General features: G+C 46.9%; 3 protein-coding genes across 3 annotated transcripts; 1 reads left to right on the plus strand and 2 right to left on the minus strand.

Moving 5' to 3' along the window:
• Positions 1 to 2271: 2271 nt before the first annotated feature.
• On the minus strand, positions 2272 to 24367 carry TKTL1 (transketolase like 1; the record flags this gene model as incomplete). The annotated part of the gene is given in 15 exon segments (XM_081043163.1): positions 2272 to 2444; positions 3911 to 4030; positions 4163 to 4259; positions 6543 to 6626; positions 7100 to 7230; positions 8942 to 9098; positions 9458 to 9622; positions 13176 to 13369; positions 14150 to 14277; positions 14359 to 14550; positions 17008 to 17105; positions 19827 to 19914; positions 19916 to 19935; positions 20553 to 20670; positions 24261 to 24367. Coding segments are annotated over 15 exon segments (1872 nt in total).
• Positions 24366 to 37977, plus strand: TEX28 (testis expressed 28; the record flags this gene model as incomplete). Its single annotated transcript, XM_081042273.1, is given in 8 exon segments — positions 24366 to 24425; positions 27836 to 27886; positions 28254 to 28331; positions 30392 to 31089; positions 36695 to 36830; positions 37438 to 37728; positions 37732 to 37743; positions 37747 to 37977. Coding segments are annotated over 8 exon segments (1557 nt in total).
• Positions 37978 to 38735: 758 nt separating this feature from the next.
• Positions 38736 to 50215, minus strand: LOC308495539 (long-wave-sensitive opsin 1; the record flags this gene model as incomplete). The annotated part of the gene is made up of 6 exons (XM_081043936.1): positions 38736 to 38846; positions 41206 to 41445; positions 42911 to 43076; positions 43712 to 43880; positions 46724 to 47020; positions 50104 to 50215. The coding sequence occupies 6 exons, from the start codon at positions 50213 to 50215 to the stop codon at positions 38736 to 38738; spliced, it is 1095 nt and encodes a 364-aa protein (XP_080900062.1).
• Positions 50216 to 71706: the final 21491 nt, after the last annotated feature.

Consider the following 71706-nt stretch of genomic DNA (forward strand, 5'->3'; position numbering starts at 1 on the left):
CTGAATTCAGGCTTTTGGAATGGCATTTGAATCATGGATTGTGTTTGTTGCTTCATTTATAAAGGCTGCCAGTGTGCTTGTGCACTGTTTCTGCTGTAGGTGTCACCAGATAGAGGCATTTGACACCTGAATTCACACAAATGTGGAGCTAAGGCACGGTCACACACATTCTGGCTTCACTGTGTTCAAAATGGCTTGCCTTGGAGTGTACAGTGCTTTTTAGATGTCACAGCACATTGTCTCGTTCACTCCTCACAAAACTGTTTAAACACACACTCAAAAGGGTAAACAGAACTACATGACCCAGCAATTCCACTCCTAGGTTAACACACACTTCAGAAGTGAAAACACACATCCACAAACTTGAATACAAACGTTCTTAGCATTAATGACAGTGAAAACAACTGAAAAGGAGTGAAAATTCAAATGTCTATCAACTGATGGATAAAATGTAGTCTATACAAAGAATGTATTCTATGGCCTTAAAAAGGAATGAAGTTCTGGCACAGGCTACAACGTGGATGAACCTCAGATGCATTACGCTAAGTGACAAGCTAGGCACAAAAAGGCCACATACTATGATTCCATTCATATGCAATGTCCAGAATAGGCAAAGCCATAGAGACAGAAAATACCAATGATTGCCAGAGGCTGGGAAGATGAATGGGGAGTAAGGGGTGCAGGGGGTTTTTAGGGTGATGCAAATGTTGTAAAATTGACCATGGTGATGGTTGTAGAACTCGAGTATACTAAAAAAACATTGTATATTTTCAATGGGTAAATTGTATGGAGTATAATTGAGGTAAACATTTTTGCTTATGTGTATTTTCTAAATTTCCTACAATGACTCTTTATTAACTGTGATTTTTACTAACAGCTGATATTTTAATAATTTTGTATTTTTTATATTTTTGTGTCAATTATACCAAGTATTTTACAAAAAAACTTTTTTGAAATCTTATAATCACAACACATAGGCTAATTTTACATGCCAGGAAATCAGCTCAATGGGTTAAGAGGGCAGGAGCAAACTGAGTGGAGTGCCAGGCTAGTTCTTTGGTCCCTACCACACATTCTAGAACAAAGATTCCTGGTGACCAGTTAATGAAAGCAATACAAAATAAGGACCATGACATACCAAACGTATCCAGTCAATTTTCAATGTAGTTTTGAAGTTTGGACCCATTTTTATCTGGCTGGTCCTTTTTTCTTATATTCCAGCCACATGATTTGTGTTCACAGCTGCTACGGATCAGCTCAGGGATGGCTTTTTCAGGCCACACACTGTCCTCTAGTGGTGCAACTCCTGCCCAGTGTCCTTTCCTGGCTTTGCTGTTGGGCGACATGGCTTTCTCCTGGTTTAGATAGAAGCTCCTTCCTTCCTTATGATTTTATCAAGGAGAAACAGAATCACACACACAAGGCACACGTGGAATCAGGCAGCTGGTTTTTAAAATGCTTTATTAACATGAACATTAACTAATATCTTCAGTACATGACTACAGTCGAGCTAACAGTTGGGTCTGGTTACTGGGCAAGGGAGACGTTTCTGAGATCTCACAAAAGTGTGGTGTGGAGGCTAGAACTAGTTGTATCCTCTCTTTGCAGAACAATCGCCACCAGGACAGGATATCCTAAAGAGCTTTCAGCTTTTTTACTGCTCAGCCTCTGCACTGCGGGAGGGTAGTGGAAGGCTACCACAACAGGAAATCCCAGGGCAACTGCAGTCACACAGTACCAGGGAAGCTGCAGGTAGGATGATGACACACAAATTCCCCACCCGGGACCGCAGTGTGTACGCAGCATGGTGCCACAGTGCTGCGCCACCAGGTGGCTGCAACCTCCAGTTCACATGGCCTTTACTTACGAGGAAATACACATTTAAGAAACTGTTACCCTATCAGTTCACATGGCCTTTACTTACGAGGAAATACACATTTAAGAAACTGTTACCCTATGTTGATTCCCCAGCCCAGATATCTGTAGTCTCATCAGAAAACTTGATATTAGGTGGTTGTTTTGTTAGTTGTTCTGTAGCTTAAAATCTTATGACCTACTTTAATGACTAAAAGATAAGAGTTACTGAGTTACTTGTATATGTGGTTATGGCTGAACAGGAAGGTAGTTAACTTGGTTTGCTTTTTTTTTTTTTTTGGTTTGCTTTTAAATTTTAAGAAGCACAAACACTATAGATTTAAATGATGGTTTGGCAACAAGTATAAAGGTACGGTAAAGGTCTTTGGTCTTTTAAGACCAAAGCCAACCGCCATTTTAGTTCATTACAATACATTTCACAGCCATTATAATGTGTCTGGCACTAATTCCAAACATATCCAGCAGCTCATGCGACTGCCCACCCCGAGGCTTTCCTAGCACTGCCAGCTGACAGACCCGGATGTCAGGCTCCATGGAAACAGCTGCGCAGACGGCCTCCCCGATGCCACCTGGAGAAGAAGCAAGGAACATTAGGCTCTGTTCTGGAAGCAGCTGGTCAGCCTTAAAGCCCCATGATATAGACGGCTTTGAATTTGCTGCTTCCCAGGGAAAAATCTTTTTCACTACCGTTCTTTCCCTGAAAATAAGACCTAACCGGAAAATAAGCCCCAGCATGATTTTTCAGGATCACACCCCCTGAACATAAGCCCTAATGGGTATTTCGGAGCAAAACTTAATATAAGACACCAGGTCTCATTTTCGGGGAAACACGGTAGTTACCGATTCATAAAAGCAGTCATTCCCTAACTGGCCAGAAGCGTTCTCACTGGAAACTGCGGGTTTCCCAATTGCTCCCAGCGCCACCTACAGCAGGGGCTCTCTCAGCCCGGGCTCAATGGATGCAGGGGTCTGCAGAGCTCAGATTGTCAAAGCTCGCAGGAAGCCCCAAACGATTAAAACCAACAAAGGAACTGTACAGAAAAGAGCAACTGGCAGGCCTGAGGCGGCCAGCTCTGGAAGGGCCACTTGCAGGGGTGGCCCTCGGGTGGCGCCCGGGTAGTGGGCTGGTGCAAGTCCCCTAGGCCGACAGGACACTTCCCCTACTGATAAGGGCGGTCCCTGTGCCTGGACTGTTTGCAGAACAGGGTGGTTTCTGGAGCTCCTGCTTTCCTCTGGGAGTTAGGTGTTTGGTGTGTGCCTGGAGCAGGGGGCCCACATGACCAGCCCCCAATAAAAGCCGCGGTGCACTGGGTGCTGACTGGGTTCCTTGGGTGTGCAGTGATGCATTTTTCACTGCTGAAGAGGGGAGAGTGCTCCGCAGGCCTCACCAGAGGGAGGGAGGGAGGGAGGGAGGGAGGAAGGGAGCCCTAGGGCGGGGGTTGTCCTCCCCCCTCACCTGTGTAGTGTATCCTGTCCCTGTAACCAACCTCAGCCCTGAGGGCACTGGGAGCGCTTCCAGAGACTCAGTGGAACACGGCTGTGCTCTTGGACCCCCTTACACATGAAGCTCCTCATCGCCTCATCTGCCCCACCTAACCTCAAGCCAAACACTGTCCAGCCCCCTCTCCTTGACATATGTTTTCTGCATTTGCTGTGTTCTCCGCTTGCAAGGCACTATTCCCATTTCTGGAGGTGCAAACTATTAGTCATTCAAAACTTAACAACAACTGTGAAGCTTTTCATGACCCCTGCCTCCCCAGAGTGCCAAGTGAGACACTCCTTTGTGCTGCCACTGAGCCACCCAGGGACCAGGCACTGTGCACCGTGCCAGGGACACACAAATAACTCTGGGCTCCCCACCCTCAAGGAGCCAGTGTCGCTGGGCAAGAGGCCCCTAATGTGATACACTTACAAAGAGCAGTGACAAAGGCTGTGGGGCGACGAGTTGAGCGCAGGTGAAGGCCAGGAGCAAGGGTGCCTCCACTCAAGGGACATGGAAACATGTCCCAGCAAAGCAGACGTAGCAAAGACCCACCTTCTTGGCGGTGATCTTCCACGGTGATGATGTAGCCACCAGTGGATTTGGCGTTGGCGATGATGGTGGCAGAATCCAGGGGTTTCACGGTAAACAGATCGATGACGCGGATCGAAATACCTGGCGAACAGCAACAAGTAGCTTGGCACATGAAGCAGACTTAGGGTCAAAAGCCCAGCTGGGGCCCACGGGGCAGCCCAAGTCCCTCCTCTCCCCAGCTGGAACCTCAACATTTAGCACCAACCAACTCACCTTGGTTGGATAGATCGTCAGCTGCTGCTAAGGCTTCATGCAGAGTAATTCCCGCTCCAACAACTGTGACTTTGTCATTAACACCGCGGCGGAGGACCTGAAGTTGTACCCAACGAGAGTGCGTGGTTACTGTGCACAGAATGCCCTTACAGTGGCTGCACTGCTCTGCCCTGACGCTCCCGATTCCAGGCCTTCATAATTCACTACAAAAAAGGCTCACCCAGCTCACAGACGCACAAGGACATACTCTTTTGGATGAGCCCCACTTCATGTTTGTTTTATAAATTCATCTACCTGCCAAATTACTAAGTTTTTGTATAAAACATACACACAATGACCCTTTCACAAAGAAGCTGGATTTCAAACTGGGGTGTGAAAGGCAGAGGACCAGAAGTGAAGTGGACAGTACGGCCTCCGAGCTCCAGGGCGCGGACTCATACCCTTCGAGGGGGCTGCAGAGGCACCTTCTCTGGACTGCTTGGACATCTGCTGGGACGTACACACACACACTGGACTCCACTGAGGAACATGTGAACAGGGGCTGCTCTGGGGCGTGTGCGACATGCTCTGTGCCAAGCACTGCGCACGCCGCAAGTGCCCTCTAAGGCCTGTGCCATCCTAAGTGGGCCCATTCTGTGGCTGAGGAAAGTGCAGCTCAGAGCAGGAGGAACTCGCCAGGGCTGAGACTAGCAGCCAGGCCCATTTGACGTCAAAGCCCACGCTCTCAACCACTTGCTGTTCTGTAAGCAAAGACAGGGACCCCTGGCCTTTCTCACAGTTTGGTTTCCTCAAAGCTCCCCAACCAGAGGCGTCTGGAATTAGTCACTTCAGACTTCTGTATAGGTTTCCCTAGAGCTTAAGAACCATGGCTGACAGTACAGATATTCAGGGCTTCTAAGCCACCTCATTCTCTGCGAGTCCTAGCTTTTTCATACATACACGAACACGCACAGAGCCCTATGTCCCCTTTGCAAAACTCAGCCCTTGAGTTATCCATTCCATGCATATTACCACACACTTTAATTTATATCCTTTACCATCAGGAAATTTACTTCATTTTATCAGGGCAGGGCAAATACTGGGGGTGGGGGTGGGGGTGGGGGACGACAGGAGACATGAGAAAGCTCTGCAGAAGATATGACTGTCATCGAGACCCCCCAAGCTCCCCCAGAGAAAAACCTATGGCCTTGAGTTTAAATGTGGGAGTACAGAGAACAATAGAACCTGTAGTTAACACTGAAGGTGAATATTGTAGCTTTTCCGTTCGGTGTTGGCCAGCTGCCTTAGTGGCAGGCCGTGGACTGTTCTGGATGTACCTGCTTTATTACAGCACTGAAGGCATTCCACATTCGGACACAGCCGTTCTGGGCACTAGCAACTCCAAAGTCTGGAGCAGCCTAGTCCTTAGCAGTCAGTCAGATGTCAGCGGTTGCTTCTTCAAGAGTGGCTACTGGCCTTCCACATATTTGAGAGTATTAATGACATTCTAAAAGGCTTACAAGATAAAAGGGCCAGGGAAAGGCCAGGGGTCCCTGCTTTGCTTACAGAACACAAAGCTCTCCTATGCAGTATGATCTCAACGGTGTAGAACATACACACATGCCTAGAAAAACGCAGGAAGCAAACACGCCCAAATGCCTGTGAGCCCTGCTCGCCAGGCGGTGGGCAGAGCCATTCTTTTCTGCACAGACTGCTGCTTCTCCACCAGCATAGCCCCGATGTGCAGGCACACGGACGCTACTTGGTCACTGCCTGGGCTTCAATCCTGGTCTCGCTGCTCATGATGAAGCCTGAACAAGCTGCTTACCTCCGACCCTCATCTACACAACAGGGCTGCTAACAATCCGCGCTTCTAAGGTTTTGTGAGAACACAGGCGACAGAAGTGCCCAGTGATGCCAGCCAGCTATTATCAGCAGGCCTGCAGGTGAGGCCAAATCCAATGGGCAAAAGCTGTCCTCAGAGCCACACAATGGCCAGCAGCAAAATGGTTCCAGTTCCTTTTTATTCCTGGCCTTGGATATGCAAAACTGGAACCTAACCCATCTATTATTCCTTTGAAATGGGTTCTATTATTTTGTTTAGCTTGAGGCTGTGTTAATTTACAGCCAAGCACCACAAGTCCCTTCAAGTTCTTAGTGCTTCATCTTTAAGAGTTCAACAAAGACTCCATTTGGAAAGGAGAAAAGTTCCGTTCAGGCTGATACGGGTAAAATGTTCCCTCCTGAAGAAAAGCAGCCAACGGTCATACTTCAGTTGTTTTAAAAAAACTAAAACAAAGAAAGGATGGAGCACGGAATGTGGGGATACCGACTGCTAGCTTAGAACAGTTCTCTGCACGTGAAATGACCCTAGAAGACAATGGAGAACTTCAGGCCTTACCTTGGCCTGTCCAATCACAAAACTTTCGTGTTGGGTGTAAATAACAGGAGTTTCAGGTCGGCTGGTCCGAATGTAGCACACTCCCTAGGGAATAAACAAAAACCAGAGCTACAGTTTAAAAAGTCAAACTCAATTTCCAACTAATTCCATGTTTCTCCGAAAATAAGACCTAACCGGGAAAATAAGCCCTAGCATGAATTTTCAGGATGACACCCCCTGAACATAAGCCCTAATGCGTCTTTTGGAGCAAAAATGAATATAAGACCCCGTCTTATTTTCGGGGGAACCTTCAAAGGGGGGGAGGGGCAGGAGGGCTGAACAGTTCAGTGTCCCTCTGCACTGTTTTGTCTCTAAACGTGCTCGTGTTCTATATGCTTAATCACCTTTTTTGGGTAATGGTTCTATTTTTAAAAGAAAGCCTACAACCTAATTTTCTATAATGCGTATCTATTACCTTTATGCTGAGAAAAAAAATGGGAAAAATCCAGCCATCAGTACCAAACTAGCAGCAGAGCTCAGCAGCATTTTCTGTCTGAACCAGCACCCCTTAGAAATACCTTGGTACTGGCCGCCAGGAACACTGCATGCTCTGTCGAAACGGCATCACTTGGATAGAAAATGGTGCAGTTGGGAATGGTACGGAACATGGCCAGATCCTCCAGGGCCATCTGGGAGGGGCTGTTTTCACCTGAGGAAACACAGCCATGGCCCAATGAGAACATGAGCAAGGCCAAGCTAGGACGTGGCCGTCTGCTGGATAAGCAACAGTTCGCAGCGCCACAGGAGGCCCTACAACGTGGTCAATTCTTACGTCAATACAATGCCTTATAATTATAAGGACCCGTCATACATCTGTCTCCCTCGAGACATCACCGTGACACTCCACGTTCGGCTCCTAATTGACCTTGCAGATCAACGAAGCATTGGTCTCTTGCTGGCCCTGCCCACCAACCTCTGGCACCCGGTCACTGCTGTCCGAGGTGACTCGGTGCTCTTCTCCTGGGGCCTCAGTCGGCCCCACCAAGTCTTTGCCCCTGTCCCCTCCTCCTTAGGAGGGGTCCCTCAGGCTCTGTCCTCTGCCCTTCCAGCTTCTCCACCAAGAAACTAGGGGATTTAGATTGCAGTGGTTGTATTCACTTCTCAAGGCCTTCCAAGTCGCTGAGCATTCACATCCCTTGGGGGTACTGTTGTAACTAAGGGAGCCTTAGTGTGTGTTTGGGAACAGAGTTTCGGGTCAGCAATGCTGCGGGAGGAGAAAGCCCAATGTAGACCAGTTCACTACCTCTTCCAGCCAGGAAGGGAACTGTCACGGTGCACACTGCCTTGCCCGGGACAACTGTCTAATCGCAGAACTCTCAGCTCTTCTGGGTTGTACCCACAGCTACTTCTCCACTTAGCTGACTTACTTGGAAACCTGCAATGTACCCATCCCCAAGCAGAGAGCCCCAGATCCCTGCCTAGGCCCTCTGCCCAGGCCAGCCCTGAAATGCTGTGGCCCTCCCCTCTCCTCAGACTGTTGTCTCCCCCACCACCTGGCCCATCCAGAGCCTTCTTGGCCAGTCTAGTTCTCCCAGGGAGTCCCAGGGATGACTCTCAAATGTGCCCTTCCAGCCCTCCTCCCTCCCGTCCTAGCAGCAAATGTAAGCTGTCACGTCTTCCTAGAACTCCTGCCCCTCCAGGGGCACATCAAGCGCCTCGTCTTTCCCGAGTCCTCACTTCTGTCATTCAGGAACATGACTCCCTGACGTTTCTCAGGCAGTTTCAGACTCCTGTGTCTGTCAGCAGTGTGACTTCTTTCTTCTGACTTTGTCAGATTCACTCTTGTTTTCTATCCGCTGCTAATGCACACCATATTTCAACCCACTTCCTGGCTTCTGTGTTTCCCACTGTCCCCACCTGGCTGGTCCTCCCAGGTTAACGCCCAGAGAGCAGCATCTCCCCCAGCCTCACATCAGGACTCCCAAAGCTTCCCACGACACACATCCAGGCTGCTCCGCTCAGGCCGAGCCCAGGCAGGGGACTATGTTCCTCACTTCCCTGTGCCCATGCTGCTGGTCTCCCCTTAAGACTAAGGCGACTGCACCGAGAACAGGGAAGGGTTCTGTAATGCGGGGGGGGTGGGGGGCTACTCATACCCAGTGTGTGGCTGGACACGTAAGGGGCACTTAGGACAGATCATTACTTCTCAATGACGATGACAAGAGTAGGCATTTCACAGTAATATCAGGAGATCTGCTCAAATGTTACCCAGAGTACCTGGAACTTTTAAAACACAATATGGCTTTAAAGTTACAGATAATCAAATGTTATAAAACCCTAAGCACAATGACAACTGCTCACACCCTAGTCTTTCTCTAAAGTAGAAAGGCTACCAAGATGATGGCATTGAGAACCCATACCGATGGATATCCCGCAGTGGGAGCCAATCAGGTTGATGTTGGACTGAGACATGGCCCCGATCCGGATCTGATCGAACGCTCGAGTCAGAAAGGCAGCGAAGGTGCTAGCAAAAGCAATAGTCCGATCATGGGTGGTGCACCCCAGTGCCACGCTCACCTGTAACACCAAGAAAGTGAATCAGAACACCGTGGACCCCACCCCACTAACTCCCCCCTTTCCCTGTAGCCAGTGTAGAGTGCCTCGTTCCCCGGATAACCACTGCTCGGCATCCCACCAGCGCCTCACCCAAGCCCCAGGCACATACCCAAGGCAACACTCCTTCCAGCAGGCCCGGAAGCCCCCCCTCAGACTCTGCCTGGCTACTCCGTACCCATTTCCCTGGAGGCGTTTTCCCCCTCTAGTTCCTTTGCTTTTATAATTGGAAAGAAAAACTGTGAGGTCGGCTGGGCCTCCTGTGTCTGGCGGGGCACTGTTAATCAGTGAGAAGATCAAAAAGGGATGTGCACAGCTCGTACCATGTTTTGCTCAGCGATAAAGCACTCGATGAAGCGCTCGGGGTGCTCCTTCTTGAATATCTCGGAGAAGGTGGAGTTCTTTGTGTCACTGTCCAGCACGATGACTCTATCATTCACGTGGCCCAGCTTAGCCAGAGCCAAACCACATGCTTTCCGAGTAGCCACCTGGAAAAGTCAAACAGTAGGGTTTTTTTAGACTAGATTGAAAAGGAAGGTGATATTTTGTGGAATTACAAGTTGTCATCTATCTTTATTATTAGTTTTCAATTACGGTTGACATTCGATATTATATTAGTTCCAGGTGTACAGCACAGCGATTAGACATTTATATAATTTATGCAGTGATCCCCCCAATTAGTCTAGTACCCACCTGGCACCATACAGTCATTACCATATCATTGACTATATTCTCTATGCTGTACTTTACACCCCTATGACTATTTTGTAACTGCCAATTTATACTTCTTAATCCCTTCATCTTTTACACCCATTCCCAAACACCCCTCCCATCTGGCAACCATCAGTATCTATGTTCTCTGTATCTATGAGTTTATTTCTGTTTTGTTTGTTCATTTATTTTGTTCTTTAGATTCCACATATAAGAGAGATCATATGGTATTTGTCTTCTCAGTCTGACTTATTTCACTTAACATAATACCCTCTAGGTCCATCCGTGTTGTCGCAAATGGTAAGATTTCATTCTTTTTTATGGCAGAGTAATACTCCATTGTGTATATGTGCCACCTCTTCTTTATCTAATCGTCTATTGATGGGCACTTAGGTTGTTTCCGTATCTTGGTTGTTGTAAACAGCGCTTTAGGGAACACAGTGGTGCATGTATCTTTTCGAATTAGTATTTTTGATTCTTCAGATAAATGCCCAGATGTGGAATTGCTGGGTCATAAGATAGTTTTATTTTTAATTTTTTGAGGAACCTCCACATTGTTTTCCATAGTGGCTGCACCAATCTGCAATCCCTCCAGTAATGCACGAGGGATTAATTGTCATCTGTCTTAATAAAGAAGGCAAATTTGTGATTCAGCCATTGTCTCCTTTAGGGTCATAAAAATGGACTGCTAGCCCACTTAAATCTATACTTGGCTCACCAGGTATCGATTTCTCAAAAATAAATTGATTCTTTTGTACCATTCATATAGTTTATTAAAAATTTAAATTTCCCAAAATGCAAACGTCTCTGTGACTTTTTAGCTCTAAAACTGATTAATACTCACTGAAAAAAATTAAAATGTAGAACTTGAGAATCCTAATATCAATAATAAAGAATTCCACCAGAATGTTGTTTGCGACTGGACTGAATTTATGAATCTTGGGGAGAACTGAAATCTTTACAATATTTTTTTCTATTAAAAAACAAGGTTTGACATTTCTTCAAAATGTTAAACATAGAATTACCATGTGACCCAGTAATTCTACTCATAGATATACACCCAAGAGACAAACACATCTATGTAACACTTGTATACAAACGTTCAAAGTAGCATGATTCACAACAGCCGAAAGGAAGAAACAACCCAAATGTCCATCAATGGATGAATGGATAAACAAAATGTATGATATATGCATAAAATGAAGTACTGTACGTGCCACAACATGGATGAACCTCGTGGACGCTGTGCTGAGTGAAGGAAGCCACACACCAAAGTTCACGTGTTATGCGATCCCGTTTCTATTAAATGTTTGGAATAGGCAAATCCACAGAGACTGAAAGTAGATGACTGGTTACTAGGGGAGGGGTGGCAATGGACAGTGACTGCTAATGGGTTAAGGGGTATTTTTGGGGGGGATGGAAATGTTGTAAGACTGGGTGTGGGGATGGCTGCACAATTCTGTAAATATGCTAAAAACCACTGAACTGTACACTTTAAATGGATGGATTCTATAGTAAGTTATATCTCAATAAAGCTGTTATAAAAAACAAGGTTTGCCTCTTCATTTATCTGTCATTCATCCACTCAAAAATGTTTTTAAAAAATAGACAATTCATGTAGATAGTACAAAATTCAAGTTATGAAATGGTTTCAAGTGAAGAGGCCATCTTCCTCCTGCTCTCCTGTCCCCCAGCCACCCAGTTACCCTCCCCGGAGGTAAGAGGAAATGACAGGTTTATGCAGCATGCTTTCAGGCATGATCTACACAGAAATAGTCGGTGAGAATATCCTATGTACAAGGCACGCAGACTTCTTTTAGGGCTATAGTTTTATAAGCATCTTAATAAAGATCTCTAATAAAGACATTAAAGTTTATTTTTAGCTTAGTTTAAGTTTTTTACTGTCATTATTAAAAGGATCACCTCTGCATTTTGTTAAAGTTTTAGGTTGGTGCAAAAGTAATTGCAGTTTAAAAGGTTTTAAAAAATGGCAAAAACCACTATTACTTTTGCACCAACCTAATACAAAGAAGGGAATTACTCCTTGTATATTAGTTTGGGTACAAGCTCTCTCACTGGACTCATCTTATTTCTATCTGGTTGGTTCTCTTCAGCTTTCCAGACATACAATTCTGTCACCTACAGTGATGATAGGCTTGCCTTCTCGGCAGGACTGAGTCTTTTATTCTGTCATTTAACTAGTACTTCCAGAGTGTGGCTGACTCTACGCCAGCCTAAGGAAATGTTTTTACCATGTCGTATGAAGAAGGCGCCAGGTTTAAGATATCTAGATTCAGAATCAAATTGTAGTGTTTCACCAGTCCTAGTTTGTTTTACTAAGATTTTTTTTTAAAAAAAAAACACACCACACAGGAATGAATGAATTTTATGAACTCCTTCTGTTTCCCAAGTATCAAAATGATAAATTCCCATCCCAAATACTGATAAATTATCCACATTACTAATTGCAACGACACTAATTCATGTACTTCTTTGAGCTAATGGAGTTGATTAGTGACTATTTTATTCAAAATTTTTACATTCACAGTCGTAAGTGAGACTGGTCTGGAGTTCTTCCTTTGGTCTAGCTTTGTCACATCTTGGATTCATAAATGAATTGGAACGACGTGCTTGTCTTTCTCTATATTCAAGAAGTTTTGAGATAACCTAGGAATTACCTATCCCTTGGAGGTTAAAAGTCAGTCACTCTTGTAACTTGGTAAGCCTGGTTGGCACTTTGGAGGTGTAATTCTTTGGCAGTTTTCTTAGTTTTTTTCTATGGCTGTTGATCTACTTAAGTGTTTTGTATATTTTCAAGTCAATTTGGGTATTTTATGTATTCTTACAAAATGGTCCATTGTTTTTACAGGTTTTCATATCAATTACCATAATTTTCTGAATGTTCTCCACATCTGTGGTTTATCTTTTGTAATGATTAATTTTATACATTTGTGCTTTTTATCTTTTTAAGTAGACTGGCTAATGGCTTGTCTACTGGTAATTCGGAGTGCCAACTCTTAGATTTATGTATTAATGTGACTTGTTTTGTAATTCGTTAATTTTTTTATGAACTGGCCTGCTTCCTTAATTTTTTCTATTCATAGAATTAGACTTCACCCAGAATGTCCCCAAATAAATAAGGAAAATAAAGAAGGGTCAGAAAATATTTTTCCTCCCAGGCTCACCACCTTGCTTCCTTAGGTCCTGAAGACCTTGTCTATTTTGGGTTTGCTCTAATATATCAGAAGGCAGGATATAAAAATGATTTTTAAAAAACCCTTTCTTTCCTGTGGATTTAGAAGAAAGCAGAGAACAAAGCAGTCAGCCTACCTTGTCACCGATTCTGTAAGAAGGTGGAGAGGTCATTCCTATGTTCGTGATGTTGACTTCAGGTGCATCTTCAATAGGGGGTTTTGGTTCCAGATTCATATTGGTCTGTATTTGGCTCTCGATAAGTTTGATAATTGCATCTGCTCTTTCTTTTGGCATTGGCTTTCCATGCCAATTTTCGGCATCTTCAACACCTGCAACAAAAGGGCGAGATGGAGAGGAGCAAACAGATTTGAGATATGCTTTAGGGGGAGAATCAGTTAGAATTAACAGTGGACTGGATGTGTGTGCAGGGGGCATATAAGGGAGAGGCTAGGACGATACGCAGGTTTCTGCCAGGAGAAAATTGGTCAAGTGTTCCGTTCCTGAACTGGGTGTACCAGAGTAAGACTGTCTTTTAGGGAGGAGTCAGAGAACAGTTTTATTCTAAGATGTCAATATTAAAACGCAACAGGAACCACACCCTTTGCAACTCTTTATACTTGAGATGAACAACTTCAGGTGTCAGCTTTGAAATCTGTAAGGAGTTAAGACTTTCAAAACCCCCTTCTTCCCCAGGCCGTCAGTCCCACAGCTGCCTTTCCCGGACGCACCACTTGACTAGTTGCCAGCATGTTCTCCCTGAGTGGAGGTGTGGGCGTGTGCACCCTTAACGTGTCTGCTCATGCGTGTCGCAGCAGCTTCTCACACTGCACTCCTATGGAGAGCGTTCCCTGCTTGTCCTCTAACTGATGGACGAGCCTCCTAGCCACTCTCGCGCAAGCGGAAAACCACTGCCCACTCGCTGGGGCTCTGCACTTCCCCCGACTCTAACCAGACACGCGCGTGATCAAAGCCAAGGAGAGCGAGTGCCTCCGGCACGTATTTCAAGCATGGTCACTGTGCACTAAGCCAGTTGTCTGTCCGCCCGGCCTGAGTCTCCTGAGCCGATGGGTGTTTTTAAGAACCCCAAGTAGAAAAGAAACACTGTTTACTTGGAATGCCCCGGCCCTTGAAGGTCTTGGCAACTATAGCAGTGGGTTTATTCTTCACTTGACTTGCTTGCCAGAACACCTGGCACAGAGCCTCCACGTCGCGGCCATCGGCCATTACAGTATTCCACCTGTCAACCAAGGAGGAGACCAAGTTACAAGGTGAAGGGGAGATGGGCCGGAAGTAGTGACATGAAACAGGACACAATTACCCAAAGGCTTCACAGCGCTTCTGATACACGTCCATGCAGTGCTCGAGAGGCAAGGTGCCGCTGTGGCCCAGGCGGTTCACATCAAAGATGGCCACGAGATTGTCCAGATTGTAGTGGGAGGCGAAGGCCAACGCCTCCCAAACGCAGCCTTCTGACGACTCGCCATCTCCCACGAGGCAGAACACTCGGTAGCTGGGGCAAGCCAAGAGAAGGTTAGGACCCTGCTTGGGGCTCTTTGGGGACATTTGAGCAAATACATTTCATGCAGAGAAACTGAGAAAGAGACTGAGGCAGCTCTTCAGGTCATCAGGCTCTTAAGACTATTTTCCTCAACCCTGTGCAAACTCAACATCTGAGGGAACACAGCTTTAAAAGCTTTGGCCTCCCAGACAAGAAAAAGTGAAAGGAGTTCATCACAACCAAACCAGTACAACAAGGAATGTTAGAGGGACTTACGAACAAAAAAAAGATAAAAATTCTGAGTAATAAAATGGCAATACCGTGTTTCCCCGAAAATAAGACCAACCAGACAATCAGCTCTAATGTGTCTTTTGGAGCAAAAACTAATATAAGACCCACTCTTACATAATATATATGTTATATAATGTAAGAGTGGGTCTTATATATGACTGGGTCTTATGTGAATTTTTGCTCCAAAAGATGCATTAGAGCTGATTGTCTGGCTAGGTCTTATTTTCAGGGACACACAGTAGCTACATATCTGTCAACAATTACTTTAAATATAAATGGATTAAATGCTCCAATCTAAAAGACAAAGGGTGGCTGAAAGGATAAGAAAAGAAGACCCTTACATATGCTGCCCACAAGAGACCCAGTTCAGATTGAGACACACACAGATGGAAAGTGAAGGGATGGAGAGAGATATTTCATGCAAATGGAAAAAAAAAGATGGGGTAGCAATATTTACATCAGACAAAATAGACTTTAAAACGAAGGCTATAATAAGAGACAAAGGAGGACCCACCAATTCCACTCCTGAGTATTTATTTATCTGAAGAAACCCAAAACACTAATTCGAAAAGACGTATCATCCCTGTGTTCACTGCAGTGCTATTTACAATAGACAAGATATGGAATCAACCTACGTGCCCATCAACAGAAGACTGGATAAAGAACATGTGGTACATATATACAATGGAATATTATTGGCCATAAAAAAGTGAAATCTTGCCATCTGCAAAAACATGGATGGACCGAGAGAACATTATGCTAAATAAGTCAGACAGAGAAAGACAAATACCTTATGATCTCACTTATATGTAGAATGTAAAGAATAAAACACAAATAGACTCACAGATATAGAGAACTGATGGTTGCCAGATGGGAGGGGGCAGGGGAGTAGGTGAAAAGGGGGAAGGGATGAAGATGTACAAATTGCTAGTTGTAAAAACAGTCACGGGGTGTAAAGTACAGCACAGGGAATATAGTCAATAACACTGTAATGACTACGTGTGGGGTCAGAGGGGTATGAGACTTATCGGGGCGATCACTATGTAAGTTATAAGTTATATAAATGTCTAATCACTATGTTATATACCTGAAACTAAAAAAAACACACAAAACTATGTCAATTGTAATTGAAACATCAAAAAATATTTTTTAAAAAGCTTGGGCCTCATGAGATAGGATTCCCCTGTGGCTAGTTAGTTTTCTCATTCCAGTTGTAAAGTTTATTTCTAGGTCTTCTTCTACTTCTCTGGGCTCAATAAACAAGAAGGGAGAAAGCAGCTCCCTTAAATACCCAAACATTTACATCCTTGGTAAGCTCCATTTCAAGCACTGCCACCTTCTACTCCTGATCTTACAAATTTACAACCGTAACAATCCAAACAGTCTACCTCAGGAGCATATGTTCTGTTCTAAATGGTAAACTCCTCTGTAGCAAAAGCATGAAACGTTATCAGTAAAACACAACCCAGACCCCACAAAGAGGCCGTAAGTGAAGTTCTGAAACAGTGATTCACTGCAGGATAGGGACTAATAGTGGCAACAACGACAGGTGAACAATGTTAAGAGACTTTGTGGAAAAGGAGCGAGGCAGCGGCCAGAGCAGTGGAGGAAGCAGGAAGTGCCTCCAGCGGGGTTGCCTAGGTTGCAACCAGGGACTGAGGAGCTCTGGACTCGGGTACGCCAAGGAAGTCATGGAGGAGAACGTGCACGCTACCACGCCAACCTTGGGCCCCTCCTTAGCTGCCCGCCCCCGCCTTGCTCCCCTATCTGCAGTGGCTGGGTCCATGACCCTGTAAGAAAGGCACTGATCTGCCTGTCTTCAGGAAGGTGAAGCCACTCCAGAAAAGACTCTTGATTATTAATATTTAGGGTCTTCAATGCAAAGGCCAATGTGCCATCTGTCCAGTTCACCGAGATGGAAAACAGGAAGATGTCTCTAAGGAAAGACTAGAGTCCGAATACACCAGTTTCTATATGCAGGCAGCACTTAGAACCCAACCAGAAATGCTAGAACAGTCTTCCAGAAACACGATTTCTCTACTGCTTGAACACTTGGTAATCTGAGCTTTCAAAACAATCACTTCCTTCCCAAACCGATAAGCCATAAATAAAGCCAAAATGCCCGGGGAGGAGTATGGTAGGGGCAGCAGTCATGTGGTTTCTGGGTAAGCGCCTTACCTGGCCTTGTCAAAGTACTTGCCAGTATACGCCATCCCGCACGCGGCCCCCAGGCCTTGTCCAAGTGAGCCGGTCGCCGTGTCAATGAACGGCAGTCTCTGGAAGAGAAAGGGCCAAGTGAACCTAGGGGTACCTGCAGGACACGGGTATCCGGAAGCTGAGTAGCAGGCTGACTTTTGGCAGGGAGCACAGGCAGCTCCTCAGAACGGCCCCTCCCACCCTGTGGGGTGCCTTCCTCATCACTACACCCACATGCACCCCAGGTCTCAGACCAACATCACAAATGCGGGAGCAGCAGGAAATCGACGCAGCATGGCAAGGGCAACCGGAGCTTTGTGGACACAAGAGGAGGATATTCCTCCACATGGTCACCTAAGCAGAGCCCAAGAGCAAAGCAGAAAACCGAAGCACGAGTCTGGCCACTTCACAAGGCCTTTTATCCAGCCATGCACAACCCAAGTGAGCAATCTTTTGGAACATGGGTTCTTAGGACACACTGAACTTGTTCATCAATTCCACTGCCGCCATTTTGGCCTGGCCACAAACATCTCTGCCCTGCAGTCACTGCAGTGCCTCCCTGCTCCTCCACAGCCATTCTCAACAGTAGGCAGGAGAACCTGTTAAAACCTAAGCCTCTTCATCACTCTCTGCCAAGAACTGTCCAACGTGTTGCCATCTTGTGCCATTTAGAGCCCAAGTTCTTGCACCGGCCTGTCCACTCTGGCCCCCATCACCTTCTACTCCCTCCCACCACTCCGGGTACCCTGGCCTCCTTGCTGCCCCTGAACGTACTGGGAACACGCCTGCCTCGGGGCCTTAGCACGCGCAGCTCCTTCTTCCCCAAACGCTCAGTGCTTGTGCCTGGAGTACACAGCTTACTCCCTTACTCCTTCCAAATCTCTGCTTGAATGTCCGCATCAAGGGCTTCCGGCACCATCTCCTTCATCCCCCACCCCTCCACTTCCCTTGTGTGCAGGATGCTCAGCCCCGTCTGACATGCTAGCCACCTATTTACAGGTTTCTTTCTTGTCCGCCCGCTCCTCCATTCAAATGGCAGCTCCGTTCAAGCAGAGGCTGGTGTGTGCTGTCACTGCCACGGACGGTCTCTTGTTAGTCTCAGACTAACAAGCACTGCCTTGTTAGTCTCAGATTCCTCTCCCATCCTGCTCTACCCTATTCCTCTGCTCCTCCCGGGGCTCTTGAGCTTCCCAAGCTTTCTCCACAGGCTTTGTGCCCCCAGAGACTCCCTCTCCGTTTTGTATCTCTATGCCCACTGAAATCTCTCCAGATGACAAAGTAGCTCTATCTTCTGCCCCACGGCTCCTACCTTACTTCTGTAATGAGCTCTGGCTCCCAGTTGCCTTGCAGACCCTTGGACTGAGTCTGGGCACTCAGACCAACTCTGCTTCTCTCTGGCTTTAAAGCAGGGGCAAGCGAAACCTCCTCTCCAAGGCTGCACTTTGTGGGTGTGATGGAGACGAGAGCCCTGCTCGGGCAGCAGGGGGCTGTAAGACTTACTGAGAAGACCGTTATGGCTCCAGCACGACGCTGGCATGGTACAAGTGCTCCCACATGGGGTGCCTTCTCTTCTCCAAGAACTCTTATGCTGTGGAGGGAGGCACTCACAATTAAGGGGGGCCAGGGCTAGAATAAAGATGTGTACAAGGTGCTATGGGCACCCAGAAAAGAAAGACTTCATTTCCAAGTTCTCATCTTTGTTCCAGCACAAACTCCACTTCAAAAACAACTTTCCAGAAAGGCCTTTTGGTTATGTTCCAGGCTGGCTTGGCTGGAGACAATGAAAGAGTTGATAAAACAAAAACAAAGACCTGGGTAGGGGGATAGGGGCATCACAAGGACCACCCCCCCCCCAAGTCCTCAGCACCATGAGGGCTCTAAGGGAATCCAGGCACCTCACAGTGACACTGCCAGATGTTAGCAGTTGTCTGCGTAAGACACTCGTGTCCCAGGAGCACCGACCCTGATGACCCTGGCTCTTCGGCCTCCAGTGAGTCCATTTACTCCCTTCCCAGCCAAAGCCAGGATGGGCCACGCTCCCGTGTGTTTTCTCTTTTCTACCCATTTTATCTGCTGCTTAAATCTGATGAACACAAGTTCTGGCAGTTGAACAGTGGCCAGCCTGCTACTGTGTGCCAGAAAGCCTCTTTATCCCTCCGAGGCCAACACCTCCGACGATTTGCTAGGATAGCAAGTTACGGGATAGTCTAGGCACCTCTTCTTTTTCTAAACTGGAGATCTGAACACTCATATTGTGTTTGTACATCCATATTTATTAGATTTTTATTATAAAGGGTTTGAGCTCATAAGCAAGTTGTAAGAACAGTGCAATGAAGTCCCATATACTCTTCACCTAGGTTCAACAACTATTACTAATGGACCCCTTTGCTTCATCTCTTTCTACACACATACTCACATATTTTATTTATCTTATGCCAAACCTCATTTGAGATTATGTTTCAGACACCAAGACAAAAGTCGTCACTATGACCCCAGGTACTTTGACCAGTTCCGTATTCTTACTGTCTTTAAAGTACTTCCTGCTGCCCAGATATGGGGTTTCTATTTATATATGGCACTCTGCCAGTTGAGTTTTAAATGATTTGATCAGGACACAGTCAAGTTTCCAACAGCATTAAAAGAGCTGCTCACTCTTCTAGATTGACCTTGCTTTTAACATTCCTTTTCTGTCCCATCCCCCAATGTCATGAGGTACCTGCCGCCATATCCTAGTCTAATGAGAAACTCTCGCATTGGTGTCAAGTCCGATCTGCAGAGAAATAGAGAGAAAACTGACTGACAGGGGTGGGATGTCCCTCCAAATCCAACTCAGTTTTCCTCGTGCTCAGCAGGTCAAATCTGCTGATGTCCACCTCCATCCAGGTGGCACAGGATGGGAGGAGCACAACCCTGCCCGGGGGGCTTTAGAGGCAGCGGTGTGAGGCGAGCACCAGCAAAGAAAAGAAGGGGCAGCCCGCTGCCGTAAGTCACCATTCCCACTGAGCAGTCCTTGCTAGGACACCTTTTAGAGCTTTATGAGATGCGATGATCTGAATGTCTGTGTCCTCCCCAAAGTCATAGATTGAAAATCTAATGCCCAAGGTGATAGTATTAGCAGGTGGGGGGTCTTTGGGTGGTGATTAGGTCACGAGGGCAGAAACCTTCAAGAATGAGACTAGTGTCCTTACGAAAGAGGCCCTAGAGACACCACTTCTCCCGCCATGTGAGGATACAACGAGAAGTATGTCACCAGGGAGGGGGCCCTCACCAGAATGTGATCACGATGGTGTTTTGATCTTCGACTTTCAGCTTCCAAAGCTGTGAAAAATAGGTTTCTATTGTTTATAAACCACCCAGTCTGTGGTGTTTCGTCACAGCAGCCCAAATGCACTGAGATGTGAGGCAAAGAAAGAAGAACCAAAAAGACCACCAGAGCCCACTTCAGGCCTTGTTGCCAGCTGGGGGCTCTAAAGACGAGCTTCAGAAGCAAGTCTCTGAGCAGGCCAGGGGCCCCCGCGCCGGCTTACCTTGTAGAGAATGAAGCGGTCATTGTTCGGGTTCTCTGGGTCCGTCTGCTTGTATCTCATGACGTGGAAGAACAGCACAGACATGATCTCAGCAGCACTGCTGCACGATGTGGGGTGGCTGAAAGACAGTCATGGCACAGGTCACTTCTCACAGGTAAACGACTCACCAGGGACATGGTGCATGAAGAGGCTTCTCAGCACATGGTCCCCTCAGGCCAGAAAGCAGCTGTCATTACTCCCAGCCCTGGAGGAATCCAGCCAAGGGCAAGAGATGCAGGGCCACTGCTGCCCAAGGCCCATAACTTTTAAGGATGTTTTAAGCCTCACAACATCTCTCCCTGTGGAGAGCAAGACCTCCAAGACCAGTCCCCTTCTATCAAGGGGCCCCTGTGTACTTGGGGCGAGGTCACCATCAGCACTTGAACATTCTTCCACTTGTTTGAATTCATCTGTGATATCATTAATCAGAAATGTCATGAAGCAAAAATAAACCAATGCATATATGGTCAACTAATATTTGACAAGGGAACCAAGAATACTCAATGGAGAAAGAACAGTCTCTTTAATAAACGGTGCTGGGGAAATTGGATAGACACACACGATAAAACGAAACTAGATCCCTATCGTATGCAGAAATTAACCTGAAATGGATTAAAAGTGTAAGACTGGAAACCATTAAATTCCTAGAAGAAAACAGAAAAAAAGCTCCTTGACATAGGTCTTGGTAATGATTTTTTGGATATGACACCTAAAGCTCAAGCAACAAAATAAAAAACATGTGGGACTATACCAAACTAAAAATCTTCTGCACAGCAAAGGAAACTATCAACAAAATGAAAAAGACAACCTACCACATGGGAAAGAATATTTGCAAATCATATATCTTATATAGGGTTACTGTCCAACATATATAAAGAACTCATACAACTCAACAAAGAAAAATCCAATTAAAAATGGTTAAAGGACCTGAATATTTTCCCAAAGAGGATATTCAAATGGCCAACAGGTACATGAAAAGATACTCAACATCACTAATCATCAAGGAAATGCAAATCAAAACCACAGTGGGATATTACTTCCCATCTGTTAGAATGGCTATCATCAAAAAAACGAGATAAATGTTGGTGAGGATGTGGAGAAAAGAGAACCCTTGTTCAATTGTTGGTGGGAACGTAAATTGGTACAGCCACTATGGAAAACAGTATGGAGGACCTTCAAAAAATTAAAAATAGAACTACTATATGATCTATCAATTCCACTTCTGGTAATGCATCCAAAGGAAATGAAAATACTATGTCGAAGAGATATCTGCACCCCCTATGTTCATAGCATTATTTACAACGGCCAAGACATGGAAACAAACTACGTGTCCACAGAATGGGTAAAGATGTGGTACATGTATATAATGGACTACCATTCAGCTACGAAAAAGAAGGAAATTCTGACATTTGCATCAACGTGGATGGACCTTGAGGACATTATGCTAAGTGAAATAAATCAGACATAGAAAGGCAAATGTATGCTCTCAGTTATATTTGGAATCTAAAAAAAAAAAAAAACCAAACAAACAAAAGAAAAAAAAAACCCCACCAAACATAAAAAAAGGGATCATCAGATTTGTGGTTACCAGAGGTGGGGGTTGAGGAAAGGGGAACTGGAGGTAGGTGGTCAAAAGGTAGAAACTTCCAGTTATAAGATTAAATAAGCAGCAGGGATGTAATGTACAACTTGATTACTATAGTTAACACTGCTGTGTGGTATATTTGAAAGTGGTTAAGAATAGTTAAGTTCTCATCACAAAGGCAAAAAAACAATTTTTCTTTTTCTTGTATTTGTATTAGACGATGGATGTTAACTAAACTTATTGTGGTGCTCATTTCACAATATATGTAAGTCAAATCATTATGCCATACACCTTAAACTTATACAGTGCTATATGTCAGTTATACTTCAATAAAACTGGGGGAAATGAAACAAAATACCATGATGATCCCATTCTACTACCTAAAATAAATTTCTTTTAGGAAGTAAATGGTGAGACTGAGAAGTTTTTCATGGTGGAGTAACTGAAGGCTCTTACTGAATGCCAAAATAACCGCTGTTCTTAGAAAGCCTGCATGCGTGTCCAGCCAATCCCTCATTAATTAAGAAGGGAGAGCCAATTCCCTAGAGCCCTGCCCCGACTGTTGGAAGCTGTTGGAAGCGTAGGATTTTAGGCCCAGCTCACATGTATTAATAATCTCTCAAGTTTCACACTATAGAAAATGGAAACTTAAACCTCTTGTCTTGCAAGTATCCCCTAAGAGGATGATTTGGAATTGAAAGCTATTACCGATCCCTTGAGAAGATGTAAACCATTATTAATTTTGAAGGTGAAGGGAGCAAAATGAAAGTGTAAACAAAACAAAATAAAACAGGCATGTCTTAAACAACCAATGGACCAAAGAGGAGAAAGTAGAAAAGAAATTAGAAACTACTCAGAGACAAATGAAAATACAACATACCAAAATTTATAAAATACAGCAAAAGTAGTACTGGGAGGGAAATTTATAGGTGCAATGCTTACATTAAGAAAGATCTTAAATCAAAAACCTAACTTTACCACTTCTGAATTAGAAAAAGAACTAAACCCAAAGCTACCACAAAGAAAATAATAAAGATTAGAGTGTAAATAAATAAAATAGAGACTAGGAAAAACAGAAAAAAAAATCAAAAACCAAAGTTGGTTCTTTGAAAAGATTAACAAAATTAACAAACTTATAGCTAGATTAAGTAAGTACAAAAGAGAAAAGAAATTACTAAATTTATTAAATCAGATTTGAAATTTCTAGTTTCATTTCAAAAATCAAAATAAGGACATTGCTACCGAGTCTACAGAAATAAAAGACTATAAAAAACACTATGAACAACTGTATGTCAATAAATGGGCTAATCTATAAGAAATTTCTAGCAACAGAAAACCTAAGACTGAATAACGAAGAAATAGAAAAATCAGAATAAACCCGTAACTAATGAGGAGACTGAATCAATAGTCAAAAACCTCCGACAAAGAAAAACGGGATCTGATGGTGTTACTGGTGAATCCTACCAAATATTTAAAGAATTAACATTAATCCTCAAACTCTTCTGAAAAAGTGAAAGGAAATACTTAGAAACTCATTCTGAAGCCAGCATTGTCGTTAGACTAAAACCGATAAATACCTCACAAGAAAACTGCTGACTAACATCTCTTATGAATATTACGGCAAAAAAAAAAAACTCATCAAATCACAAGCAGACCCAAGAGCGCACCTTTAGGCTTTATTTCCTTAAACTTCCATGTTCTGGGTTTCTGACCATCGACGGCAACCGCTTACAAAGCCCCGAACCCTCCCGCTCCAACATCAGCCTGGTCCAAACCCCAGAAGCGCTGCCGCCCGCCCGCCCGCCGGATCGCGCCGGTTCTGGGGGCCCACCGGTTTCAGCCGGATCACGAAGCGAGATCACGAAGTGGGAACTCGAAGCGACAGGCGCCTGAGCACGCGGCCAGCCACCAACGGCGACTACGCCTGCCTGGCGTCTGTGGGTGGCAGCCAAGCCCCAGTGGCCCTAAACCGGGCCTCTACGACCAAGCCCATCCAGCCCCCCGGCTCCCTTTACCTCACACCCCCGCCATCGCTGCCGGGAATGGCGGTTGGCGCCACGTGGCCTTCGACCAGGGAGCCTTACCCGGAGCTCAAGGCGCATGTGGCCCTGATGGAGTGGATGCGCAGGCGATTGGCCAAGTCCCGCAGCACCTGAAGAGTCAACGCGTCAGGCATGGTTTCGTAGGCCATGGCGGTGCTCGCCTCAGGGTCCGACATAGCTGCGATCGCTTCGGTCTCCGAGGAGCAAGTGCCGGAAAGGGCGCTTTGCTGTACGTCTAATAAACCCCACGCACAGATCCCTCCGCCCCGCGCTCCCTCTGCACGTGCGCAGTGCCGCTTCCAGCGACCTCCATGTGCGGATCCCTCCGCATCGCGGCTTTCTCAGCGCGCACGACTTCCTGCGCAGTGCGGCCAGTGACTTGCACGTGCAAATTCCTCCGCACCTCCGGCCTCGGCAGCGCGAGCGACTCCATCCCTGCGGCTTCCTCTGCACGCCTCATTCAATGGATTCTGAACATTTCTCACTTGCGTATAGGACGTTATTCAAAATCATTTAATTTATTTATATCTTTCCTAATGTTATTCAAAGAGGACTGTCTCTCTAAGTGGGTATACTTTTGGGGTATCAAAAAGTTAGGGAACTAGACATTGTGGTGGTTGTTGCACACTGTGATGAAGCTAGTAAACGGTTAACGGATTCACACACTTTAAAATTGTTACAGTGGCAAAGTTTGTTTTGTGCGTTTTGTCACACTCTCTAAAAAGCCACACTGGAGTTTTACTTTGCGGGATGTCCCCCTCCTCATACTCCATAGCAGCCCAGACCCCAGGTGGGCTTCTCAGCAGATGAGAGCACAGGGTTCTGAGACAGCATGACATCTCTGCGCTGACCTTTCTCTTTTTAGAATCTTCTATACATCAGGACCCAGACCCGTGTGGCTGTTTAGGTGGCAATAGCCCAATGCTGGCCTGCAGCTTTCCCGGGGAGCCTGACTTGAGGGTACTGCCACTGACTTTCTGTATGAAGGTCCCCATCTTCAAGGCCACGATATAGTCTTGGAGAGCTGTCCCTCTGACTTTGAGATGGTCTGCCAAGAATCAGCGTGGCTCCCAGTGGCATCATCTCCACAACACTGTCCCCTAAGTTCAAACACTGGGGAGCATCGTCAAAACTGCCGAGGTCCTGAGAGCCCCAAGTGTCCCTGATTGCGTCTAGGCACTCACGTTCTTGCTTGGTTAAAGGGCACGTGCATTGAAATTTTTCATCACTATTGCTGATTGCTTAAAAAACCCGACTCTGTGTCCGCCTACTTGCAGAGTATGCGAGTGCTCGTTTCCTCACACCCTCATCATTGTAGTCCGTTCTTTCTGAGTTGTCTATTGCTGTCCTTTACTATTTTTATATTGGGTTATTTCTTTTTAGCTTCTCATTTGTAGGACATCTTTATATGTTATGTTGATTAACTGTTTATCTATTAGAGATACCGCAAATCTTTTTCTCAATCTGTTGCTTTTTAAAAAAAAACGTTAACACAGATATTTTATTCTTAAGGAGAAGCAAGTATTTGAACCAAAACTTAAATGTTAATTTTTTTTAACTTTATATTTTTCCCCATAAGAATGTTTTAAAACATTTTATGCAGTAAAATATGTAAATCTTTTGCTTTATGGTTTGAGTCTTTAGAAAGGTCTTCTCCACACAAAGATTATTTAAAAATCCTATTATGTCCTTCTAATACTTACATAGTTTCATTTTTATATTTAGTTCTTTATTCTGTCTTGACTTTATTGTTGCATCTAAGGAAACACTCTAACTTAATGTCATTAAAATTGGCAATTGTCCCAAGGCCATATTTATTATTCTTTCTCAAAAATTTCTTAGCTTTTTTTGTGCATTTTTTTCTTCCAAATAAATTTTGGGAATCAGCTATTTTAAAATTCATGAAGACATTCCTGTTAGGTTTTTAATTAGGGTTTCATTGAATTTGTAGGTCAATATGTAGAGGGCTGACATATTTACTATATTGAGTCTTAAAAACATGGTATATAGCCATTGAAAATCACACTTTATTGACATCCTATTTTATATTTTCTATTTCCCCTGCAATCTTGTTTCTTTTCCTTCCTTCTTTTTTATTTTATTTATTTATTTATTTTTTTTCAAGTCAAGTTGTTGTCCTTTCAATCTTAGTTGCAGAGGGCACAGCTCAGCTCCAGGTCCAGTTGTCATTGCTAGTTGCAGGGGGCGCAGCCCACCATCCCTTGTGGAAGTCGAATCAGCAACCTTGTGGTTGAGAGGACGCGCTCCAACCAACTGAGCCATCCGGGAGCTCAGCGGCAGCTCAGCTCAAGGTGCTGCGTTCAATCTTAGTTGCAGGGGGCGCTGCCCACCATCCCTTGCGGGACTCGAGGAGTTGACCGGCAACCTTGTGGTTGAGAGCCCACTGGCCCACGTGGGAATCGAACCAGCAGCCTTTGGAGTTAGGAGCATGGAGCTCTAACTGCCTGAGCCACTGGGCCGGCCCCTTCTTTTTTATTTTTTGTGTGGATATTTCAAGTTCCATTTTTTTTTGTTTCCCCTTGGTTATTTGGATGTTGTATACCTGGCTTTGTCCTAGTGGTTACCTTTAATTTTTTCCACCAACATTCTTCTCTCAATTTTGAGTTTTATGTGATATCTATAAAATTCCCGAATAGAACAAGTCATTAACAAATTTTAATTTTCCTTATTTCCTATTTCGTTTTTAAACAGTTATTTAGTTCTTTCATTTATCAATGGCATATATGAACATAGTTTAAAGTAGGGGTCAGCAAACTTTCTCCGTAAACGTCCAGATAGTAAATATTTGAGGCCATATGGTCTCTGTTGCAGTACTTAATTCGGCTGCTGTGGTGGCACAAATACAACCATGGACAATATGTAAATGAACGACAGTGACTATGTGCCAATCACACTTGGTTTACGGACGCTGAAATTTGAATCTTATGTAATTTTCACACATCACAAAATCTTCCGACTTTTTTCCAACCATTTAAAAATGTAAAAGCCATTCTTAGCTTACACCTGTACAAAACCAGGCCACAGTTTGCCCACCCCTGGCCCAAAGAGTTCAATGGTTCTACAATGTTTGTGACAAAAAATAGCAATCCTTGGCTTCCATTCACCCAATTGTCCATTCTCCAGAATCAAGTACGTTCCACCCTTTTTAAAAGCTGTTTCTTGGCATTTACCTCCAGTTCTCTAAATAAATTATTTATAGTGCTCTTGCTTTATTTTTTTTATATTTTAGGAATTACCAAATGACTTCTCCCAATGAAGGATGATAATATAGCTCTTTCAGTCCCTACTCCATCCTCGCAGTATGGTATGCGGTGATTTGAGTTAGATCTTTCCTTGGTGACCACATTACTAAGTCCATGGGAACACTGGTCACAGCTGAGTCATTACTCTGATGATGTTTCCTTTCTCTCCTGATGTTTCGTTGTCCTTAGTTAACACTTGTTTCCCCCAATCCCTGTGTTTGTTCTCTGTGATATAGGTCGGTACTTCTGCCAACTATCTACGTCTTCTCTCTAGCTGGTCAAAGATGTCTGGCATTTCCTTCATTTCATTTCCTCAGAGCGCTCTCTCCTGGAGCCTTTTGACTTGCCCCTCAGGCCCGCTGCCCAGCCGCCAGCCTGGACTCCCCTGCCATCATCCTGGAGATTGTATTTGCCTCTCTTTTGGCTTGGGGCCCTTGTTTCATAGATTCTATCTCTACCTTTTTCTTACGTTCCTCTCTGGTTTTGGTGAAACACCTTTTCTAGTAGCTTCCAGAGAAAGAATTCAGAGGTGGTAAACTATTTGAGTACTTCCAAATTGGAAAATGTCTTTAGTCTAACCTCACAAATTGACAGTTTGAGTGTAGAATTCTAGGCTGGAAAATTATTTTCCTCCCAAATTTGGAAGGCATTAGTTCATGGTGCTCTAGTTCCCAGTGCTTTGCTGAAAAGTTTGAAGACATTCTGACTTATGATTGTTTGAATGTGACCTATTTTTTTTCTCACTGACAGTTATTCTCTCAGAACATTGAAGATATTATTCAACTCTCTTCTGAATTTCACTGATGCCATTGAGAAGTCAGCTCTCCGTCTAAAAGTCATGGTTTTAAAGGTAATCAACTTTTTAAATCTAGCTGCTTTTAAGATCTTGTGTCTATGTGTAGATCAATTTCTGTTCTTCCTGTTTGGGATTTATTGAGCTTCTTTGATTTGTGTCTTTCATCAGTTCTGGAAAGTTCTTAGTAACTGTGTCTTACAATCTCACCACTGCCTCAGTCTGTCTTCTCCTTGTGATATGGCAATTCGATTTTCCTTTTAGACTTTTTAACTTTACCTTCCATGCTTTCTGTTTTTCAATCTTGTTTTCAAATTTTCTATTTCTTTGTGTCTGTGTGCTGCATTCTAGATGCTTTCTTTAGTTCTGTTTTCCAGTTTACTAATTCTCTCTCCAGCCATTTCTAACCTATTAAATCCAAATATTGAACATTTAAAAACTTAAAAATTGTGAAATCTGGCATATGTACATTAATGTCCAGAAAACATCAACACACAGTGTAGGAAATAATGATAAGGTGAACGTACATTTAACTACTATTCAGGTCAAGCACCCTGGACTCCACGTGTCTCTCCCAATCGCCAACCCCTTCTCCCACCCTAGTGGGAGCCACTATTGTAACTTTCACGCTACCGGTGCACATGTGTTTCTTTATAGCTTTGCTGCCTGTGTATGCAGCTCTAAACAACATCATTTTGTTTTGCCTGTTTTTGAACTTGATGTAAATGGAACCCTATATAGTGTGGGTTCTTCTGTGTTTGGCTTCTTTCGTTCAAGATTATGCTTGTTCATTCATGCTTCCAAGGCTGTTGTTCATTTTCATTGCTGTATAGTAGTATACTGTTGCCTGTATTACCGTTCGCTTACACATTCTACTATCAATGGGCAGTTGGCTATTGAGAACATTAGTGTAGCTGTCTCCCAAGGACATACCTAGAAATGCGATTGCTGGGCCATTCGGTTTGCATGCCTTCAGCTTTACAATATGACCAAATGCTTTCCCAAAGTGCTTGTACCAGTTGCTCTCCCATCAGGAGTGTTTGAGAGTTTTTGTTGCTTCACATCTCAGTCCATATTTATTATTGTTAGTCTACGTTTTACCAATCTGCTAGATGCATAGTGGTATCACATTGTATTTTTTAAAACTGAGGTATGATTTGCATATAATACACAGAACCAAGCTATCTATTACAATACAATCACTCCTGACTTGTTACTGGGAGAGGGTTTTCAGGTAAAAAAATGATCGTGAATGCACTTATGGTTCAAAAGCAGAAAGAGAGCAGAGGCTCTACCTGTTCCGACCCCACTGATATCGCCTAGCTCATCACCATCCACTCTGCCCTGGTCCACTGTGTTCTAGCTATGTTGCTATGGCAATCTTTATTTTAGACATAAGAAAACTGACCCTCTGAGCAGTTTATTAACTTTCCCAAGGTCCCGGAGTAGTAGTAGAGTCAGGATTTGGACTGGGCTCTGTCTTGAAGGTGCTCTTTCTGTTATCCTTTGCCATGTGAAAGACTCGTTTGTTTGCATCACAATAGAATTTCCTACCCTGGACTATCAGCTCTATGCCAGTGAGCAAGGAATGTGTTTGGCTTCTGTACCATGTGACAGGCACTCAGGAAATAGGTGTTGAAGGAATTGATTGGATGAAGGAACGAGCCTGCTAGGATACAAAGCTCTCTGCCTACCTCTTCTATCTGCCTAGAGTAGCAACACAACAAGGCCCATGGCTTAATGGGAATGAGTTGATTCCATACTTTACAAGAACAGTTTTTATAGAATGAGGTGCACAGTTGGTAATTCTTAAAAGAGAAGAAGCCAAAAAACAGAAAGGGTAGGTGTGGAAGGGGGGGATTCTAGCTGTCTGGGGGTTGTGATGAGATACACCTAATAGAGCAAGGAGTGGATGCTAAAAGGGAAGGGAGAGGGGCCCAGATGAACTCAACTTTTTCAGTCTGTGTTGAGTCCATCTTGAATGCATAAATCTCGTATATGTGAGTATCTGTGCATACATGTAAGTATTTTTATAGAGTGAGGCAATAATGTGTTCAATTCTCCTACTATTTGCAGCTCATACAAGTACCCATTTTGCGATTTGTTTCCCAATGCAGGGCGAATACATTAAGAGCCCAAGTGCAACCCTCCCCTCCAATGTGCCCTTGGGCAGGTCCCTGTCATCCAGCGACGATGGCCCTAGTGGCCACTCCAGCCTCTCACAGAGGGAGCTGATTCGGAACTTACAGGATAACCTCCAGCACCGCATCCTCTACCTCTCAGAGCAGCTGAGAGTGGAGAAGGCCAATCGGGATGAGAACACAGTGGGCTACATCAAATTGGTATCCAAAGCGGACCGGCACCAGGCCCCCCACATCCGGCAGGCCTTTGAGAAGGTGAACCAGCGTGCCTCTGCCACCATCGCCCAGATTGAAAGAAAGCTCCACCACTGTCACCAGCAGCTGCAGGAGCTGGAGGAGGGCTGCCAGCACAAGAAACGCAGCCCAGACAATTGCCAGCAGCCCAGTGAGAAGGCCCCACTTTCAGAGCCCCACAAACCAGGTGGGGAATGTTGCTTGTCCACCAACCTGTCTGGCATCAAGAGATGTCTAGGGAGTGACTTGCAGCAGGGGAAGTCCTCAGAGACAAAGTGTGTAGCCCAGCAGCGAAACCTGCCGTTGCAGAAGGTGAAGGAAGAGCTGAAAGATGTAGAGAAGTTACACCTCAGCCTCCAGATGTCCTATCAGAGTCTAAAGGAGAGGTATCTGACAGACCTGCCGGTGTTGGTGGAGTCCCTTCAGGAGGAGAAATACAAGTGAGATGGAACCCCTTCTGCCACCTTGGCTCTGGGGACAGCCCCCAGGGCCGTCCAGAGGAGGGGGATGGGGAGCCGAGGAGAGGGGAAGAAGCAGCTCTAGGCCACGGGGCCCGCAGTGGAGAGGGCTCGTCCCATGTCCCTGGTTGCATACCAGCCTGGCCCTCTGCTGGCAAACGAGGCTCCAGCTCAGGGTCCTGCAGCTGCTGCTCTGAGTGGGGTGGTGGGAGACAGCCAAGGTGGCAGTGAGCCCAGCAGACAGCCATCATCAATTAGGGAGGTGACCTGCCATCCTGTCTGCTGGGATGGTGTGGAAGGACTGGAGTCACCTCGCCAGCCACGATCCCTTCACTGGTGCTCATGGCTGAGCTGGGGCCCAAGGTCCTGTGTGGGACATTTATTCTGCAAATGACTGCCTTCTGGGGAATGTTTTCTCCCCACTGTGCAGCGAGTCAATTTTATTTTCATCTAAGACAAAACTAGCCCTCACCCTTTGAGGCAAACTCAGTCTCTCGAAGGACACTCTCCATTCCTATTTGGGCACTTCTCAGGCTCCCACCAGCCACCAAGGGTGCCACACACCCTCCCGTGATCCCTGAAGTCTTTTGACTTCATTAACTCTAATCCTTTCTCTCTAATATACTGAGAAAGGGGGTTTTATTGTGTCCATTTCTGTATTTCTCACGCCTAAAGCTGTTCCTGCCGTTTAGGAGATACTCAATAAATGTTAGATAAGTCAACAAAAAGGAGGTAGGTGGGTGGGTGGAATTCGCTTAGATGAGCCCAGATTCGCAGCATTTTCATGGAAGTAAGAACTCTGCAGTCCCTTCAGTACCTGCGTGAATGTGTGGAAGAAGTGTGGGGAACAATCCTGTTCTGTTTTCACTGGGAAATCCTTCCCGCATTTACACTGCTTGACAAATCCATAAAGGGCAGTTCAAGAGTATTATGGGGCAACCCACTGTCGAGTAAGATAACCAATCAGAATTACAACTTTCTTTTGGAGGTGATTTTCATTGGACACGGCAACCCAATCTAAAATCTTGTGACTCTTAAAGCCCCCTAGGTTGACATAACATTTCCAAGGTTGGATTTGTATAAAAGTAGGACCAGAGCTCACTGGCAGTTGTACACGTCCCCACACATTTCTATACTGCCCAGGCCAACCGGACTGTTGTGCTCAGGTGAGCCCTTAACCCCTTAGCAAGTCAGAAGCTGCCAAATGTGCAGAGGAGCAGGGCAACCTACTTCCCCCCAGACTCTGTGAATCTACAAGTTAGTACTTCTGAGCTAGACCCCCCCCCACCATTGGACTGTGAAATAAACTTTGTGTTCCGCCACTGAGATTTTTCTGGTGGCTGGCTACAGCAGTTCGGTGAGCCTGATGAATATACATGAGAAGCAAAGAAAGCAGATCTGCAGGACTGAGATTTACCAAGAGCGATGGAGAAGGGGCGGAAGATGGCGTGAGGGGATAACAGTGACAGCGGGGAGCGTATAGCATTGCTCACCGGTAGTGCTCAGATGCCCACTTTACAGATGGGGAGACAGAGCCTCAGAGAGGCGCAAGCAGGCCGCACGGCTAGCAAGTGCAGACCTGAGAGTGTGTCAACCTGGCCTGGCCTGCCTGTGTGGCTTCCTAAGCTAGGTGAGGGGGACACAGGAAGTCGTTGCATGTTTAAATATATATATGTATATATATATATATATATATATATATATATATATATATATATATATATATCCTTCAAATACTTTTAAAATCCTTTATGTGAGCTAGAATCTGACACGGGAAGGCCATGTTACATATGTGTTCGAGTCAGTGAAGGGTTACCTGGTCTCCACTCCTGTGTGGTCACCACTCAGGCCCCTGTGATTGTCATGTCTTCTCTGGTGCGTCACGAACTGAACTTTCAAACTGAAAAATCCTATGACACTTCTCACAGGTAAATCTGTTTGTGTTCAAGATGGCTTTCTTTTCCATTTGTGAATTGAGATGAAATTCAGAAAACTAAAATTATCTGTCTTGCCGTGGCATTTAGTGCATTCACAATACTGTGAAGCCATCACTTCTATCTGGTTCCAGAACATTTTCATCACTCCAGAAGGAGACCCCATCGCTCCCCATTCCTGCCTCCCCCAGTCCCTGGTAACCACCAATCTTCTTTCTGTTTCTATGGATTTGTCTATTCTGACATTTCGTATAAATGGAATCGTACAGGATGTAGTCCTTTGTGTCTGGCTTCTTTCACCCAGTGTAGTTATTTTGAGATTCATCCAAGTCGTGTGTTGGAGCAGTTCACTCCTTGCTCAGCAGTATTCCATTGTGTGGATGCACTACATTTTGCTTATCCATTCCTCTGCTGCCAGTTGGGGCTGTTATGAGTAAAGCTGCTATGAACATTCTGTATTTTGTATTTTGTATTTTTTATTTTGTATTTTGTATTTCGTATTTTGTATTTTGTATTTTGGGGAACATATGTTTTCATATCTGGAATTGCTGGACGATCAGGTAGATATACGAGTATGTTGAACTTTTCAAGAAACTGCCAAACTGTTTTCCAATATGGTTACACCATTTTACATTCCCACCAGGAGTGTATGAGCATTCCAGTTGCTCCACACATTTGCCAACACTTGGTATGGTGAGTCTTTGAAATTTCAGCCTCTTAAATGCAACCACAACTTGGTGAGCCCTGAACTCCAAATTGTGTCACCCTAGCCCAGTTTTCTAAACCTCAACACTATTGACATTTGGGACCAGGCGATTCTGTGTTGTGGGAGCTGTCCTGTGCATTGTAGGATGTTGAGCAGGTGTGTCTGGTCTCTACTCACTAGATGCCAGAGACACCCTGGAGGAGTTTCCTAAGCTCTCATAACAAATTAGCCCAAATGTGGTGGCTTCATACAACAGAAATGTATTCTCTCACAGTTTTGGAGGTCTGACGTCTGAAATCATCTTTACTTGGCTGAAGTCAGGGTGTCAGCAGTCCACGCTCCCTCTGGAGGTGTGAGGGGAGGATCCACTGCTGGCCTCTTCCAGATTCTGGTGGCTGCCTGACTCCTTGTGGCCGTATCACTGCAGTGGTTAAGACCAGCATCTTCATGTCTGTCTCTGCTGTGTCTTCACACGGCCGGCCTTCTTCTCCGTGTGTAAAAGCTCCTTCTGTCCTTCTCTTACAAGGATATGTGTGATCGCAGTTAGGGCCTGCACGGGCTCAGGAGGAGATCCACTGTCCCCTGCTGCTTGAGTACCTCGCCCCACATCTGTTTCTCTATCTCAGACGTCTCCACGTTGTGGACCATTAGGTTCTACATCGATTTGCCAAAAGCTAATCCTTAGGTGGAGTCAGGAATATACTGTATTGCAGCACCAATATAGTTCAGGACAATTTGTGTTATAGACGTTGGCCTTCATAGCTTTGGAAGGCAGGAGGCATTTTGATTGGTCATCATTTCGTCTTCGTAAGAACATTTTCTGGAGTGCTCCATTTGCCTCTGCGACCTTAAGAGCTAGACAGAGAGGGATCCTTGACTAAAAGAGGGACAGAGGGAGAGCCAGGATGGTGCTGCCACAGGGCGAGGCGTCTGGAGGCAGAGAAGGGGGGACTGAGAGAATATCCTTATGAATTAATCTTCTTACTCAATAATCTGTTCAAGAATAGGTTTGAGGATATATTCATACATGCTTATAAATGTAATAATGAAGAATCTATTTGTTGACTTCCTATTCGTGAAGAATGTATTCATGAAAATATAGTTGAACATAGTTAATATCTTGAATGTTGTGGCTAGGTCCTTCATATTCATGGAAAGACAGTTGTGGGGAATCTACTTTTGGGGTGGACATTCTGCCATCTCCCCCTCGCTGTGGGCAGTAGGGGCAGAGACTCATGGAATGTTCCTTGAAACGCTGTTGTGAATTGGCTCTTGACGAAGTGGCTTTCAACGTATGAGTGTTCAGCTTATTTAGCTGCCCGGGGGACATCTCCATGTGGGCGTCAGTCAAGTCCTTGAAACAGGGCCACATGACCTCCTCACTTCACGTTCCCTGTCTGTGCAGCAGCACCATTGGTTATGCTCTTGTGCACGTCAGAGCCATGGTCATCAGCCTGCTCCTTCGTGGCTCTGTTCTCCATAGAGCCCCAGGCAGTCTGTGTCTGCAGCGCTCTGCGGTCCCTTTCCTCTTCTCCAGTGTCACTGGCCTTGGCTCGGATCAAGCCTTTCCTGGATCTTCCCTAAATGACAGTGCTAGAAGCCACCCGACATCTATCCTTCCGGCCTGTCCTTGGTGCCAAAATGAGTAACCTCAACGTTTTCTTTAACTCAGGAAACATTCAAAACCCAGGGAAAATGTAGAGAGTAACAGGATCAACACTGTATACCCACCCCTTAGCTTTCTCAAATCTTAACATTTACCATTTTTGCTTCAAATATTATTTATTTTTTAAATGAATTATTATTTTTTGAAATTAGGGAATATTGGGGAACAGTATGGTTTTCCAGGACCCATCAGCTGCATGTCAAGTCGTTGTTTTCATTCTAGTTGTGGAGGGCGCAGCTCGCTGGCCCTTGTGAGAATCGAACCGGTGACCTTGGTGTTATGAACACTGTGCTCTAACCATTGAGCAAACTGGCCACCCCCAAATATTTTTTTAATGAAGCAAAACTTTAAAAAATTCACTTCTGCCCACCTGGCTACCCTCATTGGGCACTTACCTTTTCCATGCACATTTTTATACTTTTACTACTTACGTACGTAGCCACAAACCACAGGTAGTGATGTTTTGTTTGTGTTTTTTAACAGCGTAGTCTACTGAGATATAGTTGACACGCCATAAAATGCACTGTTTTAACTGTGCATTTCAATGATCTTTAGTCAATTCACTGAGTTATGCAGCCATTACTACGATATTATACTTGTTTTTTGTTTTAATAATAGCTTTATTGAGATATGATTCACATACCATAAAATTCATCCATTTAAAGCGTACAATTCAGTGGTGTTTAATATGTTTGCAAAGTTGTGCAACCATCACCACTGTCTCGTTGCAGACCATCGCATTGTCATCACTCCAAAAAGAAACTCGTCCCCATTGGCAGTTGCTCCCCACCTTCCCGCTCCCCCGCCCCCAGCAACCACTATTCTGTTACTGTCTCTCTGGATTGGTCTATTCTGGACATTTCATATAAATGGAATCATACACTATGTGGTCTCTTGTAACTGCTCCATCACTATAACCCACAGATTTTGATGGAATAACTACTGCATGCCAAACACCGGTGCTCGGAATATGTAAGGAATTTAATAGCATATGAGAGTAATTTAGATTTTGATTTGTACAAATCTTCTGGTCTATCTCTATTTTGGTAAAGCTTTTACAAAAGAGGAATGATATATACGGGTAGGAGATACTTGACTATCAGTGTGGGTGTGGCTGAGGTGCAGATGGGAGGAGGAGGAAACAGGCTTTGACTAGCGCTTAGGGCAAGAGGAGGAAGGAGGAACCCTCAGCCCAGGTCTAGTTTTGACGTAGGACCGTCTCCACCAGCATGAGCTCTGGGCTGGGTACTCAGGAGTATTGCTTTCTCTTTTGCTCCCAAGGCCAGTGTTGCTGAGACAACTGGTGAATGTCTACCTGCAGGAGCACCTGAATGAGATTTATCATCTCAAACAGCATCTGGCCTGCACTGAAGAGAAAATGGTCTATCTGTCCTATGAGAGAGCCAAGGAAACGTGGGTGAGTACCTCATGTGGGAGCTTTTGGAGAAATGGCCAGTGAGAAGGATGCAGGAACGAGAGTCACAAAGGATGAGCTAATCTGTTCTGATACCCTCCAAACCAAGGAAAGAGATAATCCGCAAGCTGTGCCCCTGCTGAGGGCTCAGTGGCAACTCACACATTTGTTTTGCAGCCAGCAGTGCCCCAGCTTTATGTTCATGCCGCACTTCCCCCCACCCAGTTTAGCTGATCTGAGAAACTGGGGCACCCGCTGGGAGTCCCTGCTTTTGACCCTGGGGTAGCAAGAAGTGGGTGAAGGACTTCCCTGTCCTGTGACAGAAAGCCTCCCTCTCTCCCACAGCCTCGGACCTTACTCGTGTCCTTGGCCAGCTCTCTCATGGCCCAGGTTGTGTCTCAGGCCGCACTGGGTGCGGACCATGTCAGGGGAGACCTTCACTGTTATGGAGGAACACAGGCCCTCCCAGGATATATGTGCTCTGGATTCTCCACCTCCCTCCTAAATCTTCAGCTCACCAACATTTGCCGCGCACTCCTTAGGAACTCAGTGGAGTGACCTCACTTCCCTTCTGATCTCTGGCAAGGGCATGTGTTTTTGTCACCCGCAGGAGGTCATGGAGACTTTCAAGTGTCGTATATCCAAGCTCGAAACTGTACAGCAAGCAACCCAACTGGAGATGACAGACAGCCTCCGTAGCCGTCCCCAGTTCCTGTTCCGATTCGGGAACCTGCTCCTTACACTGGCCACCATCCTTCTGGTCTTCATTGCCACTGTGTGTGCCTGCCCCTTGCGGCTGGTGAATTCACGCCTGCGCATGTGCACCATGCTCATGCTGATCGGTCTCGGGGTCCTGGCCTGGCAGAAGTGGCATGCCACCCTTGCCCTGCACTGGCAGGCCTAGGTCCCCTCCAGGTGAAGACTGTATTCCAAGGCCTCCAATCCACTGCCAGATGGACCTAAAGGGCCTGGGTTTGCTTGCTCCTCCCCCTTCCAGGTGTCAGGGAGCCCAGCCAGCCCTCCCTGGACAGCCACTTCTCAGCTCTCCCTTTTGGATTTCATCAGCCCCAGCCCCAGGAGAGGTGTGCGGACGCCCACCTGCCTCACACTTCCCTTTCTCACAATTCATCCATGCCATCTGCAGACATGAGGTTTGGAAACGATTAAAGTCTCTGAAGTGCAGTGCTACTCTCCTTTCTTTCTTTTTTTTTTTTTTTAAAGATTTTATTGGGGAAGGGGAACAGGACTTTATTGGGGAACAGTGTGTACTTCCAGGGCTTTTTTCCAAGTTAAGTTGTTGTCCTTTCAGTCTTAGTTGTGGAGGGTGCAGCTCAGCTCCAGGTCCAGTTGCCGTTTTTCTAGTTGCAGGGGGTGCAGCCCACCATCCCTTGCCGGAGTCAAGGAATCAAACTGGCAACCTTGTGGTTGAGAGGACGCACTCCAACCAACTGAGCCATCCGGGAGCTCAGGGGCAGCTCAGCTCACGGTGCCGTGTTCAATCTTAGTTGCAGGGGTCGCAGCCCACCATCCCTTGTGGGACTCGAGGAGTTGAACTGGCAACCTTGTGGTTGAGAGCCTGCTGGCCCATGTGGGAATCGAACCGGCAGCCTTCGGAGTTAGGAGCACGGAGCTCTAACCACCTGAGCCACCGGGCCAGCCCCGCTACTCTCCTTTCTAAACCCCTCACACCCTCTTGCGACTCAGTGACTGAATACTCAGAGGCTCAGGTGCCCCCAAACTTCAGTGGCAGCCTCTGTGACTTGTTTTTGGCAAAGAGATAGTACGTTTATTTCACAGGGATGGAGAAGAAGGGATGGTGGGGGTGGTAGCCAAAGCCCCGGGGAGTGGGACGGGGGTTACGTTTTCCGGTAGGAGGCAGATCTTTTTGTTGTTAGGACCAGGAGCTACTCATGCCGGTGACACCGAAGAGACACATGAGGTCTCCGTTTTGGAGGTGCTGGAGAGTTCAGAGCTATCATCCACTCTCTTCCCAAAAAGCTGCAAGATGCAGTTTCGAAACTGGCAGGACAGAAAGTGTTATTCAGCAAAGCAGGAAGGGCCAGTGTTCTATGATTATGTAATGCTTGGGGCATTCGGAGGAAGGTGTTCATTAAGTGTCACCTGGATGACTTAACACCTTCTCTTTGACTATTCCGAACCCCGCAGAGTGAGTGGAGGAAGGCTCAGGTTGTTCCTTGCACATGGGATAGTCTATTCCTGACTATTTGGTCATCTATGTCATCTAGTTTAGCAGCTGATGGTAACTATTGTGGGTCACATCGTGTCCCTCCAAAATATGCGTCCCTGTCCTAATGCCTCAAGTCTGTGAATGTGGCCTTATTTGGAAATAGTCTGTGCAGATGTGATTAAGATGTACATTACTATGAGGTCATGCCGAAAGGAATTTGGACACAGACAAAAGGCACAGAGGGAAGTAGGCCATGTGAAGGCAAAGGCAGAGATCAGGGTGAGTCGTCTACAAACCAAGGAACAGCAAGTACCCACCAGAAGCTAGGAGAGAGACAGAAACAGATTCTTTCCCAGAGCCCTCAGAAGGAACCAACCCTGCTGACACATTGATCTCAGACTTCTCAGATCTTCAGGCCTCCAAAACTGGGAGACAGTATATTTCTGTTGCTTAAAGCCACCCCGTCTGTGGTAGTTTGCTATGGCAGCCTAGGGAACTCACACAGTGACAGAAGATGATGCCAGCTAAGGGGCCTATACACAGAGTGACCTGTCTCCAGAATGTCCAGGAAGAGGCATTTTAGTATAAGGGAATGTGATTGTCATCTTGTTTCTAGTCCATCAATTTGGGGGCCAGGCTAGGACTAGGTAGACAACAGTCTAGCCACCACCTCATCGCTTTAGCCTAGAGAGTCGTCCGGCAGCAGGGGGTCCCTGCTCTTTGCTGCTTGGTCCCTAAAGAGACCTGGGCCCTATTCATTTCTCAGATTATATCTCAGATTATCACTGAGCTAACCACAATACTCTGAGAACACAGTCCAGATGCATTTCCTATTATATTCCAGGCCTCTTCTTGACTCCCTCCAGCAATCTCCAGCAACAAAACTCTCAAACGTAACAAACCTAATTGTTGAAATCGGTAACAGAAGAAATGGGCTGAACAGCAGAATCAACTCAGCTGAACAGCTGGCCAATGAGGCTGAGGAATTCATTTGACACATTCACTCAGCATCTACCTGCTGAGCACCCATTCTGCACCAGACTGTGTCCTGGGGGGGATCACCAGTGAATAGAAAGAGCCAAGTTTCCTGTTGTCATGGAGTTCCATTCCAGAAAGTTCTCAGAATGCAACAGGAAGTGATAACAATGTGGAAAGAGTGAAAGAAAGCTTCGAATGCCTGGAAAGGTCCAGAAGTGCAGAGAGCTGGGGAGAATGGGAAGAGTCAAGCAAAGACAGTACTTGGTAAGCTAGCCTAGGATTCCACAGACAAAGCCAGACCTAAAATGAGCCCCATGTACGAGACAGGAAACGGGTCAGGGGAAGAACTGCACTCTGGGTATTGAGGTGCCAGCAGTGGAGTCCTGGGGAATTTGTTGTGGTCCTACTGAATATTTCAATGTTTCCAAAACAAGGCATGCCGAAGGAACTCCACAGAGAGTCAGGACCAGGCTGGAGGGGGCGGAGCCATGGGACAACTGTGAAATGGAGGCGCCGAGAAGAGCCCGTGGGAAGGAATGGACTGGTGAAATGGGAGGTCCCTGACGGGGTGGTATTTCTGACCCACGAACCTTCCTGGCCACCATCCAGTCACATCACAACTGCACCTTAACAAAGTGGACGTGATGGGCTCAAGGAATAATAAGGCAAATTGCACTTCGGAGATGATGAACCTCAATGGTCACCTGTAACCTGCTAAGAAGTCTAGGAGTCACGGGCAGTTTGCCAGCCCATGATGGCTGCCATCTGGCAAGACCTTGGGCGGGACCACCGTGTGTCCCCCTTGAACTAACCCACGAAGTCATGAAAACCACAGGTCAGTGCAGCAAAGAAGGGCCTCTTTGTGTCTTTGGAGTTCGGGATTGAAGATGGAAAGATGAAGGTTGAGAGGAGTTGCGCCTAGAAACGTAAGACGTGCACACCTACGGTAAATGTAGCCGTGTTCAGGCAATCCTTGGGTGTTTGAACTCTAGGTTAACAGAAGGGGAGAGTACGCAGCACGCAGGTGCTGCAGGCAACGCCACCCTTAGGCGGAGAACATAAAAGGACCCAGAGGGAGAGCTGCCTGGGGCTGGGTCACGTTCTGTGCCTTCCCTGGTCATTTTCCCGGGGGACAGACAGGACTCCAGGTGGGAGCCATCACGGGGCTCTTCTGGGGTCTTTCCAGTTTGCACCACCAAAGGTGTGACTTACCTGCCGGTTCATAAAGACATAGATAATGGGGTTGTAGATAGTGGCACTTTTGGCAAAGTAGGCTGGCAAGGCGGCCACCAGAGGGTGGAAGGCGTAGCCAGGGTGGGCAGCAGCAAAGCATGCAAAGAAGGTATAGGGCCCCCAGCAGAAGCAGTATGCCAGAATCATCACGACCACCATGCGCGTCACCTCCTTCTCTGCCTTCTGGGTGGACTCGGATTCTTTCTGCTGTTTTGCCACCTGGGGGAGACAGAGAGTCGTGCCAGGGGACAGTGAGTGGGAGTCTCTCAGCGCTCTGTGTCTGAGGGGACTCCGTGTTCCTATTGCTTGGGCAGCAAGTGCGGGAGGCAGTGAGAGGTGGGTGGCCCAGGGATGGGGAGTCGTGGGGAGAAGGAGATGGGTCCACCCGTTACAGCACCCCAGCCAGCCAGCAGCCAGCTCCCACCTGAGTGAGTGCACGCCTGGCTCAGGGTGGCGTCTCGGGAGCTGTGCAGACTTTGAGGTAGCAGCTGGGCCTGGCTAAGAGGGCCCGGAGCTGGGGCCTTCCAAGCTCTTGGCTTAGCTTGGCTCCCGTTAGGAGCTGGAGAAGGAGCTAAGGAGGCTGTTCTTGGCCTCACCTGGTCTGTTATCAGCGTGTCCCCTCCTGTGCTCAGGTCTGAGGGGCTGGGCAGGAGAAGACTCAGAGGCTGGCCACTGCCTGCTGAGGGCAGGAACTGATGGCATGCAGCTGAGTGGGTGTGAGGGACACGTTCTGGATTGGAGCCTGGGCTCCACAACCCAGAGGTAACATGGCCCAAGCCGTGGTTGGACACGCGTGGGAGCCAGCTACGTTAGTTCTGATCCCTGACCACTGACAGGGTAGGGGGAGGAAGAAAGGGGCAAATCACAGGCTGAAGGCAGTGAGGGGAGGGGAGCTTATGTTGAGGCCCCAGCCTCCACTTTAGAGAGAGCTTATCAACACATGCTGATCCGATTGTGGACACAAGCGGCTTCATATAGGAAAGGCACCACCCCCAAGGGCCTTCTACCACCTGTGCCAAGCAGGATCCCAACAGGAACAGATGGCACATCCAGATCAAGCTAATTGTAGCTTAGTTGATTGATAAAGGGACAGCTTATGATGTTCAGGGGACCACAGGGGAGTGCAAAGCTCAAAGCACCCCAGGACCCAATCTCAACCTCCTGTCTCTCTCTGATTTCCTACAAGGGCCCCCAGTGGTAGCTCAGCATGCGGTGGTGACATGCAGGGGGCACTGGCTGTGTGCGGGGTCAGCTTCCCAGGGAGGAGGGTGGGGAGAGTGCGCCCGGGGGCCGATGGCACCTGTGAATCCACTCCTTAGCCTGCCCGCTCACCCATGAAGGAACAAGGGCCCTCTGCTGGCAGCCTTTTAAAAACACCCCTTGATTTGCGGATTTCACTTGCAGATCTGGCTGCCCGGGGAACTGTCCTGGGTCAGCAGTAATGCAGCTCTGCTCTCTTATTGGGCCTCTCCATGGGGAGAGGGCGGGGGCAGTGCCTTCGCGTCCTATAGGAACAAGGACGAGGGACGCAGGGCTGTAACTGCAGCCCTAAAGAAACTGCTTGAGTCACGTCTGGTTTGGGGGCAAGAGAGCGGATTGGGTGATTCTCAGTCCCTACCCAGACCTCCCTGGCCCTCCAGACCCTACCAGCTGGGGGTATGGCCAGGAGGGCATGGAGACTTACTGCTCGGATGGCCATCCACACTTGCAGGTAGCAGAGCACAATGACGCTGAGTGGGATGATACAGCACGTGATCATGAGGACAATCATGTACGATTGAACCCCAGGGTATGAGCTGCCGCTGAACACGTCTGGGCCGCAGGAAGTCTTCAGGCCATGGGGCCAGTACCTGGAGAGAAGGGCTGGTAGCCTGTCCTGGTGCAGGCAGGTCAACCTGGGCCTCCCCACCCCCCCAGCTCAGGCATGCCGCTGCCTTAGGTAGGGTTGTGGGTTTTTTGGGGGGTTTGAATTGAGGTGAAATTCGTGTGACATGAACTGACCATTTTTAAAGTGAACAATTCAGTGGCACTTAGTACATTCATCACCACTATCTGGTTCCAGAACATTTTCATGACCTCAATCACACCCTTCTTTTACAAGAGAAGGGCAAAGCATCCTCTTGCCTTCTAAGAACACGTGTGAATACCCAAATCATTTTTCTGGGGTCAACTAGCTCAGCCCATGGCCTTAGGTTGTCGGTGTTTTCTCCATGTGTTTCCGTGAGCAGCTCGCACTTGGGAGAAACAGACATTTCCAGAGGCTTGGAGACCACAGGGCCCATTTCCATGTTGCAGCCAGCCAGATTCACACATTCATAGACCCTGTATGCTCCAAGGGTTCTCAGGGAGAGTCAGATCCATCCTCACCTTATTCATGGGGCCCCGGAGGCCCAGAGACAGAAAGCAATTTGCAAAGGGAATCACAAGTCGGACCCTCCCCTCTCCATCCTAACAAACCACCTTCCTGGCCCCCTGGCCTCCTTACCTGCTCCAACCAAAGATGGGCGGGGCAGTCCACACAGCAGCCCAGACCCAGGAGAAGGCGATGCCCGTGATGGCCAGCTTGGCGTCAAATCGCATGTTGCCAAAGGGCTTACAGACCACCAGCCACCTCTCCCAGGAAATGATGGCCAGAGACCAGAGACCCGTGATGCCTGCAGGGTAGAGCCAATAGACGACGGCTTTGAGCCTCCCATATGGCTTCTTCCATCCAAACTTGCTGACGGTTCTCCACATGAAGAGGCATCTCCCTTGCCAACTACCTGCAAAACCTCATTCTCCAAAGAGTCTTTTCAGGTGCAGGGAGCACTGAGTCTCTTGGTCCATTTCTTTTTCTAACACCTGATTTCCAGTCCTCCCCCATTGGGCCTCTCCTTGCCCCCTCTCATTCAGCCTCTTCGTCCATCTCGCTTCCCCTCTCTTTTACTTGGCCACCAGCCTTTCCTCTGATGCCATTGAGGCATGTCCCCAATGGCCATGTACACACCAGCGTGACCACTGCTATGGTCCCAGCCAAGAGCTGTACCCCATCTGCCCATACACATGCATTCCTTAGGCACTTGGAACCCATTCCCTGATTTCCCACCGCCTACCACCATTTGGTAGGTGGGGATAGCGTCTCCCATCCTGCTTAGTCTCTGGAGGTCTGTGTGCAGAATTCCGGGCTCCGTGAACTGGGGTGGGAAGAACGACATCTTTGTTTCCACTAACCTCTATTGGCATTTCCTTCCAGTACGGGTGTGACAGCACCAGCAGTGCCTGTGACTCGGTCACTCTACACAAGTGGCAGACACTTCCCAATATCATTATGCTCGTTACCACTTTGAAATTTCAGTGGCTATCAGGCCCCATCCAGTTATTTGATATTTTAATGAGGAATGGTGTCACTAATACTTCTAAAAAATACTTCTAATACTATTTATTGAATTATAATATAATTCAATTGAGTATTATAATTGTAATCCTAATACTTTAAACAAAGGACTGTTGCTAATTACTGTTTAATACGTTGATAATTATATTTCAATATCGTCGACTTCCTTTGAAATCCTATGGACCTCACTGTGCACATTTGCAAACATTCTTCTGAGAAGAGGTCCATAGGCTTCCCCAGAGGGCCAAGGGGCATCCCTGGCACCAAAACTGGGGCAGAAGTGCTGGCTGCTCGGCAACTGGGCGACCCAAGAATGGACCGCAAGCCGAACCAGAGATAGCCGTGAATGTGGACACAGAGGCCACTCAGGGAGTGGCCATTCAACCGCCACTGAGGTGCACGGAGAACTTGCCCTTGGGGGACGTACTTTCTCTGCCTGACCTGCACGGTAACTCGCATTCTATGCTTTCAGGAGAGTGCTGGGTTATCAGCTGTAAAATAAGAGGCAGTTAGACGGGGAGGGCAGTCCTTACTTGTACAGTGGGCATCACGTTAGTACCTACCTGATAGGGTTGTGGGAGGGTTCAGTGTGTTCATTTAAATCTTCCTTCCTGAGTCCTGCCCCCATATTGCAGATGGGAAAATGGAGGAGGAGCAGAGCAGGTAAAGTAATTTAGTGGAGCTCACACCACTAGTAATTCAAATCTGAGGCCAGGTTCCTCCTTCCCCAGATCCCTCCTATCTATCCTAGTGTCTCATTCTTTTTCTACGAATATTGTCCACCTCCTGAGAATCATTATTGGACATCAGTTTAGGCAGCAATGAGACAAGCCCAAGTTAGATGTGGGAGCTAGGGACCCAGGCGTGGTGGCCAGGTGGCCCTGCGAAAGTTGAAAAATGTGACAGAAGCTGTAAGCTTTGGCTGGTTTGACAGCCGGGGGCCTGCAGACAGGCTGCATGTGCTGAGTGCTATGGCCCTTGGGCTCCCTGTCTTCTTGGGTGTACACTGAGCTATAAACCTGCCGCTCTCTGTTCTCTCAGGGGGGCATGGTGCAAGGGCTCCTGGAGGGGACCTCAGCCTCATGAGACCTGCTTGTCCTCCTCTTCCTCGTGGGCCCCTGAGAGTGAAACCTGGCCTCCTGGCAACCACCTCACCTCACCACGTACCCAACTGGTGACAGATCCAGCTCCTACTCTAGCCTCCTCGCCACTCCTACCGATGTGGCTTTGGCTCCCTCCCTCCCTCAGCCTCCTTTCCACTTTCCAGCCTCCTCTTGGGTCTACCCCTCCAGTCTCCTCCGCCCAAACTAAAGTTTCCACTCCTGAGTGTGTCATCCCAGACCTGCCCACCTCTTGTCTGCTCAGCCGTGGCTCGTTGTTCACCAGTCCTCTGCCCACCCTACCACTGACTGAGCCCAGCTCTCCTCAACTTCTCAGCACCAGCCTCCTTCTCACCCTGCTGACTCAAGATGCAGCTCCTCTATCGCCCCCCCTCAGGACAAGGTCCTCTGAGAGGACTGGTGGCACTGTGTAGTCCCTCTCTGGCATAGGGCCCCCTCTCCTCAAGATGGGAGCACCTTGGGGCTCGGCCCTGTGTGTGGAATCCTGTATGCCTGGTGCCCAGCACAAAGCCTGCCCACGGGTTCTTCTCAGCCCACGTCCACCTGAGCGGAGCCGTGGCCCACAGAGATATTAGTGACGGGGCTGGGGAAAGGGATGTGGGAATTGTTTCTTTCCCTGGGAAAAGCCAACACAGGTGAGCTGAAAGGAAATGTGTCCCTTATCTGGGTGGGCGTTCTGTTCGGGGTGCCCAGAGCCCTCCCCTCCCACCTTGTGCTGGGGTCCCCTGGCTCTATATCTGTTTCCTCATATGCCAGCTGCATGGCCCCCAACGGGCTGTCCCCGAGCAGAGCCCATCTCAGAGCAGGTACCCAGAGTGTGTGGGACTGCAAGTCCACACATCTACATGATGCCCCTGGCCCAGCTCCCCCCGTGGGTCTGTCTCCCTTTCAACATGTACTTTGCATGTGCATTGCAGGCACACCTGGGGGGGTGTCATGTGAGTGTCTCCTTCACACACAGCAGGCTGGGTCTTCCCCGAGCCCGGGCTCTTGGCTGGCTTACCACACAGGGAGACAGTGTAGCCCTCCACGATACACAGAGGGTGGCCCAGCACAAAGTAGCCATAGATCTGGTTCACAACGCTGATGGAGCTGGCGATGATGGTCTCTACCAGGTCAGCAACTGCCAAGTTCACCAGGATCCAGTTCAGAGGGTGGCGTAGCTTCTTGAACCTCATGGTCGCCACTAACACAAGCCCATTAGTGAACACCGATGCAATGACTACAAAGACCATCCAGGTGCTGGTGAGGTGGTACACCCATCTGGGAGCGATGTGGTAGTTGGGGCCTGCAAAAGGGCCTGGGGCCAGGAGGTACAGAGTAGGCAGCAGCGTCACTCACCTGTACAGCTCCGCCCATCCCACCCCTCTCCGCCCTGTCAGAGCCTCCCCTCACCCCGCCCCCACTCTCCTGCGCACTGCCTTTGCAACTGCTTCTTTCCCTCTAGCTTTGCTCATCTGCAAACAACCTGTCTCCCAGGACAGAGGCCATGGCTTGCTGGTCACCTGCAGGGACATACTTGAAGTTAACAAAGCCGAACTCTTCAGCATCTCTGCTGGTTGTCGCTCCCTCCTAGGATTCACCACCCCCAGTATGCTGGGCCAGCCCCATGGAGTGCCGTGGGCAGGCTTCTGCTCCCATGAACCCCCTGCACCCCCGGCACTGCTCCCCGTGCGCACTCCACGTCTCTCTGTTGCTGGATCTCCGCTCGCGCTCTCCCCTGTTACCGGGTCCTCTTTCCTTCCATACCATAAAGCCTGGTTCAGATGCCCTTGGCTTCTGGAAGGCTTTTCCAGATTCCCCAGCTGAGTCAACTCGGCCCCTTGAGACTACCATGCACCTCTATGACGTTCTAGTATGTATTGGAGTTACTCAAAAGGTACAGAGGCTTAGCGTGAGACTAGCAACTAGAACCGGGAGGTGTTTCGAACACTCCAACTTGCAGGCAAATGCAAGGGGCCAGAGCAGTTTCAAAATGAGGCAGCCTGAGTGTCCTTCCCAGACGGTCCATGGAGTCCAGATCGGACAGGGTGGGGACAAGGGCCGCACATGGCGGTGAGGGGACAATAGCACTACGAATGTGGAAGGCCAGAGAGAAGGGACACTGGAACAGGTGCCCTGATCCGCCCCTCCCTCCTGAAAGCTCTGGGACTCATTTCATGAAAAAAATGAGCATGACAAAGGTATCACAGTGAACACCCAGGCAAAGAACCACAGAGAGGGAGGGAATCAGATGTGGGGGCAGGCAGAGAAGCAAGATTTCTTCCAATATACCTTGTTTTTCTAGATTTTAGTTGGAAGCCCTATAAATATTTTATGACACAATTATAAACCAAAATCAAATTTTAAAAAGCAATCCCTGAAAACAAAAACATGAAACAAATGGACCCAAATGCATAGCCACCTGGTGGCATAAGCACACAGAGAAGGATGATTCTAAGGGACTTGAAAAGACACTAGCCTGACCAGTTGAATCTAGTGGCATATACCCTACAGATACAAAGACCTGTTCAGGTGTTACTTTTTGGTAATCATATTGTTGGCAGTTGTGTTCGTGTCATATTACGAGACCATTGTGAGTGTGTGGGGAATAAAGCAAATGATTAATTAAATGATATTCAAATTCTGATTCTACTCAAAGCCCTTGAGACCACGATTCTTGGTAGGAGAGAAAGGACACACAGAGGTCAAACCCAATTGGTTCCACTGGGGAGCCAAGTCGTTACTTTGAAATGGGAGAGGGAAAGAGGCAGAATCAAGCATTTCTCCCGCCTTTTCCATGCACACTACCCCCTGGGGAGCCCAATAGTGGATGAGGGCAATTTCTCTTTATCTGTTAGTCCAGCTAACAAAGGAAGACAGTCAGAATGCTGTTTTTGCAATTCCCAGGGGTTTAATGGGTCCTGGCATTGGGCTTCAGCAGCTGCTTACACCCCAGAAAAAGGGACACCCTCCTAATGGCACGGTCTTGCCAAAACACCCCAGAAGCCCAGCCGGCCTCCCAGCAGACCTTCCGATCAACTGCTTGAGAACATGGGAAGACGTCAGCAGAGTCTGAGGTGGGTGAGTCCAGGAACAAATGACTCATTTTCTTTGATATATAAATTGTAAGGAGGTCGAGGAGGAACCTCTAAATTCAAAGAGGATGAAAAGACATATCAATCAATGGGAACATGTGGGCCTTATTTGAGCCCCGACTCAAGCAAACTGAAAAAAATGTTTAAATGTTGACTGTTTGATGCTATCTTTTAGGTGTGATAATGTCATTGGGGTTATGTTTTCTAGAGAGACCTTTCCCCTTAGACATGCGTACTGAAGAGTAAAAGAGGAAATGGTGTGATGACTTGGATCTGCTGCTAGAAATCAGGAAAAAGGGAAAGTAGAGAGGGTTACAGATGAAATAAGGCAAGTCATCCATACCCGGGGCTTCCTTATGCTCTTCCCTCTACTCTGGTAGATACTTGAATTTGGGGGAAAAATTCACAAAAAGGAATCTTGGGTATTGAAGAAGCCCCAGGGGCCCCCAGGGAGAGCATTGTTTCATCTCCTTCATGGCTATTCTGGGGTGCAAACAGGTCAACACGAGCTTCAGGGTTCTCAACCAGTCTGGCCCAGGAACCCTGTTGCTGATCACTGCCCTGGCCTTGAAGAATCCACAGCACATGTTCTCGAAGGAGCCAATGGTCTTTGGTTTGGAAGAGGGACCTGGGGAGGCGGCCAGGGGCTAGTGTGACTAGATCACTAGTGTCCTCAGCTCTTTGAATGGCTCACATGCAAAGCTTCTGGACTGGGCCACTCCCAGGGCAGAACTCTAGCTGCCTTAACAGTTTTCCGTTTCTGTTGGGCCCAAGCCCTCTCTTGGCACAGGCCAGCTCAAAACCAAAGGCGACCCTGGGAGCCGAGCAGGCTTCTTCCACCGGAATCTGCAGCCTAAGACTGCGGGCCCTGGCACGGAGTTGGGAAGATGACCGCTACAGTCTCTTCTGACCCTAAGGTTCTAGAAGTCACTCACCCCCTCCTCAAGCCTCCCGCTCCTGGTGTTTGCCTCCTTTTGGTTTCAAGGCATGTGAAGATGAGTCAGACCCGGCTCCTTCCCCAGCAGTGTGGGGCCAACAAGGCAAGAGTAATGAACTTTCCTGGGACAGCGATTCTCAAAGGGTCTGGGAAGCCTCTGTGGTTTGAAAATGCATATTTGATATGCTGGTGTCCATTTCTATTCAGAAAGGAAAGTGCCATTCATGTCATCATAAAGCTAAGGGAGAAGACCCTCTCGGCTGGTGACGATGTACAGAAAACAGACGCCCCCATGGCCCTTTGAGCCTGGTGTCCCAGGGGGCCGCTCCAGCCAGCACGACCCGGCCTCTCTGGCACCTGCTCTCTCACCTCTGGTGGTATTGCTGTTGGTGTAGGTGAAGATGCTCCCCTGGGTGCTGTCCTCAAAGCTGGCCTGCGGTTGCCCTCCTGAAAGCCTTTGGGGGTCCCACCGCTGGGCCATGGCTCCAGAAAACCCTGTCTCTGATGCCCGCCAGCCCTGATGCCATCTGGGGGTCACAGCAATTTATACAAGCCTGTGGGATCAGCCTCCTCACCTTAAAAGCTCCCAAACCCTTTACCATCTGATCTCTTAATTGGGCCCTGGACTTAGACCGCCTCGTCCCCCACCCCCTGCCTCCTGGCTCCTCAGACAAGCCCATGAGGGCGGCTCAGAGGGATTTACTTGGGACCAAACTCAGAGACCCCGGCTTTCTGAGGTGGCGGCGGGAGCTGCTGTGGCCCCTCGCTCCTGTTTATGTGTTCTCTGTTCCCTTCTACTGTCCAGCTCCCACTCTTAGGTCAGGCGGGCCCAAGGGTCAGGATTTTAAGATTGGGGTATGGGTGAGGAAGCAGCCTTTGCCATGTGATTCACCCCAGAGCCCTGGGAGGTGGGAGGCCAGGAGGCTTTGCAAGGCTGACGCCTGAGACTGGGGCTTTCTTGAGTATCAGGCCATCTGGGGGGGGCACACATTGATGCAAGTGGTGCTGGTGGGGGCTGCTCCCCCAGGAGGGGAGGGGCAGACTTGGGGGGGGGTGAGGAGACCCTACGTGCATCTTGCTCTTGGCTTCCCCCTCCCCTTGCCCTCCGCGAGCTGCAGCTCTTTCGGTCACCAGGACACTCATCCGGGCCCTGCCAGCAGCCCTTCCGCAGCACCTGAAGGTGCCCACAGACACTCAGACCCCACCCGCTCAAGTCTCCCTCCCCTAAGTTCACGACCTTTCCTTGGACTGTCCCTGACTAAAGCCTCCCTCTAGACTTGCCTTCAAAAGAAAACCTCTCTACTGTGTTCTCGACGGGCGGTCTCCGCTGTCCCTCTGCGGCCACTGCAGTCTGTCTGCTGCTGGCTCTGCGCTTGGCCTGGGCACGGATTATCTGAGAATTGCCCAATTCTGCAGCCTTACTGTTTCCAACAGAGGACCCCGTCCCCCACGGAGCTCCCCCTTAGAGAGCACATCCTTTCTCATGGCTTCCGCCAGCTCCCCTCTATTCAGTCCTGAAATCCAGCTGCCTTCAGGCACCTCCTTTGGGTTGGCCTTAAGCTCACTAAAGCCAAGACATGGTGTGGGGACAGAGTCCCAGAGAGCAGTTTCTAGGCTCTGGGCCTCACGTGGAGAGGTGCTGGCTCGGGTAGTAGATGGCCGTCAGCTGTGGCTAATTGGCCGTCCGTTGTAACCAGTGAGCCAATTAGCCCCTGATATAACTGCCGCGGCTGCAGTGGTTGGTGAGCCGAGTCGAATGGAGTCAGGAGTAGAGTCGGTTGGTTGTCAGGCAGAGAAGCGGACAGCAGGTCGCACGTCGTGTGAATCCAGCCTCCAGTGAGACCGTGGTGGTATGACTCCCCTACCTGTGGCCCCGTGGGTGTTCCTTTTTGGCCTCACCATGTCCTGCGTTCTTATGTGGGAAGCGGGAGCTGAGACCCGCAGGCCGCCTCGCCTGACAAATGGCGCAGGGAGCAGGGTCTCCCGCATGACACATGGGCTCATATCCTCACTGCCCTGTTCTCAGTGCCAGGTCTCTTTAGCACTCCACACTAAAGATCCCAGTGATGTGGCCACTCCTGCAGGCGGAGGGGAAGCCTTGGCTGCCAGGCTGAGAGCCAGAGCTGCGTGGAGCCCCAGCTGGGCCACCACTAACAGAAATGGCTCTTAGCATTGGTCAGTGCCTGCCATGTGCCAGGTGTCGGGCTACAGGCTCTGCATGGAATTGAAGGAAAGAGTCCTGGCCACAATCTTGCCAGGGCACATTGGCAGCCTGGAAAGCTGGGCTCGCAGCTCAAGGACACCTGGAAGGCTATGTTTTCCCTGACAGCAAGAGGAAGTACAGCCGGTGCTTCTGCTCCTAGATAGCCACCCAAGGTGATTGAAAACACCTGTCCACACAAAACCTTGTATAAGAAGCTCATAACAGCACTATTCACAAGAGGTCAAAAGGTAGAAACAGTCGCAAAGTGAATCAGCAGGTGAATGAATAAACAAAACATGGTCTATCCGTGCTACGGAGTTCAGCCATAACAAGGAATGAAATTCTGACCCATGCTACACCCCGGATGAACCTTGAAAACATGATTCTAAGTGAAAGAAGCCAGCCCCAAAAGGCCACGTAGTGTATGATTCCATTCGTATGATACGTCCAGAATAGACAAATCCGTAGAGACAGAAAGGAGATTAGTGGTTGCCGGGGGCTGGAGACGGGGGGCAACGGGGGATGACTGCTAATGGGGACAAGCATTCCTTTGGGGGTGATGGAACTATTCTAAAATTAGATTGTGATGGTGCAGTCGCTGTGGGAAACAATTTGGCAATTCCTCAAAAAAAATCAAAAATAGAATTACTATATGATCCAGCAATTTCACTTCTGGGTATAGACCCAAAAGAAGTGAAAGAAGGGGCTCGTAGCATGAACATAGCACGTTCAAGTGTAGCTTGATGTAACAAGGTCAGATCCCAGGTCATTGTAACTTCTAATTCCATGCTTTTCCCTCTTCCCGGGGCCCAGGGAGCTCTATCGGCCTGTTTCCACCAGGGTCAAAGAATCAGAGCATCTGAGAATGTGGGAGCTGGAAGTGAGTCTCTTCTGAGATTGCCTGCCCCACTTGGTCCCTTCTGAGCACTGGACACAGGACTCTCTTGCCAGCACCACCACGGACTGGTTGGGTGGCCTTGGATGGGGCAACCTCTCTGTCTCAGACCACATTCTCCTTCTGTCTAAAGGGAGATGGTCAGTCCTGCCTGCCCCTCCCCCCATGAGGCTGCCATGGGCTTTCAAGACCACTGTGTCATTTGGATGCCCTTTGTGAACAATGTGACGTGCCATTTCAGTGGGGTCTGGCAGAGGAAGATTGGGCCATCTGAGGGAAACCTCCAGCTGGAGCCCACCACTTGCTCCACCCCCCTTTGTCCAGAATGACACTAATGACTGAGCTCAGTCTTGAGTCTGCTCCAAGACCCTGGGGAAGAGGAGATGGCAGAGACGGGAGGAGGTGGGGATGGCAGTGAGTCCTGGGACATCACCATCTCTGCAGCGCTGGGTGCTAATTGATCATTAGGGCTAACAGAAGATCAAGTCCTGTTTTAGCAGAAAGCAGATTACTGCCCTGGAAAGTCACCCAGCACCTGGGTGTACATGTGTGCTCCCCGAGGCCCAATGAAAGCTCACTTGGGATCCCTCACAGTGGCAAAGGGTGGATGAAAGGGGAGAGGCACTCAGGAAGGAGATGAGGAACAGGGAGGAGGAGAAAATGTAGGTGAAGGGCAGCAGGAGAAATAAGGGAGGCCCTCCACTCTGCCCGGTCTCCCTCCCTCGTTGCCCGCTGGGGCCGGCTGGAAGATAAGAAGATGGCCAACTTGTCTAATCCGACTACTCCTAAGTGACTGGGGGGGGACATGATTAGGAGTCCTGGGGTCTGACTGTCACCTTGACTCAGCTCTCGCTCTGGCCAGCAGCCAGAGGACTTTGTCATTAACAGTCAGTGGCTGCTACAGCTACAGAGCTAGGAACCACTTGTCCGTTTGCCTCTGACTTTTTGTCTTGTGATAAAATATGCATACATAACATCAAATTTACCCTCTGAACCATTATTAGGTGTACAGTTCAGGGGCATTAAGCACATTCACACTGTTCATCCCCAGAACTTTTCATCTTCCCAAATTAAAATCTGTCCCCATTAAACACAATCTCTTCCTCCTGCTCCCCCAGCCCCTGGCTCCCACCATTTTACTTTCTCTGAGTTTGACTCCTTCAGGGACCTCATAGAATGGAATCATATGCTATTTGTCCTTTTGTGTCTGCTTTTTAAGGATCATTCATTGTCTTTGTATTTGGAACAGATTTACGTACCTGGGATTTAAGTTTTATGTGGTCAAGTATGACTCCATTTCTCTTTTGGTTTCTGCACTTCCTTCCTACCTTGTTGGAAAAGTTCTCCCACCCTAAGTTCCTCCGAGGTCTGTAAACATGTACCGTGTATCTAAAGTCCAAAGACAAGGGTCAGACTGTTTCCCTATTTCTTTGATGGTCCCATCGCATCCCAAATGGCTCAGCTCAGAACCCGACAACAATCAGAGTTTCCTCACCCCTCCAGCTGACTGATGTTTCCTCCACAATATAGTCTATATTCTCAGTTCGGTCCCATAATCTCACCTCATCTACTGCCGTGTCTGCACTCTGTGACCTTGAACAAGTCGGTCACCATCTCTAGAACATGTGTCTTCATCGGAAGATGGGGGTAATGTTTACTTGCTGCGAGGCTTGCATGAGGCCATCCATTTGAAAAGTCCTAGCACAGTATTTGATACAGAAAATTCAGTCGACCATTCATTCCACAGATATTCATTAAGTACCTCCTGTGGCCAAGGAACTGTTCTAGGCTCCTGTGAACAAACCGGTGTATATCCCTGCCTTCTTGCAGCTTCCATTCTAGTGGGAGGGGACAACATGAACACCAGACATAATAAAGAAGTTGTGATGAGTAGGATGGAGAATGAGAAAAGGAAAACAGAGTGCGGAGGTTGGGGGTACCAGGCTGGGAGGGAATAGATGCCTATTTTCATAGGGCATCAGGGTAGGCCTCTTTGAGAAAGGGACATGTGAGCAAAGACTCAAAGGAGGGAGGGAGGGAGCCATTCAGAGATCTGAGGAAGGCATCCCAGGACAGGGAACAACACGTAATTGCAAAGTCCCTGGGGCAGGAACCAGGGTGGCTGGAGCAGAGTAAGCCAGAGGAGACTAGAAAGAGGGAAGGTCAGAAAAGGGGTAGGGGCCAAAGCCTGTGTGTCCTGGAGGCCGTTTCAGCATGTGAGCTTTCACTGTGAATGAAATGGGAGCGTTGTATGGTTTTGAGTGAAAAGTGGTATGATGTGATTTCGATGCCAGCCAACTCCCTCTGGTTGCCGTTCTGAGAATTGTAGGGGCCAGGGTGGAAGCAAGGGACCAGGTGAAAGACAGCTTGTGAGAGTTGGCGACAGCTTCCACAAGGGAGGGGCCAGGAGGCTGCTGAGGGATGTCAGATCCTGGAGAGTTTTTGGAGGTACAGCCAACAGGATTTCCTGGTGGCCAAGGTAGAAGTGAAACTGGAGGCCAAACGAGTCCGGGGCTCGTGCTGCCTGCGCCGCTCAGCTAATAGACCGACACAGGAGTTGGGTCATAGAATAAGCGTTTAGCAACGGTGGTCTGAGAAGGCAGGGGGTTAACACCTCCAAAAACTGCCTTCACATTCTCAGACCAACCTGGGATATTTAAGGGGAAATCTGGGCATTCCTCTAAAGGCTGCGTGATGGTTCCAGGGGTCTGCATGGGGTAACCAACCCAGGAGCAGTCATGACAGTAACCTGAAAAGAATGCTAGGCCATAAAGACTGTAATCGGCAAGCGAGGTGGGGGGGGGCATTGTGACTAGTAAGCAAGCATAAGTTTCAGGGTCATTATCTAAAGCAGGGAACTGGGACAGGGGACATCCCAAGCTCAAGCCGCAGGGAGGGGGTTGATCAATTGTCAAGCTCGAGGGCAGGGAGAGGTGGAGCCTCTTTTGGGGGGGTCCCACCCGGGCCCTGTTTCAGAAGCAATTGGAGGAAGGGGGGAGTCAAGGTCCACTCCAAGGTTTGGGACCCGAGCAACTAGAAGGGTGGAGCTGCCCTCGGCCAAGAAGCCAGGGCCACGTGTTTGGCTGGTGGAGGGAGGGTGTGAGCAGCAGGAATCCAGGCATAAATGGCCAACATGAGGAACCAAAAGGGGCCATCACCTTGACCCATAGGCATTAAAAGAGGATTTTCTGAACAACTTTATCCCAATCGATGTGAAAGTTTGGATGAAATGGAGAAATTCCTAGAAAAACACAACTTCACAAAATAAGCTCCAGAAGAAGAGGTACACCTGAAGAGTCCTGTATCTGTTCAAAGCCCTACTTTCCAAACTGCCCACAAGGAAGGTCTCTGTTCAGTTTCTGACCCACACGCGGCTTAAGGTGATTTTTACTGCCTGTGCCTGCCTTTTTGGTATCGTCTTCACCAGGAATTCTCAGACCTTTGCAGCTCATCCCTAGAAGTCTTTAGTCCCACATTAGCAAAAGGAATCAACAAGTGATACTTAGAAAGTTGAGGTGCAAATATCCGAAATTTGAATGCATTAAAACCCATCACAACTCCACCGCCAATCCTGCTCGTGTGGTAGCCACAGATCACCACAGAGAAGGAACACTGTCTTGTTCAGTTACGGTACGTGGAATTTTACTCTCAAAAAACTTTTGGGTTTTGTTGCTTTCCCCCCCCCCTCTTTTTTGTTTGTTTCTTTTTCCTTGTATTTTTAAAGTGATGTTTTTCTTCCTCTTACTTGGAAAAAAAAAAGTGTTTTATTTCCAGTCTGATCTAAGCCTTAAATTGGGCAGAATTTGCACTGTAAGTAAACTCTGTAGTGTTTGGGTTGTGCAGGGAGGGGGCGCTCTCAAGCAGGGGAAGGCGGGCTGGGAGGGTGCCATCTCACCCTGCGTCCCTCTGCCCACCACAGGCTTCTCTTTTCACATTAGGATTATTATGTCCAAACTTGGCTTCTTTATATCCTGGGACAAAACAAAAAGAAATTTGCTTCATAAATCCTGATCTTCAGCGTAAGAGAAAGGAGAGAGGTGTAACATTGCGTGTTAATCGGAAATTTCCATCTGAACTCATTGTTTTAAATACACATGTGTGGATTTGTATATTGTATGCGTATTTCCAGTACTGTCTATCAGAAGTACAAAGTGAGCCTGGCGCAACTCTGTTGCGGCAGAAACCGTGGGGAATGGCAAAAGGACATGGAAGCCAGCGTGAGGGGGTTCCCACTGGCCAAACTTGTGACAAATTGAGTATCAGAAAGACTTTCTGACAGGAGTGGAGTCTGTAGAAGCCCCTGACTCTGGCGCACAAAAAGTTTCACTGTGTTTGATGGACTTCGGTTTTCCACACTACCAGCTGTTAGCGCAGGGACTCATTGGGGGCAGGAAGGGGCCACCGTTTGGCCTGCTCGCTAGCTCTCCGGCGCCCTCCTCTGGCGCCGTCATGCCTCTCGCCTACCTATAATAATAGATGGCCCATCGCGGCGGCCGCTTCCACTCTCTTAGCCTCTTTGATCTCTCCTGCGGCACCAGTCTCTGCCCTGATCCTTCTCAGATCTGCCCATAGCTGTCCCCACGCCGGATCTGTCTGTTCCTGAGGGGTGGATCCTGGTCAGTGCGTCCTGGGGACCGCTGGAACCCTTTGTACCGCCCCGCCACCCTGCTACACCCTAGTGGCTTCGGGTCCTACAGATTCTTCCGGTTACCAGTTGTCTGCGCTTCCCGGTTTCACGAGAAACACCGAGCTTGGGGTGGAGGGTAGGGGGTGTCATTCGTTCTTCCTGTGTTTCTGTGCTTTTAGTAATGGGGGAATTCGGGTTTTTGCTGCCTTCCTACTCCTACCTGAACCCAGAAATCTCTTCATTATTTGTTTTTTCTTTTTTAAAAACTGGTTTTTAAATTGTGGTAAAATACGCATGATGTTAAATTTACCATCACAATCATTTTTCAGGTGTGCAACTCTGTAACATGAGTACATTCACATTGTCTTCATTGGTGTTTTTGTATTAAGATCATGAATTACGTTTGTGGTCCAATTAATTGTTTTTTAATTTCCTCTATCAGAGTGGAAATCAGACAAAAGCTTACACAACATATACACGATTAAAATTATCAATAAGATGTGCACATACAATGATTCCCTTTAACTGTCTGCCACTGTTAGGAAAGAAATTCTAAACAGAAGCCCAGTTTTAACAGTAGTATTTCCTGTAGCTCAGGGCCAGGTGTCTTCATTGTGGGTATACCCTTTATCTGTTATTGTGTGTGTTCCTTTTATCTGTCCCATCTTTTTTACACAGTGCAACAAGAGATATGCTTTGTTTCCATTGTTCTAGAAATGCTTTTAACTGCCTTTGATTCAGGGACAGAAAGGTTGTTCCCACTGAGTCAGAATGCCGGGCGCCCCTCCTTCTCTGGGGGAGTGACTTGCTTGCCTCTCTGTAAGGCTCTGACCCTCCTTGTTAGGGGAGGCCCCAGGCCATTTTCTGTGAGTTTCAGCCTTGTTCTTAAGGCTGGGTGTCTGAATCTGAGCTTTACCTTTACAAGGGACATTTCTGAATAGCTTGTGATTACAAATTCAATGTATCCAATTATAGTCTGGGAGGCAAGAGGACCCAGTTGGGATTGACCAGTGCAAACAACTGCTTTGCTATTACGATTGGCACCATAATACTCGGGGATGAGCCAACTGCCTTCAGTCAACTTCTTCACTGACTTGTTATAAACTGTACCTGAAGTTAGTTAGGTATAAATGTATCAGAATTTTGCTATGGTCTGAATGTTTGCCCCTCCCCCAATTCATATGTTGACATCCAGATGCACTATGTGCTGGTATTAGGAAGTGACGCCTTTGGGAAGTGATTAAATCATGAGGGCAGAGCCCTCGTGAATGAGATTATGTCCTTATAAAAGAGGCCGGAGGGAAACAGACCCCTTCCGCTTCGGCCATGTGAGAATATAATGAGAAGTCTGAGGTGATTCAGAAGAGGGCCTTTATCCAACCATGCTGGAACGCCGATCTTGGACTTCCAGCTTCCAGAGGTGAGAAATAAATTTCTATTGTTTATAAGCCACTCAGTCTACAGTATCTTGTTACAGCAGCCCAAACAGACAGACATTAAATTGGTGCCGAATAGTGGGTATGCTGCTTTAACAGATTCCCCAAAATGTGGAAGTGGCTTTGGAACTGGGCAATGAGTAGAGGCTGGAAGAGTTTGGAGGAATGTTCTAGAAAAAGTCTATATTGCCATGACCAGAGTTTTAAAAGCGATTCTGGTGAGGACCCAGACGTTAAAGAGGAGAGCCTCAGTCTTCTTAGAGAATATCTAAGGGGTTGTGAGCAGAATGTTGGCAGAAGTATGGACAGTAACGGCCAGGCTGATGAGGTCTCAGACAGAAATGGGGAACACTATTGGAAATTGTAGGAAAGGCCATCTTGTTACAAAGTGGCAATGAACTTGGCTGAATTGTGTTCGTGTTCTAGTGTTTGGTGGGAGGTAGAATTTGTGAGCAATGCATGAAATTGGTATTTGGTGGAGGAAATACCTAAATTAAGTGTTGAAGATGTGGCATGGCCTCTCTTGAATGCTTGCAGTATAATACAAGAAGAGGAAAATGGCGTGAAGATGGGATGGTTAATCAAAAGGGAAGCAGAACTTAACATTTTGGAAAATTCTCAGCCTATCCATATTGCAAAAAAAAAAAAAAAGAGAGAGAGAAAGACAGAAAGCATGTTTGGAAGAGAATACTAGGGGGTGTGGCCAAGAGACCCTCCAATGAGACTAGTAGAGGTATGAACCATGGACTTCGTCGCCATCCCAGCAGGAAAACTGCCAATTTGAACTGAAGGGGAAGGACACAGGAAGGAGTGAAGGAAAGCTGTGGGACTTCTTAGATTGTGCAGGATGGGGTCATAATGCTGTTCTTCAAGACAAGGGAAGGACCCCAAAGGCTATATCAGCATTGCTTTCAAAGGGGTGAGCGGGGAGCGTGACCTGGGTTGATTCAGGCCCAACGACTCCCACCCAAAGCTGTGGGGACAGTGCCTCCCAATGCCCTGGGGATGGTGCTATCCAGGGAGTAGGAGCTGACCCCTGCCCAGCACAGCTCTGGGGATGTGGCTCCTTCCACCTGGATTTTGAAGGATGGAGCCACCTGGAGCTGCAGGTATGCGACCCTAGCAGAGGGCTTCAGTTAGGGCAATGCTTAGCAGAGGGTGGGGTTGGGGCCACCCAGGGCACCAGACTGGTAGAGCCACCTGCGTGTGATTCCAGCCTTGGGAGAACTGCAGGCACACAACTCCAATCTGTGACAGCTGCCACATGGGCTACACCCAGCAAAGCAGTGGGGACAGGGGCACCCCAGTGTGTACAGAAGTTAGGCCCCCTGCCTCAGTGGGCTTGGTGGGCAGAGAATCAAGTTCAAGACAATGATTGTCAAGCCTTTAGATTTGATGCTGTTTTCCCTGTTACGTTTCGCATTTACTCGGGACCTGTCAGCCCTTTCTTTCTGATTTTTCCATTTTGGAATGGAAGTGTTTACCCTCTGTGTGTTCTGCCATTGTGTTTTGGCAGCACAGAACTTGTTTGATTTACAGGTTCACAGCTGGAGAGGAATTTGCCTCACGATGGATGGACTGGATCTCGAGTCTCACACATATCTGATTTAGATGGGACTTTGGACTTTTGAGTCAATGCTGGAACTGGTTAAGCATTGTGGGGCTGTTGGGATGGAATTAACGTGTTTCGCATGTGAGGAGGACAAGAATTTGGGGAGTCCGGGGGCAGAATGCTAAGGCAAATCTGAACAAATGAAAGTCAAGGTTAATATGTCCTCAGCCTGAACTTCTCTATCAAAAGACAAGTGTGGGTTTTCAAATCATGTGCTATGCAAGCATCTGAATCTCCCTGTGTGGTCATTGTCTTCATGTTGCCTTGCACGTTTCCTGCATTGCAATATTGCCCTTTCCTGTGGTGGCAGCTAGGAAATCTAATGTGATCCTGACGTTAGTGGGATTTACAGTTCAGTCTGCACAGGTATAGCATGTTACATGGAGAAATCGAGAAAGAGCAAGGAGGAAAGGTTTCGTTGTATACCTATTAGAAAATGGGACAAAAAGGGCAATGCCGAGAATATTCCAGGACCGATAATGACAGCTTGCTCTCGCTCATCAATGTCACTTGTTCCCTGAAAGTCCTTTGTAATTATGTCTCGTTCCACTGGTCTTGGGCCAGCGGCCTACCTCGGAAGTCGTCTGTTTCTGGTTAGGGTTTGTCCTAGGAATCTTGAACTTTAGTTCTCCACGGGTGGAGGTGTTTTCTCAGGTAGTTTCAGGCTATTCTCAGGAGTTCCCATATACTCTATGGTTTAGTCTGAATTGCAAGTGTATCTAGTGCTGCATAGCAAGCCACTCCAAAGTTTAGTGGCCTACAATAACAACAATCTGCTATTTCTTATGAGTTTATGTGTTGATTGAGCTCTGAGGGGTGTTTCTTTGTGTTCGTTGGGCTCCCTCATGTGACTTCATTCAGCTGGGAGCTTAGCCAAGGCTGGAGCATCCGCGACGGCCTCGGTCCCATGTCTGCATGGCGCTGGCTGCTGGCTGGGTTGTATTATTCTCGCCCATGTGGCATCTCATCCTCCAGGGCCTCTCTCTCCATGTGGCCTCTCAAGTCAGGCCTCTTCTTTCCATGGTACTGGCTTCCAAGAGGGCAAATATGGAAACTGCAAAGCCCCTTCTGGCTTAGGCCTGGTAGTCACCCAGTGTCACTTCTGCCACACTCTGTTAGTCAAAGCAAGTCAAAGGGCCAGCCCTGGTCAGGAGAAGGGGAAATAGACTCTACCTCTCTTTGGGAGAAGGAGTGGCCAATTCATATTGCAAAAGGGCATGCAGAATGGGAGTGATTACGATGACCATCTTTGGAAACAGTCCACCCGTCCAACGAGAAGTGCTCTGTCAGTCCTCACATCGCAGAGAAAACCCAAGGGACAGGAAGTTGTTAAACAGTTGGCACTGAGATCTCTGAGAGGGGAACGTGGGTCTATGACAGCAGTGCTGCCCCTTCCCCAGCATTGGTGTGCATGTTGTCACCACTTGATAAGCCTTGGTGTGGATGCAGTAACCAGGCTGCACACCATGTCACTGTCCTGCTGGGCCATTTGTTTCCAGCCACCTTGGGCCTGACAATCTGTCCATTTTGTTCGTCACTAAAGCTATTAATAAACAAGGGGATTTTAAACCTTGGAATATGATCTTTCAGAAGGTATTAAAGTCATTGTGCTAAGACTGCTTATGTTAGCTCTCGCATAAAAATATGAGCATTTTAAAATTCATCAGAAGTTATGCAATTATCAAAACATATTTTTAATTGAAGTGAAATTCATATAATATAAAATTAACCATCTTAATGTGAACAATTCAGTGGCGCTTAATAAATTCGCAGTGTTGTACAATTATCACTCTGATCTAATTCCAGAACATTTTCATCATCCCAAACAGAAACCCTGTACCCATTAGCAGTCACTTGCCATTCCCTGCTACCCCCCAGCCCCTGGCAACCCCTCATCTGCTTCTGTCTCTATGGATTTGCCTGTCTCTGGGTTCTTTCACTTAGCATAATGTTTTTGAGATTCATCCGCAATGTAGCCTGGATCAGTGCTTCACTCCTTTTTATCAAAACACATTTAAATTAATGACATTTTCATAAATTCACAGGGTAGCCTTTATGAACTCATTGAGTTGTTTTTAATAACTGAGGTACATTCTGATCATGCCTCATTTCTGACAGCCCCCCCCCCTTATTCACATGTGCTTTGCAATGGGTCACCCAAGCCAGGTGAAGAGGCAAGCACTGACCCCACCATGCAGCCATCGCCCAAGGACAGTTGTGTGGCGAAAACCGTTGTCACCACTGTCATTAATTTGGGGACTGACCTTGGAGAAAGCCAGCATCAAAGAGAGTTGAGAGGAGGCTGGTCAGTTGCTTGATAGGAGCACAGGTGCCCTACAATTAGAAATGCCCAAAGCCTTGACAGTGTAACCAGAGTCACAATATTTGATAACAACCCACAGGAGAAAGTAACACGATAACTGGTAGGAATTTCAGCTCCTCTACTAAGGAAGAGCCTTGGCTGCTTGTTTTGTTTGCTTCCTTATTTTCTTATAATTGGCCTCAGTTGTGAAATAACCATGCCGAACAAGGAACAGCAGAAAAGCACCTCTGTTAACAGAATTTTGAGCTGCCAGTTCCTACTGGGGTGATTAAAAACCTCTGCCCTCTGGGTAGAATACCTGTGCTAAAAAGATATTGGTTACTTAAAGACCCTTTTTCTTCTCAGCACCCAGGCCTCTCTACTCTATTATACATTAGCTTTTAAAACATTTATTGACTGAATATACCTTGATATGTATTGTGCAAATTTACACATATACAATCACAGGAAAGATGTTCAGATGGCAATATTATTTAAAGCTCTAAGACTTTAGGTTTTAAAATATGATTAAAACAATCAAGCAGAGCACAAAACAATGTTATACTACAGTGATTTTCTGAATTTAATTTGAGTGCTACGAGGGGCAATTGTGATTATACACAGACAAGAATATAAGTAAAAAGTAACTATGTACTTCTGCATTCTCTCTCTCTGGCTCTCTCTCTCTCTCTCTCTCTCTCTCTCTCTCTCTCTCTCTCTCTCTGTCTGTCTCTCTCTCTGTCTCTGTCTCTGAATTTTAACTCCTTTGGAAATTATCCAGATAGAGATTACTTGCTAATTACTTCAATTTATTATTCGCCCAAGGTCTCAAAAATCAATGCATTAAGAAATCCTAGAAATTATAGTAGGTTGACATTTAAAAACAATACAATCACAGTTGATGAACAAAAATTACTCACTTTACAAAGTGGAGTAGCTTTGCAGGGCTACATAATTACTGCTATTGTTGGAAATTTGAAAGGATTAATTTTTTAAAAATAAAGACATTAGTTATTTATTTCATGTGTTTACATTTACGTATCCATAGATATTTAATGTAAGAAATAACACGTCTAACTTATAGGATAAGTATCATGAGTTTAAAAAGTTCCATTTGATAAAGTTTTTTGTAATAAATACATCTCAAATCTTGCAAAAACCCAAATGTAGTGTTTGCATAGTACTTCATACTGTGATAAAATTAAGGAAGAGAAAGAGCTATCTTTTAAATGAAATTTAACGAAACAATTTAATTGATTCAACAGTTTACCTTGCATAAAAATACTGACGGATATTGGAGTTTTAGGTTATTTTCTTGGCTTCGTTTTACCAAGTGGAGTACAACGAAGGCCACCACTTGATGAGTGGGGCCCAAAAAACTTTATCACAAACAATGAGGGGTTGCGTGCGTCATTTGGTGATGAATGCAATGACCAGGGCCTTCGCAACCCAAGGTCACCCAGTTCTCAGCTTGAATGGCTGCAGAATCCTGTGGATGACGAGGACTTGAGGAGTCTCCCAACTGTTAGCGCCTGTCCCTTGGCCTGTGGAGGCGTGTGGAACTGGGTGACCACCTCAGTGGTCAGGGACTTCCTCTCTGCTTTTCCATTCCCACCAGGCTCACAGGCCACTTCCCCATTTGTCTCTCTTACGTTGCTAGAACATTTGAAATACTGATAAGAGTGTTGAATGCAGAAGGGGTTCCTGAAGCTTCTTTACAACTGTTCAGGTTTGGCCTGATAGCAATTTGTTTTCCTTGTTCCTTATCCTGTAACAGCAACCAGGACATCGTGGCAATTGAAGAAAATAAACTCCAGTTTTCCATTTTCTCTCATCCAAACACTTTTTTTTTAGAGAGAAAGTATGTATTAAGAGTCCATAACTGTATTAAGGAAGCAGGACTACTGTTTAGACTTTTACTAATAGCCTAGTTGGTTTTATCTTGTTATTTACACATATTTTATCTTTTTTTATTAGAGTGTAATAGTCCCAGATTCTATGATTTTATTGATCAATTTTTCTCTTTTCCATTTTGAACATTTAGAAATTACCTTTGTATACAGAAAAAAAACCATGATCTTGTCCCCACAAGATCAATTTTTTTTAGATTATTTAATATCTAAATAGGTATACCAGAGGGTATATCCACGTTGTACCGAGACTGAAGTTTACACAATGTGGATTCTTCTTTTAGAAAGAGAATACAAAGTTAGTTCTAAGAGTGTATATTAATTTAGACAAAGGAAATAAATCACAACAAATTACAAAATTGAAAAAGCTGACAAATACCACAAAAATAACAAAAGCCAGCAAAACACTTATTGATATTGTTGCTGTTGTTATATTTTGTACTTGACCTACCTGTATTATCTTTTTCTCCCTGCATTTGGGCTGCATGCTCTTTGATCACATCTTCATATGACAGTGCTTTTGAAACATAATTTCTATAGTGGGGACAGAGTGATAAAGCAGTCTTTCTTTCAGCATGCTTGGGTTAAAATGTCTTATAGTTGATGGTTTAGAACAACCTCTTTCTGTTTCACAAGTCCTTATCAGGAAAGCCACCTCAGGAGCTTCTCTGCTCCTTGTTCTTTGGGTGTGGCCTGGGGGGTAGGCACGGAAGGCCTATCTCCCTCCTTGTGCCCACTGGGTCACTGTCCTGGCAGCAGTTGGCCCAGCCTGGCCAGGTCTTTGCTGTCCTGGCTCTCTCCACTCCAGGACCATTCTGATGACCTTGAAGCCCAGTTGCAGGCTCCCCAGCCAACCCCCCTTGACAGAGCCCTCTCCTCAAGGTCACAGAGAAGTCAGGCTACTTAATGAGGCCCACCAGCCCTGGAACCGCCCTGACCAGGGTGTGAAGGTGGCTCAGGGCTCTGGTACCAGCTCTCCGATCCCTGGGGAGAACCCCCTGAGCTGGGAGGGGATTGGCAGTGAGGGCTTCGTTGGGGAAACCTGCCTGGGCTCTGACTAGCCTGTGGTTTCTTTGTTTCCAAAACCTGATGGGTGAGTACTTTCACAGCATCAGAGGTGTGGGCTTGAATTTTAAAATATTTTCCTCTCGGGATTCTTTGGAACCAATCGAAGTAGGAGTTCCATCAACTCTGAGAGCCTCGGTGTGCTCATTTCCTCCAGAAAGTGGGCAAAGATGACTTTCAAAGCAAACTCCTCCTACTGATAGGCACACAGAGAAAAAAGCCTTGCCCTCACCCAGTAGATGTTATCTTCTCAAAGTCTCCTGCATGCTGGAAACTGTCAAGGGGGCCTCCTGTGAGGATAAAAGTCCCCCTGACTGCAATTGTGCCCAAACTGGGGGTCTTAGTTGGGCATGGAGTTTCAGGGTCTCCCTGGAGTGCATTTTGATAAGGAACTCCTGGGTGTGGATTGACAGGTGGGGGCCTGTCCTTGTTTCCTGCAGCACGACAGAAAGTCGGTGTTTTGTTGGAGCATACTGAGGGTGAGCTAGGACCCACAGCTTCTCCTGCCGCCCTGCCTTAGCCCACTTGTGTATTTTCCTGGGATTCCTCTGGTTCTTTGGAGGGGAAGAAAGGAAGAAAAAGCAGTCAGAACCGACTTTGGGGAGCTCGGGTAGAGATCGGGCTTATGAGCTGGCCCAACCTCACTTGCTTCCCTCCCAGTACAAGACTCAGACCCCCCATAGCTGTGCACCAAATGTCACAGGTGCCCTGGATGCCCATAGGAGCCAAACTCCCCCCAAGAAGTCATTCTCATGGGGGCAGCTCTCTTGCAAACCTATCCCATTTCTACAGCTACTTGCATGTATCTTTCCTTAGGGGACACAGACAGGCAGCATGCCCTGGTACCCTTGGGTGGTGACTCCAGAGAGCAGAGCTCACAGGCAAAGGCCCTAGAAAACAGGCAGAACCAGTTCTGCAGTGAGAGCTAGAATCTAAGTGTAAACAGACCCCCGGGTCCACAGGGAGGGCTACAGGGCTGGGGCTGGCCCAGGCAGAAAGCACTAGCCCTTGGGCACAGCTACTCAGGCCTCAGACTAGAAGCACAGAGAGGACAACCAGGGTTGTCACTTCAATATGGGAGATAGGACATCTCACCTAGGCTTCCGGTTTCTCAGAAACAGGACTTTCAGTATCAAACCATGAAAGACAAGAGGAACTAACCAAGAAGGACCAGGGAACCAGAAACCTCAAGTGGCTACCAGACTTTGACAGACGAGAACCCAGAAGCCAGCTCAATTGCTGAAGCAAGGTTCAGATCCCCAGTCAGTAGCAATCCTCCTAGGAAGCAGGACCCCAGATGCAAGGACCCTGCGGGGGCAGCTATCCTGAATGTACTCTTGTTAGAAGGCAAGCATAACCTTGACACCAAAACTTGTCAAGGACACTATGAGAAAGAAAATTATAGACTAAGCTCACTCATGAACATAGACGCAAAAATCTCAAACACAATAATAGCAATATATAAAAATGAAAATACATGGTGACCAAGTTGTGCTTATCTCAAGAGTGCAAAGTTTGTTTTAACAATAGAAAATCATTTATTGTAATTAATGACATTAATAGGTTAAAGAAAAAAATTACATGATCATTGCAATAGATGCAAAAAAAGCATTTGATAAAATTCAGTATCCATTCATGGTTAAAAAGAAAACTCAAGAAACTAGGAATTAAAATGAGCTTCCTTAACAAAAGGCCTATAAAAATAATTACAGCAGCCATCAAATTTAATGGTAAAATGTGAAAACCTTCTTTTGAGATCAGAAATAAGAAAAGGATGCCCATTATCATCACCACTTTTCTAAACGTTGTGCTATTGGTCCTAACAAGTGCAGTAGGGCAAGAAAAATAAATAAAAGCTAAAGGCAAGAAAAGACTGTCATTATTATTGTTATTATTTTTTTAAATTTTATTGAGGAATATTGAGGCACAGTGTATTTCTCCAGGGTCCATCAGCTCCACGTCGTTGTCCTTTAATCTAGTCGTGGAGGGCACAGCTCAGCTCCAAGTCCTGTCGCCGTTTTCAATCTTTAGTTGCAGGGGGTGCAGCCCACCATCCCATGCGGGAATTGAACCGGCAACCTTGTTGTTGTAGAGCTCGTGCTCTAACCGATTGAGCCATCCGGCCGCCCCGGCTGTCATTATTTACAGGTGATTTGATGCATATTATAAAACGCCAAAAAAATCTAGAGATAAATTATTACAGTTACTAGGAGAGTTGCTGGATACAAAAATCATTTATATTTCTATCTGTCAGCAGCAAACAGTTCAAAATGAAATTTAAAAAATGAATGTACCATTTGCAATAGTATTTTTTAAAAACACAAATACCTAGGAATAAATTTACACAAGCTTTGCAAACTTATTGTGGAGGAACTTGTAAAACTTTAACGACAGACATTAAAGAAGACCCAATTAAAGGAGATATATCCATGCCTATGGATTAGAAGACTCAGTATTGTGAAGGTGTCAATTTTCCCCAAGTTCATTTTTAGATTCAATGCAATATCATCAAAATCATAACACAACAAGCTGATTCGAAAATTTATATGCAAATGCATAGCCCCAAGAACAGAAGAGGTGCTCGTGAAAACGAAGGACAAGAAGGAAGATTTGCTCTCCCAGATATGGAGCATATTCTAGAGCTTTGGCAGGTAGAACAGTGGAGTCTGGGGACAGGGACAGACAAGTAGACCAGTAAGGCTGAATTGAGAGCCTAGAAATAGCCCCCTTGTTTATGTGGACTCTTGAACACATGACAGAGGTGGCACTTCGGGCAGTGGAAAAAAGATAAACCTTTTAATAAATCATTCCAGGACAACTGCATTCATATGAAGGTATGAACTTGCAACCCTCCCACTGCCCGTCATTTGAGACTGGAGCTAGACTAGTGAAGAAATCTGACAAAGATGCTATTTCATTCTTGACGCTGATAACAAAGGTAATAGAGGTGCAAGTGTGTTTTAGGAATTTATCCATTAGGTCAACTGACATTGAGTGCTGGCAATGAGCCAAGTACTTTTCAGGCTCTGGATAGAACAGAGGACAATGTGCAGCCTTGCCCTCGGTGCGCTCATCTTTCAGCGGAGGAGACAAAAGCTAAACCACCCCTAGAAACTGTAACGTTGGGCAGAGGTGCCAGGAAGGGAGGCAAAACCAAGCTGTAGAGTGCTGCACAGCGCAGCGGTGTCAGCTGCAATTTCAGGTGCAGTGGGTAGGGAAGGCTTCTCTGAGCCTGGGACACTTGAGAGATTGATCGATTCCAATATGCTTTGCAGTGTAATCTATGATCACTTTGTGTGAAATCACAAATTTCTCATCGGAACTAAAAAAACATGGATTCTCTGTAACGTACACAGTTCGACACATAGTTCGACATGTCATGGATGATAGTTTTAGCCAACCGTATTGCAAATATTTTAATATTTTCTGAATAGTGTGATGTTTTCACATCCTAAGACTACCTTCTCAGGGCTAGCCAATTCTCTGAAATAGCAAAGAGCAAAGGGGCCATCCAGGGAGAATGTCTTTGCTATGCAAACTAAGCAGTCCAGTGCCACACCTCCTCTCGCTGGCCCTTACAATCCCGGAAGCGATAGTCCTCTGCCTTCATCATGCCAGCTGCAGGGGCCACGCGCTCGATACACCCCTGCATAGCCCGCCGAGACTATTCGTACTAGCCCATCTTACACTGTTTGCCCTGTCCTACGTGCGTTTCCATGGAAACCCCAATAAAAGCTCTGACCTAAACCTCCCCTTGATCCTCTTCTCCTGACCACCCTGGGGCTTCCCCAGGTGGCCCTGCATGACACACCTCCTGTCTCTAGGACCAGTGAATGTATTATAATAAACGGTTTCTTGGGGCCTCTGCTCTCTCTCCTCTGGCGGCTACACCTGACTGGTCATCCCGCCAAAGAATATAAAACACCAGCTTGTATCCTTCTCTTTGTTTTGCCCCCCCCAAATAAAACTGTTAAATTTCTGCCCGTTTCTTCTTTGTATATTTCTAGCAAATTGTGCTTTCTTTGCTTCAATGAAATACGAGTACTGCTCAGTTCACAAAGATTCATTACAGTGACTTTTTTATTGTAAAGCGCTCTCCTTATTGACATAAAATGATACTTTCGTGGTACCATTTAATATTCTTTTAATTCTACTTTGTCAGACACTAATATTGCTTTTTCCATGAATTTTAGAAGGAGACTGCTGAGATCAGACACTTCTCTGAAGAGTTCAGCGAGTGCACAGGCTGTTCAAATTAACTGGCACATCTAAGGGACAAACCAGTGAGCCTTGGCGTGGGGTGTCGGGCCCACGGGGTTTGGTAGGCCGAGGGGTGTCTTCAGTAACTGGTTCAGGTGGAATTATCCCATTTTGGAAATGAGTGATTATCTGGAAGGAAACATTCTGAAACCTATGCCAAAATGCTTGATGGCAAAGTCTAATAACCCATGGAGGAACAGCGTTCTGAAGAATGACAAGCATTAAAGCCATGAAGATCAAGAACCGTGAAAAAGCCAAGCATCTGTGGAGCTGCTCTTCCAAAATGGAATGGAAAGGTCCGGAACTGTGAAGATACAGAAATAATAACTCAGAGAATGAAATCAGGGGTGGAGGGAGAATAGGTGGGAGAAAGTTCAAGCAGGCTGATTTCCTTATCCTTTACTCAAAATTGCTCTTATCAATACACCTGGTCTAATGTTGATCAATAAAGTAGTAAAAGTTTCAATATGTTATTTAAAGGTATAAATAAAACCACTAGAAGAACTAAAAGCAATCATATAAACAAAAGTTTGGAGGAGGAGAGGGCAGAGAAGGAGGGGAGGTGGCAGGGAGGATAAGTCTGCTAATTTCCTAGTCTTTCAAAGTAGAGAGTTCATAGATGGGCCTGTCCCAGGCCTGTTTGTCCGCAGATCCATTCCTCACCTTTCCCTCACCCTGCAGAGTGAGGCCTCACTACCGGCCTTTCCCAGGCTCCTGGCTCAGCTGGTTTCAGGGTGGGATTGACCATGAGAAGCGGGTGCAAGAAATTAGAGAGTGGAGGAGGGGAGTACCCAGAGTATTGCCTCTCTCCCTCCAGCCTAGGGGCGGCAGCAACTTCCTGCCCATGATCCTCAAGCTACCTCACTAATGCCCATCACACTCCCAGTGGTCCTAGGTGCCTCTTTCCTGGCATTCAGTGCTCTCGATTGAAGTGCTTTCTGTTTTCCTGGGAGGACCCTAACGGATAAAATAGCCATTTTGAGACCACAGGAAGGAACTGCCCATGCCTGGCATCATGGCAGAGGCAGGTGATGAATGAACCACTCGCCAGACATTAAGCAGGAAAGAGTCCTCAAGAAATTTCAAAAAATAGAAAAGAAAATAACATAGAATGCATTCTTTGTTTTTTTAATTAGTTTCAGGCGTACAAAACAATGTAATAGTTCGACATTTAGAATGGATTCTTGGAGTAGAATGTTAACACAAAAATGGAAAAGAAAAGAAAACAAAAGCCTACCTTTAAAATTTAGAACTCCCTTAAAAGAAAAGCCTTTGGTTAAAAAAAAAAAAAAAATCCAAGAAAAAATTTCAGAACATCTAGAAAACAGGAATGATGCGAACAGAAAGTACCTACTAGTCGGAACACAGAGAAACCAGATAACTAATAAATCAATCCCGAAACTGGTTCTTTGAGAACCCAAAAACAAGACAAGAAGATAAAACAGTAGCCAACCTAAGCAAGGGGAAAATAAAAAGAACACAAAATTAAAACCCCAAACTGGGAAATAACATCAGACACTGACGAAGTCTCTAATCTCACACGACCTCACAGAGGTGGCCTTAAGCCTCCTGGGGTCATAAGCAACTTGCGATCCCGGCAACGGAAAAAGTACTAGTTACCGTAGGGGAATCCTTACGCACAGAGAAAATTCTCATAGAGAC

This window comes from Rhinolophus hipposideros (assembly GCF_964194185.1).
Source record: "Rhinolophus hipposideros genome assembly, chromosome: X".
NCBI lineage: Eukaryota > Metazoa > Chordata > Mammalia > Chiroptera > Rhinolophidae > Rhinolophus > Rhinolophus hipposideros.